Source organism: Lactuca saligna, chromosome 9, assembly GCF_052625555.1.
Source record: "Lactuca saligna cultivar CGN05327 chromosome 9, ASM5262555v1, whole genome shotgun sequence".
Classification (NCBI taxonomy): Eukaryota; Viridiplantae; Streptophyta; class Magnoliopsida; order Asterales; family Asteraceae; genus Lactuca; species Lactuca saligna.
In genome coordinates this window covers 35,765,459-35,837,547 of record NC_136425.1, presented here as the reverse complement: position 1 = coordinate 35,837,547, position 72,089 = coordinate 35,765,459, and the positions used below count along the sequence as shown (strand labels likewise).

At 32.4% G+C, this 72,089-nt stretch overlaps 1 protein-coding gene and 1 long non-coding RNA gene across 4 annotated transcripts; one reads left to right on the top strand and one right to left on the bottom strand.

Moving 5' to 3' along the window:
- Positions 1–35,070: 35,070 nt before the first annotated feature.
- Positions 35,071–43,546, bottom strand: LOC145017482 (uncharacterized). 3 transcript variants are annotated; one of them, XR_013666536.1, is made up of 5 exons: positions 43,285–43,546; positions 43,108–43,193; positions 36,980–37,117; positions 36,089–36,546; positions 35,071–35,259 (listed from the first exon to the last, which is right to left on the bottom strand). It is a non-coding gene; the product is annotated as an uncharacterized LOC145017482 (long non-coding RNA). The 3 variants fall into 3 exon arrangements; XR_013666538.1 differs by having other exon boundaries at positions 36,980–37,087; XR_013666537.1 differs by lacking the exon at positions 36,980–37,117.
- Positions 43,547–43,972: 426 nt separating this feature from the next.
- LOC145016209 (uncharacterized) lies at positions 43,973–49,201 on the top strand. Its single transcript, XM_078974597.1, has 6 exons — positions 43,973–44,108; positions 44,824–45,069; positions 45,169–45,604; positions 45,691–46,631; positions 46,769–47,986; positions 48,117–49,201. The coding sequence occupies exons 1-6, from the start codon at positions 43,973–43,975 to the stop codon at positions 49,199–49,201; spliced, it is 4,062 nt and encodes a 1,353-aa protein (XP_078830723.1).
- Positions 49,202–72,089: the final 22,888 nt, after the last annotated feature.

Genomic DNA, 72,089 nt, shown 5'->3' with positions numbered 1-72,089 from the left:
TTGGGATTTTTTCTTCTAGAAATCACTTGTTAAAATTGGAAAATATAAATATAATTTAAGAGGTCGGAATATTTTTACTATGAGAACAAAAAAATAATAATTAATCACATAAAATAAATATATATATTTTTATTGTATTTGCATTGAACAAGGAGATAGGGAGCAAGGGTTCACCGGAATGGCAGTGAACTGAAACATTCTTTTAGATGGTGATATTCATAAATTATAAACCACATGGTGTAATGAAATCTTATAACAATAAAGAACGTTACTCGTTTAGAGTTTAGGGTATAGTATCTTTTTGTATTTTTACTCAAGTTAATTATTTATTTATAATTATTTTGGTTTTGTATTTACAAACTAGTTTATTAGGATACCTTTCTTTGTTGCTTTTACACCATCCAAGTTGCTAATTTTGCTTTAATCAAAAGTGATTGCTTAGAAAGAAATTGAGCAAGTCATTCAAAGATTATCTACCTCAAATTTATTGATCTCGAAATTAATAACTTGATTGATGATCTACCACTATTAGAAATTTATCTAAATAGTTGACTTTAGATTTTGCATATATATCATATCACAAGGCATAAATCTCGTTTAAGTTGTTGGATTTGAGTTCCAACAATTTGGTGATATACCTATGATGGTGGCGGGTTTCACACTCCTCAAGGCTCATAATCCTTCTTAATCTGTAGAGGTAATGCTTATTTGAACCGTAATTAAGGCGATTTAGGTTACTTGGGTGAATCCAGGGCCGGGCGAGGACAATTGGACGCCTGGGGCAAAATAAAAAATGGTGCCCTTTCGAAAATTTTATGTATTCGTATATTACATTACTTTATACATACATAACAATAGATTTAAATTCGTACGCAATAGAATGGGAAAACTAAAAATACAATGCTATTAGAAGTACAAAAATACTAAAGTCTCATCCCCTTTGTTTCTTCATTAACTTGTTCAGTTTTGTTCCTATACATAAGTTGTTGACCATCAACTGAAGTAGATTTATCATTGACAAAAAGTTGTTAGGTGAATTGCTTAAATCCAGAATACTTGTTGTTGTTAATAACCTGGAAGAAGTCGAAAAAACTATTCAACAATAGAAAATTCTATACATATCAAAAACATAGAAATAAAAATAAAAAAGAGTACCATTCATAAATCAAAAATAAGAATATTAACATTACAAATCGAAATTAAGCAATAAAGTTCAAGAACTGTCTCTAATTCAAAAATATTAACATTTGATTATGTCTCTAACTTGAATAGCCTCATAAAAATCGAATAGAAAAAAATAATAATAAAAAAAAATTTGAAGAGCGATAGAACATACATAGATTCACAGTCATATTATCATAAATCAATTTCACCTCTAACAGTCTATTCTGAAAACCGAACCTTCAAATTTCTAGAAATTGAGAAAGAAATCCAATTTGAGGCAGTGACTGGAAGTCTCGATTAAAACCTCTAAGCAAGATTCCTAAAATAAATCAAATAACCTGATTAACTTCCCATTGGTGCTATATCAGAAAAAGGAAATCGACAACAAGAAGGGAAACAATAGAGTTTTCTGTTATTCTGAAATCGTGAAAAGAATGAGACACAATCAGTCTCTCAATTCTAAAATAACATTCGATTCACTAACGGTTGTTGTGGACGAATTCAGAAAATCAGAAAAGAATGAAAGAAAACAATTAACTTGAAATCTTGAATAAGAAATAGAAGAATGATCATTAACTCTTGCTTTTGGAGAGGACGTCGTTTGGATTTTCCATGACAATGTTTGGATTTTCTATAGAAATCTGACTGTTGAAGAGTTACGATACCTTGGAATTAGGACGCATGTCAGGTAAGTCTCGTTCTTTCCTACGCTCCATCTTTTGGATTAATTCTTGATCAGAGTATTGGGGTTTGAAATAGTCCAATATGCTAAAAAGTAATGGATTGTTAATATATTACCAAAATAACAAATTAAAAATTGGGGCCCTATAGCATTTGGGGGCCCGGGGCGGTCGCCCAGCTTGCCCATGCCCACGGGCCGGCCCTGGGTGAATCATTAGAGAAATGCATATGGAGGTGATTTTAATGGCCTACGGAAAAATCTTAATAATGTTCTACATCTTCTTCACAACTGTCATCATTGTTTTGTTTGAGAATCCTTATTTATTCTTCCCATTGAAAAGGGTGATAGATCGAGGACTTGAAGGAGCGTTGTCATATGTAGAAGCATACAAGGTTTACCCTTATGGTATCCGCTTGTCTTTTGACCACCATTGACTCACTCCTCCCACTATGCTCTAATACCCACATCACCACCATGTTTCGTCCTTACATTGCCAAAGCCTGAATCATCTTCACCTTCATCTTTCTCTATGATAACTAATTTGAGGCCATTATTTATTCCCCATTTATTACTGTTTATGAAGCAAAATAAGATGATTTCAATAGAAGTTACAACAATGATATCGACAGGTAGGGTGTTGGGTATTCGATTGATCATGATACTTATAACAAGTAGCATATATAAAGTCAACACTAACACTATTACACGCCATGTATCAACTATTATACCATAGGGAAATCTGCCAAAAAAAAATCCCTGGAATTTGGCTTTATTAACGCAAAAGCCATCCTTGATTTTTTTTTGTTGATCGGTGAACACTTACAAAAAAAACTATTTCTGGCTAATGCCGGTTTACAGAGCTTTTCTGAAAATTTTAAGGATTTTTATGAAAATAAACAATTAGATATGACTTTTTCATTAATAGGGGTTAAAGTTTAAGGATTTTTCTGAAAATTTTTCTTTTTTATATCTACTAAATTAATAAATAAAACTCATATTTACTTGTTCAAAACTCAAAAATGGGATTTGATTGGATGGAGTCTTGGAGAAGAATATCATTTTTCTAAAGGGGCCTTACAATTAGCATCCACTTTCTTATTAGTAAGATATGTTGTATGAGCCAATCCTTAAATCGTGCCCATCTCAAGCAAATCCAGTTCTCGTTATCTTGTTCCTTGTCAAGCTCCCATACCCGTTCCTAAAGATATCATCTACATCATTTTTACTAAAAAAACTCAATTTTATTTATTAAAAAACACAATAATGATAATTTATATATCACTTTTGCGTGTTTTTATAAGTATTGTAGCACTTATAACATTCTTTGCAACTGTTTAACCATGTTGACATTTAAGTTATGTGTTGTAGAACAAACTGTACTTAATTTGGTCATTTCTAAAAAGTATAAACTCGTTCCATTGTTATTCTTTACACCTAAGTCACTTTTTACACCAAAGACCTGAAAATTCAACAATAAAGGTAACATGTGGCCTAGAAACATTATGCATACGACAAATCAACAAAGTCATCTTAAATTATATATGATAACTACAATCATTAAGATACAATTTATATCCTATATAATTTATCGGTTTTAGTTTCTCTCAAATTGGTTTTTTTTGCAACTGTTTATCGGTTCTTTGGGCTTAATTGCAAATAAATAAAAATAAAAATAAACATGGATGACTTTTGCATTAATAGAGCCAAACTTTAGAGACTTGTTTTTACAGATTTTCCTATACCATATAAGAAATACATGCAAATATTATATGAGTTTAAATGACAACTTAATTGGGGTAACTTCTTATGTTGTAGGTATGAACTACACAGAATAATCGACCAATCAAACTCCAACCGTTGGTTTGTAAAAACCGAAATGATCATAATACAAGAGTAGCCTACTAGGGTATAAAAGCATCCTCATCTTCTTAGAATGTATATAAGACCTCATAAAGATACCTTGAAACCATAAGAACTCTCCAAAATAATCCAAAATAGGCTTAGTTAAAATGGGGGATCATATCCCTTAATTTCGTGCGACCAAGATTCATCGATCTGGTCGGACTAAGGCCTAAATTCAAACCATTATTGGCATGCCTTCATATATGTACATACTATGCTACTAAGTGGTTATCGTTCCCATTCTTTCTGCTTTATTGTTAATGGGTATTGTGTACTTGTAACTCTTATAAGATGTTATATATGAACTAGAGACTATTTATACTATACACTTTACATACTTGTTAAACGAACCTAATAGGATCAAGATGGTGACCGATAATGATGTCATCCTATTATAACTAAGTACATATGTTAACGTTATTATACTTATGCAAGCCATAATAGTTTAGTAACATCAAAAGGGACCAATGTCAATAGGCCCAACCCTGAAGGTGGGCAACTCAGGCTTGCACATGTCCCATGTCTTTAAGGGGACCAAAATTCCTAGAGTATATATTATAGTTATATAGAGAAAAAAACTAACTTATCTAAAAATGTTAGGAGAAATATTTTTCTTTAAATTAGTTGTTTTTGTAAAGTTTTGAACATATTTCTTTTTTAATATTAATAGTGAATTTTATAACGGTTTGCCTATTTCCGATTTAATTTTTATTATATTTATGACATTGGGGCCCATTTTTTATTTTCGCCATGGGCCCACTATATCCTTAGAACGACCCTTAATGTCAACAATGTATTGTGTGTTACCGATAATCAAATGACTATGATATCTTTCATACTTGTTCATCATATAAAACTTTATGGTGAATATCAACTTGGTACATAATGTTTCCTTATGTTTGAATGATGTGTTGTGTTAAGCATCAAACATATACTGCAACACTTGCAAAATTGGGCTCGTCATTTAATATATAATATATGTTTTGTATTAAGAAAAATAAGAAAAATCAACTGGATTATCTGTAAATCGTAAAAACAAGTGCGTCAGAACACACACACACAAACACACACACACACACACACACACACACACACATATATATATATATATATATATATATATATATATATTATACACGTCGTCTTGATCCCGAAAATATAAATTTCGTAGAATTATGACTTCGTATGAAATAGATATGATTTTTATAAAGATATAAAAGTCAGACGCACACAAAGAATGTATGACATCAAAAGGTATAGAGAGAATGGTTGAATTTTGGGTAAAGTCACTAAAATGAAAATCGTAGTACTCTTTAAGATAAGAATTTTGGTAAAAGGAATACCAAAATCCAAGTTCATACGAGAGAGTTATGGTTTTTGCAAAATATTTAATTTGTATATTATAAAAATAGGGACAAAAAAATAAAGTCAAAATCAGTTGATGGAGTCTAAAGGAAAGTTGTAGATCTCGTCGATAGATTTATGAGGATATAAAGAACATCGAAAATGGAGTCCGTATGAAGAATTTATGGAATTTACAAAATACACGTTTTGCGCCCCGCGCAGTACGCGCCAGGTGCATGACGCGCGCTTCTAAAAGATAAAAAAGCGGACCATGGAGAGTCTGACATGTGACAGAAAGTGGCTGGGGAGACGTAACCTTAAAATGCATGACGTACACCCCTTTCGCACACCATGCACCCCACATTTGGCTATAAATACCTCATGTGTGCTCATTTCCTTCCACACACATCTCCACAACTCCGTCTCTCGGTTTCCGTCAATTCTAGTCCATTTTCTCTTAGTTTTGGCACTCGGCGAAGCCCTGCGATCCCTGAAGTAGTAATAGCTAGCAAGTAGAAGCTTTGCTAGTGCAATTTTTGGACTTTTGTCTAAGAAATCTCTGTAAGTTAAACTACACTCTCATTCTTTCAGTGTAACCTATATTTATAGCTATAGTTGTTATTATGAACCTATAAATAAGATTTATCAGTAACTCCATGTTGTTATACTGATTGATCTACTTACATGAGAGGTGTATAGAATGGTTACGTTGGCTAGGTTGTTGGATTTTAGAAGAACTATTAAGTCGAAATAATCATGCTTCCCAATTGTCCTGCCTGGCTGATCCTTACTTAATAGACTTGATGTAGACATTGTGATAGTGAGGAATATAGACTATAATGATTGTAGTTACCAACATTATGAAACTAGACTAAGACTTAGTGTTATACATTTAGGTCATTGAAAGTGCTAAGGCGAGGTTCTACCCAAATTCCGCAGCATCCACTTTTATCAAACGAGTGCATATTCTTTTTCATGAACATGATTTTAATATAAGTATTATTTAATGTATTAAATATATGTTAGGAAGTTTATGTGTGAGCTATATGCTTATTATCTGGTTTATGTGTTAGAAGTGTATTTAAGGACATATGACATGTGAACCAGATATGGTTCTATATATGATAAAAAGGGTATATGTCTATTTTCGCATGATAACAATAATAGAAATATCATTAGGTAAATAGAGAATAGTATATTGATACTTAAAATACTATACACTAAATATATATACACTAAGATAGGATAATGTTATCTAAACAGAGTTAGTATTAGAGGTTTGGTAGCTATGCCCGTTAATAATATAAGATTAATTAATTAAGTTTGATATCGGATAGTCTCATTCCTGATGTGTGTGTAAGTTAGGAAGAAAGAGTAGAATTATGTTCCTTGACACTTTTAGGTGTTGATGTACGCTAGATCCATACGGGAGTACGATATAGTATTCCCCTGGGATGACCATATATGGTCGGTCCCGATCGAACAATTGTAATAGTATGTTTGCATATTATTGGATAACCAGAAATGGTAGCTCCTGATAAGAAAATTGTAATGGTATGTCTTCATATTTCTAAACGGTTCATCATGTAGGATAATCCCTCCTGATATTCGTAGATTAGGATCTGTGAGGATCGATTAGGTACGAGTAGGATTAGGTATCAGAGTATGTAGATATCCAAATCGAATGCACATCTATATTGTTTGGTAATAATTGGTTTAAAATATTATATATATATATATATATATATATATATATTATAACATTGTGGGATTGAAATCCCTATCTACACACCAGGTTTTCCAACCTGACTCACTCAGTTTTTTTGTATCACAGGAAGCAGTACAAAAGTATTGATGTTCGGACTTAATGAGAGATTTGAGGAGATATAGACTATAGAATATAAGATGATGCAAGGCCTATGTTTATGCTTATGTTTCTGTATTAACGATGACATCTAGAGTTTTATATATAAAACACATTTCTTCGAAAATGTTCTAATAATACTATTATCATGTTTTTGGAACAAATTCCGCATAATAAATCTTTTTAAAAGAATACTCTAATTTAATAAGAATAAGGAAATCGAACTTTTTTGGGCATATGTCACATCAACCTTCTCTATATGATGATCTCATTTCTCAATCAAGAATCGATAATTAAGAAAGTGTCATTATACTTGATCATGGATATGTGTGTATTAAAATTAAATCAACATGTAGGCTATAAATATCTCTTTAAAAAGAGTGAAAAAAAATCCATTTTTCTAGTTAAGATTTAAAACATACGCCCATTTGCATTTAAAAATGACGTTAGAATATCAATGTTCATTGCTATCCATTTTGGGATAATAAGCATATCAGGTCTAAATCAGTATAATTTGTTGAAAATCACTATTTAGAAAGGATCTATGAAGTAATTTTAATGATGGATCTTGACCAACATATACTATTAGCAAATTCTAGTGAATCTAGAAAATTAGTTTGCCATATCTATCTCAAGATATCAACCAATGTTTTATAGTAAGTTTGTAATTCTTATGACAAAGAACGTCTATGTATCATAAAAATAAATCATGTTCATTACCATACGCATAAATATATAAAAAAGAATATTAACTTAAACATAATGTGTACCTGCATTTAAGTCCTTAAATAAAAACATATTTTAGGGTGTGCATGATGCAATTTTTGAATATATTAATAAAGTCATACCACTCCTATTTAGACATAAATCTCATTACTATGAAACACATATGTTCATCATGGAGATCCTAATAAAGGTTTTATTAGATGATCAACAACATTCACTTGCATAGAGACTTTACATATATTGACATCTCATATGTCACCGCCAATATCATAAATAAAATGGTATTTCCTAAGAACATGGCTATAATTTAATGTGACCTTGGTTTTTTTCTTCCTCAACAAGTGCACTTACATCATCACAAAATAATTCCAACTGGCTTTGAGACACCATCAACAAGTCTACGAACTACATTGACTTTCCTAATCAAGTCAACTTTTTGTATGCATCAAATGGTGTTGTATTATTGTATACGTAAGTTCCTTAGTATAACTGGAAACCATGTCTGACTTGAAGTTCTTTTAGCTTATAACATCCATATTACTGTAAAATTCAAACTTTGAGTAAGATTTTAAAGTCATCTATGTTGGTATGGAAGCCTATATTCATGTAATCACTTACATATATCTCCTCATCAACACCTTTATATATATAAAAAGAATATATTTAGTTCTTTTCAAGAACATAAATATGTATTTAACATCCTTTTAGTGACTTTCACATGGATTAACTTGGATAATTAAGAAAGCAACATTATACTTTAGCATGACCATGTCTGTTTTTTCAAATTAAATCAATAAGAAGGCAATACAACATCTCTTTAAGAAGAGTGAAAAAATAATAATTTGTGCACTTAAATTTTATCACATGCACCCCTTTGAATTTAAGAATAACTTTAGAATATAAACATTAATTGTTATACATGTTGTGATAAGAATCATGTCATGTATAACACAATATAGATGGCTGAAAATCAATATTTGCATTTAGCAAATTCTAGTGAATTTGGCAAATCAGTTTCTCATATCTATTTCATGATTTCAACCATTATTTTACAGTAACTTTTGCAATTCCTTTGTAATTCCGATGAAAAAGAATGTCTTTGTATTGTATGAAATAAATCATGTTTATCACCATACCATAGACATACATAGAAAAATATTAACTCGAACATAATGTGTACTTGCATTTAACTCCTTAAATCAAAACATATTTTAGGGTATGTATGATGCATCTTTGAAAATATTAATTAATTCACACTATTTCTATTTACAAAGATATCTCATTCCCATTATATACACAAGTTAATCACGAAGATCCTAAGAGAGGGGTTTCATTATAGGATCAACAACATTAACTTTATTTTGGACTTTACATTTTTTCCCATAATTCCAATAATACCATTTTACAATCCAATTGTCATCCATTGTCCTCATTATCTTTCTAAAGTCATATTAAGTATGTATCTAATTTCCATTTCATTTAGTTCCTAACACTCATTATGTTAAATATTTCAGTTTTTAATATTTCAAGATACACACTTCTAAAATATAACATAATTGTATAATTTTAACTTCATAAAATCAACCATAAACGTATTGATAACAATCTATATCATAATCATTTATTCCTTTCAATTTCCATGACAAAAAGTTAACAATTTCGTAATTATCATAGAGATTCTAGTATCAATGCACAAATATATAAGTTATACAAACTCATTTCAAAAAGTTTTAACCTAAACATTATGAATATTTATCATCCAAGCTCGTAATCATGTGAATGTTGTAGGAAATTATGTTACTAAAACATATTGTTTCATAACCCATCCTTACTTTCACGTTGCAACATTTCAAATTTGTGCTACAAACCCTAAACACCCTCAATTTCATTCAAGAGAAAATGGATTTAATGTTATGTTTAATTCAATATTACAGATGATTATCTATGTTATGATGGCTTGATTTCAACTTCCAATATTAATTCACACACATTTTCCATACCAAGAATCCAATTACTCATTTTGGAGACTATTTTGGAGGTTATGGAGCTCAAATGAGGCTTCTACATATATAAAACATGTCAGTCAAATCTTGGTCAACGAAACTGACTTATGTAGAATCATTTTCATGATTTATAGGTCTAACCAATGATTCACCCAGTCCGATTCAATGTGGTCTATGTCCTTTTCATGACTTATGTAGTCTTTGTCAATGGTGTTAGATCTTATTGTTTTCTCTTTTTTTTTTTCCCTTATATGTTGTTTTGAGTAAGAAATGGCAGTCCATATATTAGTGTTAAGAACACCATTTAAGCATTTTTCATACTGAAAAGTCTTATATAACTTATTATATGTCACATATGCTTTTGTAGCATGAAAATACATGTGAGAATACTTATAATATCATCTAATATGCTTTATCTATAACACCCCAAAAATCCGTGGTAAATTTTTTCATTTTTAAAACAATAAATCATACAAAGGAGTTGTTCCAAAACCAATCAAAGTGAAGATATCATTTAAACATCAGAGTTATATCATTAATTGCCAATGTGAAAAACTCTGGGGGATGCTATGCAGTCACACCGAGCCCTTCCTTTTCAAACCAAAAGTACATGAAACCATAAATATGAAACCGTAAGCACAAATCTTAGTGAGTTTCCCAAAATACCACATACCAAAACATAAAAGTGTCAAGGGCTACCCCCATGGTCTTTGCTTGCAATGTCAAGGGCCAAATCCCAGTCTTACATACAAGTGTCAGGGGCCAGATCCTGGTCTTTCATACAACTGCAGGGGCCAGATCCTGGTCTTTTGTACGATTGCCAGGGGCCATATCTTGTCCTTTCATGCAAGAATCACATAGACAACTAGCATTCCACAAAAAAAAGTAATGGGCTGGCATTGGTGCCTTCAACCCATGGATATAGTGAGAAAACTCACCTCACAGTCTGAAAGAATAGATGCACCGATCATTGCTCTAAAAGCTATCTCTACCGGTCCCCTATACAATTAACAAGGACACAAATCTCAAACTATAAATCAAATTACCCAAAATGCCCTTAGGTCAAACTTGGTCAACCCTGGTCAAAGTCAAAGTCAACGGTTAAGGTCCAAAAGTCAATATTTCTTCTCAGTGGGATACGCCCTACGTACCAAGAGAGTACTCCCAACGTTCTCTGATGTTGACCAAAAGTGGGGCATTGACCTCGTACACACAACGTACCACCAAGTACTCCCAATGTATGCAATCCAGTCCCAAAACTCGATTAAGAGTTTATTCTATTAAGCCCTTATGTCTAAAACTCATATCCAAGCCCAAAATGATGTCCTAAGTCATAAAGTTTCTAACTTTATGACTTTGCATGGCTATAAAGTGCTTAATTTCCAAAACCCTAAGTTCTTAACCCATTAAGACATCACAACTCTTGTATAGAGGGGTAGAAGGGCCAAGATCACATTTTTATGGTTCATAATAGCTCCATAATGGATAAAGTTTCCAACTTTATCCATTAGAATGGTCCCAACAAACAATATCTAGTCTTTAAGTCTCAATAAGACCCAAATTGCATCCTTTTCAACTTAATCCATTAAGTACAAGTCTCCAACCTTCAGATCTGAATCAAAATGATGTTTAGATGGATAAAGTTTCCAAGTTCATCCATAACAAGTTCACAAACTTTCAAGATATAAAATTTATGCACTTAAAGTGACCAAAAGCTTATAACACCCAAAACCAGCTAGATCTAACAATTTCATCATGAAGATTCAAACTTTATACCTCTAGAAGAAAGATCAAGGTGAACAAAGTCTAGATCTACAAGCTCCAATGAAACCAACACTTCTTCAATGAGTTCTTTCTTCTCCATGATGCACCAAGAACACTCCAAAGCACTTAAAAACATCTTCTTTTTGCTCACAAGGCTCAATATAGGGTTATGGTTACAAGAGAGGGTGTTGGAGAGGTGGAGGCTGAGAATGGAATGGGTTTGGGGGAGTTAAGGAGCTTAAATAGGACTCAAACCACAAAAATAGGGTTTGGGCACTGATCGCGTACTCCCAACATACTTAATTTACGCCTAGTATACTAGGGATGCCCTAGTACACCCAATGTACATGCTGAGTATGCCCAGCGTACGCAACTTAACCCACAACTGCCCTAACTTCAAATGGTCATAATTTTTTTGTTCCAACTCCGTTTTCGACAATCTTTATATCCACAGAAATGTATTGAAGAGCTCTACAATATTATCTAAATATCCTGGACTAACTTCAAATGGTCATAATTTCTTCGTTCCAACTCCGTTTTCGACGATCTTTATATCCATAGAAATGTATTGAAGAGCTATACAATATTATCTAAATATCCTAGACTAAAAACTTCTCGAACAAAAATCCATATTTCATGCAAGAACCCATCCTATGACTTTTCCCATTGTACCATTTGACCCCAAAACACAATTCAAAGGTTTAGATCTCATAACCATCATTACCTCTTTCCAAAAGGTCTAAACATCACCTCCTTAAGGCCCAAAGCCTTTACAGATTTAAATTCCATCCCACGGCCTTGAATCACTGATTGATCCCGAACAGGGTGTTACATTATCCTCAATACACTTTTTTCCCTACTATTAAGCATAAATAACAATCTACTTTGAGTTTTTATCTAGTACTTATGAAAACCCTTATTTATTTGTCTCATTATCATTCTAGCACATAACATAATACATTTGTTTATAATTCACACCATATATTAACATGCAAGACATGATTTACACAATATACAAGTAATTTTCCAAGTTATCTTATTTTATTAGAAAGTTATTGCATGTACTTACCTTATTCCTATGTTTTTGAAACATTAAATTTATAATGTCCTTACAATGCTTGCATGAAAATTATAAATGACTTACAACACTTGTTTTTTTGGTACCCTCAATGTTTGGGTTTTCCATTTTCGTCCCACTTTAGTACATAATCACAATGTACTTTGCCTTTTAGCAAAATTCTTTTTCTATCCCCTTTTTAGTTATTTGTTGCCTATTATCACACACAATATAATTCGTATACTAATTTTATGGATTTTTCCAACTCATTTAATCATGGTTTATAATCATTTTCACTTCTTTACTATTTTGTCCCCGGTTTAAAAAATAGCAACATATTTTGCATTGATTTCACTTTTCATACTCATAAATTGATTTCTTTATGCCTTTTCCATACCAATTCATATAATAAAAAATAACCTGCTTAAAGAAATTTCAATTTTGTTTTGTATTTAAGACATATTACATAATACCTCATCAATTTGAATGTATTCCATCACTTTTCAGGAACCTTGACCTTCAAAGGTATTCCATAAACTTTAACCATTACTTTTAGTATCTTATACATTTTGAAAATGAAAATTTAGGATGTTACGCCATCAATTTAGTTACTCCATGATGTGTCTTCTAGACACCACCGCTCGTTATATCGACCACAATATGCGGAGGAGCCTTTGGACACGAGTGGGGATGCTAACCTTGGAAAATTGATACTATAACTATCAAAAGGAGACACCTCCACTGATAGCTAGTCCCTTTTGTTCACAGTCTCTTAAATAATATATCAAATCTTAGAAAATAAAAATAAAAAAATATGAGGGTGTACCTTCTAATTTATATGCAATCATATCACATAAGGTTGTTTCCATGCGAGAAAATGTTAATAGTCTTCCATTTTGATCTCTACCGTTTCAAATCTGTCCCAACCATAATTTGAGGTTCTTCTCTATTTTGAAGCCTATCTTGTATCACTTTGTTTTTTTAGAAAAGGTTGGTATTTCCTCCCTCCCTTTCTATCTTTCCCTTGATACTTTCTTGTTTCCTATTTCGTATTTTCTCTTTGTTCAATGCACCACATCCCTGATGGGTTTTGAAACAAAATATAAGTTAGTTTTTATAATAACCGACAATGGAGGCTTAAAAAATAGCAAGTTTATTTTGAGTTTATAACAAAACCAAACCATCTAGGATCTTTTTATAGAGGTTAGAATGATATTAAAACAACCATAGAGTGTTTTAGAATGACAACATTTGGAGCATTTGAACCCACTTGGTTTTGGGGTGTTGATGAAGATAGATTAATCAAAGAGTATGATTTTCTGTACAACTATCCACCATCAAGATTAAGACATTTGGAATGCTATTTCCTTCTTGTATTATTGAGTGTCTTAAACCTTTAAGTGCTTAACTTAAATAAGTACTAAATGAGATAACTCAAGAAAGCTTTAACCACCAAACTAGTGCAGCAAACTTCAAAAGGAGATAGCTCTTATTACTTACAGTTTTATGGTGAAGAAAGGAGGAAGAAGAGAGTAAAACAACTAGCCAAAAACTCATGCAAAAGCCTTCCTTTTATTCTCACATGCAAGACATAACTTTATTATAATAACATAAAGTATTGGTAGCCTTTTAAAAGAATGAGGGGCACAAGAAGGAGGTTGACAGACAACCTCTTCTCTTATAAAAAGATTTCGGGTATGCTTAAGAAGAAGACAAAAAATGTCTAACAAGTTTATTAACCATGATATGTTAACTCACTAACTTAATCATGGTTAACTAAAGTATTCAAAACTTTATACATAACTTATTAAATCATACAATATGATATAATAACTATTTATACTCGCTTTTAATTATTATTTTCACAAAGCAGTAATTATTCCCTAACTAAATACAAAAATTGATATTATTTATTAATAATCATATTAATAACAAATATACAAAATGTGTCAACTTGATAAACGTATGACGCTATATGATCATATATTATTATCAATATCAATCAATAATCATTCTTGAGCATATAGATTTAACAATCCCCACTAATTTAAGGGAACCTCACAGTTTCCTTACAATGAAAATGCACTACTAGAAACCTGTGTTTTAGAGACAGGCGAATCCGTTGCTATTCCGTTGCTAAATGTTATTTGCAATGGATCAGCGAAAATGCTCTCCTGAGCTAACTAAAACATGACTAATGACTTAGCAAGGGTTTTAGCGATGGACCGTTTTTTTTGCCAAAAACTTAGCGACAGAATGTCCATCACTAACTGGTCTCTCAATACAATTATTTAGGACATTGGCGACAAATTTAATAACAACTTTCCATCACTATTCTGTCGCAAATCTGGTATTCCATCGTAGAACCCTTTCAAATTTCTGTCATGATTTTTCATTTTTTGGTCACTAATCCCTCGCAAACTCTAGACATGTATTTTTTTTCGTTGTTGATCCCTCACAAAATTGATATATCATTTTTTCAGATGATTCGTCGAAAACATATCTATTTTGATTATGAATATAAAACAGAAAATATAAAAATCATCAAATTATTATACAAGAAAATCGTAAAATAGTTATACAACCAAAACCAAACATTAACATTACAATACTAAAAACCAATTATCAAACACCAAAAATTAACATTACAATACTAAAAACCAATCATCAAAGTTTGTCGAAACATCCAAAAACAATTTGGATGTTTGACTTCCATTTCTGCAGCTTTGGCGTCCATCCATTTCCACCATAGCACTTTCATAAATCTTATATTATAGCAATATATATATATATATATATATATATATATATATATATATATATATATATATATATATATATATTATTTAATTTACAGTCATACATGGGAATGAATGTAATGGTTTATATATATATATATATATATATATATATATATATATATATATATATATATTTGCAAAGATTAGATATAAAAGTATTCTATTTATGTTAGCTTTTTTTTTTTTTTTGTTTAAAAGTGTATTATATGTAAGAAGACAAATAGGTGCAAATAGATAATCATTTTACATAGTTAATCCAAACACTTTTTAATCAAAACCAAACTTTTAGTGAGCTCTAAACGGAGCTTTTCTTGAGTTCACTAAACTGAATAAGAAGACACATTTGTAATTTACACTCATTTGATAATCCATTAACATAAACACAACCATGGCCTGATTAAAATAGTCATGTCCTCTCAGTCTCTAAATTTCCTAATAATCAATAACAATCTCCTCCTATCATTTCCTAAAATTCTTTTAACTACTATAAATCAGATCTTCATATCATTTATTGTTGTTTCTAGAAAGCAATGTATAAAATATTTTTTTCTGTCAATTTCATTTTAGCTAAGTGATTAACCTAAATTGTAGGATGTTTTGATTCCTTTTTTTTCCACAAAAGAATTGGAAATACCTAGACTTTAACTGCCTTTGGAATTTCAAAATTTTCTTGTGCAAAAGATCTAATAGTGCATATAACTCCAAAAGATTCCTAAAAATTTATAAAAAGAATAAAAATAAAATTGTAATTTTTTTCTTTTTGGGATGTTGTCATAGTCATAGATATTTTGGTTACCAAAGAATCTTGGATGTGATAACAATTGCTTTAGTATTATAATGAATAAGGGTAAATTGGTCAAGACTCACCTCATTAGTTGAGGAAGCAACGACTTTAGCAAATTTAGTTTTGTGGGAAACTTCATGAAGATAACTTCCAACTTGGCGTACAACAATTGAAATTAGAGGAACAACAACCAAAGTCAATACTAATAACAAGAAAAAGATGAATAAGTTTTTATGTTAAAAAAGAATTTAAAGTTACTTTTTTTTTACTGTAATATTGGTCTTACATGTTATCTTCCATGATGTGGTAAACATGTAGGATTTGAAGTTGCAACATTTTTAACGATTTAGGTATCCTTAGAAAGCCTACTAAGAAGTTTCCTTATTTTTGTAACATCAAAGAAAATTATTTCTTACAGAAGGGTGAGTGAATCTTGAGTCTTGACAAAAGGGGCATATAAGACATTTTCTTTTTGAAAATAATGAGTGATTTTTTACTTGATTAACAAGATAGGTGAAAATATTCTTTCTTAAGGCAACAACGATTCTTTCACTTGTAGAAGAAAAAACCATGTTTGACATGTTGTGCATACTGAACTGAAAATAGGAAATGATCAAATTAGTCAAAGTTGAGTTCAGCTAGTTTACAGGGAATAGAGGAATTTAGATTTTGAAATTTGCATACCCAATTATGACAATAAGAAGGACTCCTACTATGGTTCTGTTAATTAAGCCTATTGATTCAATTTTTTGTTTATGTGTTTGGAGATCTCCTAACACAATATCAATTATTGTCCCACTAAATCTTGGCTAAAATGCAATAAAAAAATTATTTTGAGGGACATGAAAAGATGTAGAAATACAATCAGGATACTTGATGTGGATGCAATCAACAAAGCGATAGTACCAATCATCAATCTTACTGCCTCTAGTTTTGCCTCTAGTTTTGCCTATTAAGTGATTAATCAGCAACTTAAAATCTTCACAAATAAAATATAATTCAACATTTGAAAATGGCAAAATGATGAAATAACATATACTCACTAGAGAGAGAACTCTGAAAAAACTCACATCTTTAGCCTGTTTGGATTTTCATAGACGAAGTTAGAAAGACCTTAACATGACTTTCACTTAGGCATTATGTGAAACAGTTGGGGGTGTAAATTACAATTAGAAAGAAACACTAAATTACAGTCACTATATCTCCAAGCTCAAGATCATTCTGGTCACCATTTTCCAATGGATCGTTTGTCATCAACCCTGAAATTAACCACCAAAACAAAAAAAACATAAACCCATGTAAATTCGTAATAAGATACTTCCCTAATACTAAAACATACCCAAAATCATATTCATACAAATCTAGTAATGGACAAACATAAACACACATTATAACTCAAAAATTTAAGATTTCAGCAAAGTAACCATAACAGTACATAACGATTCAGAGGAGTCGTTGAATTTTATTTCAAAACGGTACAAAAATCTAAATTGGACATACTAATTTAGAGCTCATGAAGACTTACATTTCTATTTAGTTTATTACAGAATATGTAACTAAGGAGCATACATCAGATCAATGAAAACATATTAATATTTATAGAGTTGAGTCAATGATTGTATGACAAGAAGGAGCATACCTATTATCATCATTTCTCGAGAGTAGAGACAACGATTTTATAACAAGAAGGAGATGTCATGCCATTTTTTTGGCATTTTAGTAGATTGAAAACCAAATTGGATGAACGAATGAATGATAAGTCTGTGGGAAGAACTTGGAAATTAGAAGAGACACGTGAGAAATATTTTTGGAGATGTATGTATGACAAACAATGAATGTGAGGATTGATTGATTGATCTATATCCTAATGCTTATCATATAAGGTATTATTAAGTGTCTCTGTCTAAGGAAGATGTACCTTTAAAGCTTGATGTCGAGGAGAAAATTAGAAGAGACAATTAAGAAACAAGTGGAGGGAAACTCAGAAACATCGGCCAAAGCTACCTGTTGAATTAGAGACAAACATTCAAGAGATGAAGGAACATGTCAAGTTAGAACATGATTTTCAGGAATCACAAATAGAGTTTATAATTACATGATGCAATCGATTCAAGGTGATTTGTGCATGTAATGTTGAGATATAAGACAGATGATGATTGAAAAAGGAAAAAATGGGAAATTAAACTCTAACGTAATATATTGTGCAACTGAACTAAACGTCTAAACCTAACATAATGTACATCTAAAGCAAAGACAATCAAGAGATTTACTTGAATAAGAAGTTAATAAAAACTACTTTTATATTTCATGGATTTTATGTTAGGTGTGGAGGTTACCTGAATCAGAAGTGGTGAGTGGTGTCGTCATCTGTTTGAATGGAGAGGGTGATATTACGTTAACATGACGGAGGGAACTTACTCTAGAGTGATAAAATAGATTTGGGAAGGAAGTAAACTTAAGCAATTTCGTGAAACTCGAATTGGGTTGCGCCAATTTCAGCGAGAGATTCACAATACTAAAACAAAACGCGCATAGCCCAAATATAATTTCCATCGGAATTCTTTTGCTAAACACATTCCAGTTGGCAAAAATGGACAATTGTTCTATCTATCGCTGAACCCTTGCTAAATGCCTTCAGTTTCGACCGAATGGCGAAGGATAGGGGTGCGTTGATAAACACTTGTGAGATCCGTAGCTGATCCCCCTGTAAATCCTCGCTAATATGAAGTATGTTGAATAAATAAAATGATTGTCTAAAAGATCGTAGTTCTATTGTAAATCCCTTGCCATAAGCCTGAAAATTGCTACAAAATTTATCCATCGTTAAATCCATCGCTAAAACTCAAGTTTCTAGTAGTGATGTCAAAACTTAATACATACAACTATTGTGTCCTTCAAATCAGTGGTTATTCCTCCATAAACAATGTTATTTACAATAATGCCATTATCCTATAATTTTCATTACAACCATAATACCATATTTATTTTTATATAACATGATACCCAAAGCCATCATTTACAAATCGAAATTTTGTTTACATACTAAAAGAAAATGTACTCTTGTACGCTTCTCTTAAAATACAACTCCCACATTTCATGAGCTTGTCAACACTTTTTTGTTTATGTAAATTAAACTATTACTGGATAAAGGCCAACTATAAGAAATGTTGATTAAATAATAGGGATTATGTCATTATTAGTCAATGGACTATTGGTTTTGGTTTTAAACGGCCCTTTAGATAATTTTTTATGCATTCCAAGTGTCTAAACTGTTGAATTATGTGTCAATATATTCATTTTCTCCAAAATGATGGGGTCGTCAAGTCATATTGTTTTGGTGGTAGTCCATATGGATTGAGTCTGATCATAATGCTTAGGTTGCAATACAAATGGCTTAATTGAACATGTCAATTAATTGTCATGTCTATATGGCATGCTACGTGGCAATGACATCAAATTCATATTCATCTTCTTGAAAAACACTTAAACATCACAGTTTACCTACCGTTACCACAACCCTAGCCATCTCTAGAAACCATCGTCCACCTTCATCCACAACAACTAAAATCTAGGGAAAGTAATCTCATTCAAAATTCCCATAACCATCATCAACACAACAAGACAATGAATAAAATACAAAATTCCCCGAACCACCACATATACCAGAGTCAACACCAAATTGCTAGATCTTCCTCTATCTTCCATCGTTTAAGTGCTTTAACTTCTTACCCCATATTTTCACAGTAAGAGATTTCATGGGAGTACGACCACTGGCAAGAACCTTTACAAGTAATATATAAAGTATAAACATCATGTATTCAATCCACCTATCGACCATCAACATTTTGATTACGATTCCAACACGTTCTGATCATATTTTTAATGTTGCCACTTCCGCTCATAAATGGGATGCAAATCTACGATGAAAAATCAATAATCAGTCAATATAATCAAAACTTGTTTTCTAAGGTGTGCGAAGAACTTCACATGAGCATGCATAGTCACACCTTTTGAATTTTCTCCGAGAATTCAATTTTGTAAGAAAAATTAGTCGAACACATTAGTACTAGAATTCCATCAATGTTCGTCTGGGTCTAGGGTTTTATAGTGCTTGATTTTGCATTTTTTTCATAAAAAAATCTACAAAAAAAACTACACCATATGCATATTTTTCATAAAAAAAACTCATTTTTTTGATTTTTTTTCAATGAATCACCTTCTATATTATAATCTTAGACAATTAAGACATTTAAAAAAATATCTAGAAAAAGTGTTAAAAAAATGTGTATATATACACAAACTCAAATGTGAATGATTTTCAATCTTAGTTTTAGAGTTTATCTTATATAGAAAAAATAATTAAAATATATAAATTCATCATTTATTAACCTCTTTCCATATTGATATTTGAACTTTTTTTTTTTACATAAAAGGTGCACCATATGCACATATACACAAAATGAAAATATAAATATAGGCACATCTGCATATATGTACATTAATGTACATATGAAAAGCATCTTAATAAGTTAGGATACTGCTATAAGGGAAAATGTCATATTAGTCCAATGAACTTGTCATGTTTGGTTTAAAAGGTCACTCAATTGCTTTTTTGTTACAAAAGATAATAAAGTTTTGTATGACCGTTTTAAAATCTCATTTAACCCTTTACATTAGGTTTATTTGACACAAATTCAAAAGTATCGGTGATGTGGACTTACACGCAGGATACCACAACCCAATTGGATTATTACGTGGCAGGAGTAGTACAACCCTTATGAGCAAGGGTCCTTACCTGACCTGTAGTTCCTTATATAAACTCATATTCCCCTTTTAGGTTAAACATCCTCAGTTTGTTACCCTTACAGAGCATCAGTTGTCTACCCTTGTCTTCCTTCCCTCTTTATAACTTCCATCCCTACCAATGATCATGACTTCAGCAGGTAGATTTTTGTATGCTGGATTCTACGTGTCAGACTTAGACATCCCTATTGATAACGAGATATTGGCTACAGAGATGCAGGCCGAAATGGAAAGCATGAGAAATGACATCACCTTGAAGCTCATCAAAATCAGGGACTAGATGGAAGTAATGCATAAGAGTTTCAATTTTAGTGTGTGGATTTTGATTTAGGGAGTGGGTGCTACTTTGAGCTGGGTATATCAATTCTCAAAGTAGTGTGGGTTCATTCACCACCAAAATTGTTTTGTTGATGTTGTATTAGGTACTAACGTTAGTTGGGTTTGTCTTGATTTCGGTGGTAATGGTGTTAGTGGGTTTAGTATATGTAATTTTGGTTAAATTATGTGTTTATGATGACTTATTTTGGGGGTTTTGGGGTTTCGTATGATTACAGTCATGTAATGATGTTTTGGGGGTATCGATTAACCGGTTACCCTGATTATTGTTCAAGAATCAATTTAGTGTACCCAAAAAGTGGTTTTATTTTTATTGTTGTTGAATGTTAATGAAATAATATTTCATATTATATTTTGGATGTTTGTCAAAACAATTTTAATGCATTTCAAATCAGATTTTGACTTGTTGCAGCAATAGTGGATGCATCATGTTGAAGGTTTTGTGTTCATGTTAAAAGATAGTACATGTGAAAGTATAATCTTATTTTAGGTGAATTCTTAGGTGCACAGTTGACAACAACATAACAAGTACAAAAGAAACATTTTAAATAACATAAAAACAAAGTACAATCATCATTCAAAGTACAAGGTTATTTTCAGACCTTGTAATTGTCAACATTCAAAGTACATGGTATTATTCTTGAAATTATGCCTGAAGCACACACCGACAAACATACACATATTAACATAAACAACATAAAAACAAACACATGTAATCCAAGTCCATTGGTGTGGTTGATGTATCATCTTATCCATTTTTGACTTACACATTTTTTGCCAACTTTTTCTTTAGTATCCTCTCTGAATTTTTCCTTACTTTGATTGTAAGTTTTTGTTGACCTTCCCCTCTTTATCAACACTTCCACCCTCATCTTGTCCCTTGACCTTGGTAACACCACTTCCACCCTCATCCTTTGCCTTCCCCTTTTTAAGACCATTTCCCCCTCATATTGTATCTTCCTCTTCTTCACACCACTTCCACCTGTATCTTGACCCTTCTTTCTTTTTTACTTTTAATTTTGGGGGTCTTTTAATTGCATCACATGTTGACTTTTTGTGCCCTACCTTCTTACAAACACCAGATGTAATCCTTTTTCCTGCCTTTAACACTCTGTGTGATCCACTAGCCTCTACAATGTCCCTCTTCCTCTTAATATTGGTTCTCCTTGGTATTTTCCTTTTTAGTGGTGGTAGTGGTGCTATATAGTCTGTTGGGGACCACATTGCACTCGCATTCATGCTTCCTATGGAGTACTTATAGGTGTTCATATATATATATATGGCAACACGATACAAAGGATCCATAAAGGCCTTTATATTCATGTTTACATGAGATATGGTTGTTACTAAATGAACACAATCATATCCATTCAGCTGCCATACCCTACATGTATATGCTTTTTTTTTCGAAATCAACACCATATGACTCTCATAAGTTTTTTGTCTCAAAGGTATTCAATCCATTAGGCAGCACTTGCCAATACCTACAACGTAAACACAATTAGTATGGAAAACATCATTGATATATAATAGTGTCAAAAATTAAACATACCTTTAGTGGATCTTCAATTCATTTATGGCAAGCCATATGTTTAGATAGATCAAATCATCCTTATCCAATATCTTTCAATCTCAAACTACACATCCTCTGCATCACATAAAGCCTTATATCCTCCAACGTAATGATAATGGGCTTCTTCTTTGCATGTAAGAGAACATTGTTAAAGCTCTCAGTAAACTGTTCTCAACAGCATAACATCCCTTTCCTATTTGAAAGAATGCTCCATACCATGACTTTGGATTCCTTCCTATAAGATGTACATATGTAGAACGGCTCAACATTTGAACCTCTGTCATTGCAGCATTGAAAAGAGGCTTAGTTGATGCCTTACTTTCCTTCCAAAATAGTTTCCCATATTGAGCACCAAGAAATTTCTTCTTGAAGTTGGATACAATGTGCTTATTACATTGTGTATGCTCTATGCCTAGGAATAAATCCTTCACTACTTCAATTAACCATTATATTAACATCATATGGACAATTAGAACATGACCATAATTAATAATTACACCTAATGCATAATTCACACAACTTTACCTTATGTTGATCTGACATCAATGTCCTACTAAACCCAAATTCAAAATGAAGGTCTTCTTTTCAGATTTTCTAGAAACCATTTCCATTTGTCCTTATTTTCCATAGATACCACAACCCAAGCTATTAGGTATATATGGTTGTTTCTATCCCTCCCAACATCACATAAGAGTCGATCACTACATATTCCTTTTAAAAAACAACCATCCGAGTTTATAATCCCTCTACATCCACTTCTCCAACCTTGCTTTAGTGTATAAAAACATATATATATATATATATATATATATATATATATATATATATATATATATATATATACACTGCTAAAATAGGTTTTCCCATCTAGCATAGAGTTTATAGATAACTTGACTATTGACCCTGGATTGGATCTTCTAATCTCCTCACCATATGACCACAACTTTGCATAATTTTCTACTATGGTACCTTCAACATGAGACATTACATGTTGCTTAGCTCTTCTACACTGTCCCATACTAACCTCAATGCCAAATTTGCTCACATTCAATTTCTCATTTTCAAGAACTTCCCCAGTGAAATGACTACCAAGCCATCTATAATTAACATTTGAACCTAACTTAAGATTCCTGGCACAAGAATGATTGGTAATAAGGGAATTGGTTAGGAATTAATGCTCATCACATATCCATGAAGCCCATACCCTAAATGTGCATTTACCATCATAACACTTAACCAATAATCCTTTACTGTCATTTTTTTTCATAATACAATTGATACCCATTGGTTAGAACATAGTTATAAAGCATGGATTTCAATTGTTTGGGATTGGTAAACCTCATACCTAGAATTGACAAATGCTTCTTCCAAGGTATGTCTTTATTGAACCTTGCTTGACCTTTCACATATGGGATATTGTCATCTTCATCATCTTGTGGGCTTTTAAATTCTATGGCATCCTCATTTTCTTTTTCCTGACTAAGTCCATCATACGTTACTCCTTCCATGTTGCTCCTATGTAGACTCATGAACTCAGTTAGGTCAACACCATTTTCCATTTCCATTGACATGTTTGACATGACAGACTAGTTGTGTTCAATTGCATTTTCCTTACTTACTCCATCACAGAATACTTACTGATTAGTACCAAAATGGTTTATGTACACAGGAAGTTGTACTCCACACCTATATGCAACGTCTATATACTCTTGATATTCAAGATCGTTAGAAATCAATGTTAAACCTAATGGGATTTCTAAATCCGGTTGACAATAGTAAACTTTCTCACACTTTTCTTGTGTGAATAATTCATGAAAACCAACAAACTCCTAGTGAGTCATACCAGCAAAATCGATATTCTCAAACACATGATGAATGCCATCTGAGTAGCAAAAAGGTTGTTAATGAACACACATTGGCAATGAACTTTGATTAGATGAATACAACCATCAACAGGAACTTTGGTAGAAACAAGAGTTTTTTTTGAAAGATGACAACGGGAGTGGAGAAGGAAATACCGAAATCATCTTATTGTAACATCATGTCATTAAGGTACTTTTATTTTTTTTAGTCCTTATGATTTTATTATTTTTTTAAATTGGACCCTAAGGGCATGAATGTGTTCAATAAAGCCATAGTGGCACTTCCGTAATTTTAAGGCTATGGGAGTACGCCATGCATATGTGAGTACGTTGGGCGTACTAAGGCATGCCCTAGTACAATGGGCGTACGCTTGTACGTTGGGCGTACGTAGCCAGATCCCAAACCCTAGTTTTGAGGGTTTTGCTCATATTTAAGCAACATTAAGCCTCATTTCTCTTCTCATTTCCAGCGTTCATCTCATACTCATGTTCTCTTGCAAACCCTAGCCTCATTTGAGAACTTGGAAGATTTAGTGTGTTCTAAAGGAAGAGGAAGGTGGTGGTGAAGCTTGGAAGCTAGAATCAATCTTGGATCTGGGAGTTTTGCATCCTTCTCCATCATTAGAAGGTATAATGTTCAAATGTTGATGGATAGGTCACTAGATCTTTCTTATCTGTTGATTTTATGTCCTTTTTTGGCCCAAATTGTTAAATCTCAAACATGGCATGTTCTTGACTCATTAAGTTGTATTTTAAACTCTAGTAGTGGGGTTAAGTCATAAAAATGGAGCTTTAATGGCTAGTTTTGTCCCATGCATGTTAATGGGAGTCTTAAGGCATTAAGGTGTTGGGTATTTAAGGATTATGCACTTTTTGTGCATGCAATGGCATAAAGTTTGCAATTTTATGACTCTTTATGGCATTTGGACCTTGGATCTGCATTTGGGTGCATTAAGTCGTTATAATAAGCTCTTAATGAAGGAATCATGATTTTTGGGGTTACGCCCTGTGTAGTTGGGGGTACACCCAACGTACAAGGTCAAAGGTCCCAATGTGGTCAAGGAGGAGTACGCCCCACATACTCGCTCTGGGTCGACTCGACTAGGTTGACTCAGTTGACTCAGTGGTTTGACTAGTTTGACTTTGACCTTGACCTAGTTTGACCTTAAGGGTATTTTAGGTATTGGATTATGACTAGGAATCGGTCATTATGATGATTAGGTGTCGGATTGAGCTAAGATTCGGAGTTAGTACCTCAACAACTAGTGTTCAGTCTGAGGTGAGTTTTCCTCACTATATCCATGGGTCGAAGGCACCAATGCCAGCCCATTCTGTTATGTATCCTGATATATAGAGTGTTGGCATGCAGTAGTGATCTGTGGATATGTTATCTGTTTACCGGTATCCTGATTATTTGTTTATCTGTTATGTACATGTCGACATGATATGGTGTATGGTGAGATTGGACTACTCTGTGCGTCAGTCAACAGACCTAGGGTATTCCAGCCCGAGGCTAATTAGATCCGACATGTTGGTATTCCAGGCCGAGGCTGATTGGGTCAACATGCTTATGATACGAGGGTATTCCATCCCGATGTTTTTTGGACCCATCGTGGACATGCTTGGTATTCCAGCCCGAGGCTGATTGGGCTAGGCATGGGTGTTTGTGTATGTGCTTTGTTTTGTGGTCATCCTCTTGTTTATGGGTTTTTAAGATTTTAGGATACTTTGATATTATATAAGCATTTTGAAATAATGGTTTTGTATACATTTTTACAATTGTGGGCTGGTTTGAAAAGTATAAAATTGTTGTGATTTTCGCTAGTGTTACACTTATTTAAAAGATTTCAAATTGAAGGTAATACACGTGGTCATTTAATTTAATGACATAACACCGTCATTTGCGTCGTGGCACCGATTATACCAGTTATCCCGGTAACAAGTAACATAAGGAGATTTTAAATCGGTCATACGAGACTTTATTACCTTTTTGTAAAAAAACAATTAAGTGACCTTTTAAACAAAACATGACAAGTTCATTGGGCTAAGGTTGTGTTTGGCACGCCACAGCTAGCTGATAAGCTAGCTTATTTTTGAGTTTTTTTATGTTGTCATGTTTGGTAAACCAAAAAGTATCTTATAAGCTAGCTTTTTGAAAAGCTACTTAGACTAGCTTTTTAAGAGTTTTTTTTAAAATTTTCAAATACACCCCTTAATTAGTTATAGAAACACATACTCTTACATATCCTTTTATGTAATTTTATATATTTCAGCTAGCTTTACCAAACATTATTTTTTATCAGCTAGCTTTTCAGCTATCAACTAGCTGTTTGTTTAACAGCTAGCTTTTCAACTATCAGCTAGTTTTTCAGCTAACAGCTAGCTTTTCAGTTAGTACGTCAAACATAGCCTAATATGACATTTTCCCTTGCTATAAAAGATGGTTTATTGAAAAAAAATTCAACACAAACGTTTTTCTACCTAAGTGCATATCGTGCACATTTTACGTTATATACATTTTTTTCGAATATAAGTATGGGTAGAGGTTAAAAAATGATGAATTTATATATTTTTAGTTTTTTATATAGACAATAAGATCTAAAACGTTTTTCCAAATAATGTGCATTTGATGCACGTTACATATATTTTTTTTTCCGAATATCAATATGGGATGAGGTTAAAAAAATGATGAATTTACACACACACACACACACACACACACACACACACACATATATATATATATATATATATATATATATATATATATATATATATATATATATATATATATATATATATATATATATGGGTAAATGTCACTCTGACCCAACCATCTTTCTAGTTATGGTTTAAATGGTCCCTATTGTTTTTTTTCGCACTTGAGAGGAACCAAGACTTAGAAAATAGTTTTTAAATCCATTTTGTTCAAAGTGGAAGGGTTGAGTCGGTTAACATTATCCTGGTCATCATATAAGGTACACACGTCATCGAAATCAATCCACCTAAGCTGCCATGTAACCTGCTCGTTTACTGAGCTTGCCCTACAAGACATATTATATAAAAACCCTCACTTTCTTATTCCCCTTTTTGTCGTATTTTTTGTCTGTAAAATCTCATGGTGGTTTATATGAAGATCGATCTTCACTTTGCTGGGTTTTTTACAAGGTACCCCGAAATTAGTTATACGGATGGAGCATAACAAAGGTTCGAAGATGTTGATTTTGCTGGAATGGACAGGAACGAGTTTGTTAACTTCGTAAAAAGATTTGCAAATGAAATGTGTGTAAATGTTTTTTATTGCATGCCTGGAAAAGACTTTCCTGATGGATTGAGGATCTTGGCTGCTGAAACAGACTACCAGGACTTCATCTAAGTTGGGTATGCTGCTGGTTGTGTCGTGGATGTATACATGGATCATCTAGGTGTGAATGTCCAACAGTAGATTATTGATGAGCAAGTTGATGAGAGCGTTGTGGGAGACAATCATTATGATGGATTTGTGCAAAATGGCTCGGATGAACTGCAAGGTAATCTACACGATGACCTTGAACACGTAGATGGCAATCCAATGAATAAGATCATTAACGATGAGTTTTTGAGCAAGCTATGCCCAAAAGTCCAGTCAACTCCAAATAGTCCACCTCATGAGGATCCATATCTTCAAATGGAAGAAAATGAGGTAAATATTGAATAGGTTACTACATACAATGAAAATGTGTATTGGAAAAAACAAAAAACTGTGTTAGGAATGCGATTTCATAGTCCAAAACAGTTAAAGCTTATGTTATGTAATTATGCTGTTGCTAATGGGTATCAGTTGTGCTACAAAAAAATGATAGTAGAAGACTATTAGTTAAATGTTGTTCTGGGCAGTGTAAGTTTAGGCTATGGGCTTCATGGATGAGTGAAGAAAACTCTTTCCAGATTAAGTCCCTTATAGATGAACATAATTGTGCTAGAAATTATAAACTTGGATCAATTGTTAGCTATGCTTAGATTGGTAGCCATTTACAACTGAGTTCTTACAAAAAGAGAAAATGAGTCTTAGGATGCTTAGGGAAGAGGTGAAACATGCTTTTGGTATAGATGTATGTATGGGTCAATGCAGGAGAGCAAAAAGCATGCTATTGAGCTAATTGAAGGCACATTGGTTGAGCACTATTCAAAGCTTTGGTCATATGGTGAGGAGATAAGAAGATCAAACCTAGGATCAACTGTAACAACTGATGTCACTACTATGCCTGATGGGAAAAATGATTTTAGTAAGTTTTATGTATGTTTTGAGGGACTAAAGCAAGGGTGGAGGGGCAGTTGTAGAAGAGTAATTAACCTGAATGGTTGTTTCCTTAAGGGGCTATGTACTGGAGAGTTAATAACTGTTGTTGGAAGGGATGCTAATAATCATATATTTTCGATTGCATGGGCAGTTGTGTGTGTTGAAAACAAAGAGAATTGGAAATGGTTTTTGGAAAATTTAAAAGATGACTTAGGAATGGACAATGGGTTTGGAGTTGCATTGATGTCAGATCAGCATAAGGTACGTTTCTTAGTTGTATTTTATTTATTAATGAAAGTTTCCTATACTATTTTACAATTTAAATTGTTAATGTGAAGGGACTATTGGAAGCTGTGAAGGAGATTTTGCCTACTGTTGAACACAGATAGTGTGCAACGCATGTTGTTGCCAACTTTAGGAAAAGATTCCCCGGAGTAATGTATGATAAGATGTTTTGGAAGGCATGCAAGGCATCTACTGAGCCTTTACACAATGCAGCAATGAAGGAAATACAACTTCTCAATCCTTCAGCCTTTGAGTATCTAATAGAAAAGAACCCACGATCATGGTGTAGAGCTTTTTTTGAGGAGGGAAAGATGTGTGATGCTGTAGAGAATGGGTTGTCGGAGAGCTTTAACAATGTTATAAGAGATGCAAGGAAGAAACCAATCATCACAATGCTTGAAGAGATTAGATTGTATGTTATGGAAAGGCAGTTTCATTTGAGCATGAAAGGCAGTTCATGGCCAGATTTTGAACCTTGTCCATCAATTAGATCCTTGTTGAATCAATTGAAAAAAGCTCAAAGGTAAACTTAGTTTGTGTTTGTTAACATCATAGATAATACTAAACTTACACTAACTTTTAGACAATGTTATTAGATATTGGCAGGTTTTACCAACTGGGTTGAACCAATTTGAGACAAGAAACTTAGCAGAGTCTTATGTCGTTGACTTAGACAAGAAGACATGATCTTGTAGAGTTTGACAACTAAATGGGTATGGGTGTGTGCACTCAGTTGCAAATATTACTTACCTAAATAGAGATGTCGGAAGTTATGTGGATCCCATGTTCTTTGGAGTTTTTTTATAGAAATGCTTACAAGTATTGACGGAGAGGGATGAATGGCAGCAATATGTGGCCAAGTACCAATTTCATACCACCACTGCCACCTTTGAAAAGGAAAATGCCAGGCATGCCTAAAGTCAATAGAAGGAAGGACCCAGGAGAAAAGAGTACTAGACACACCGTGTCAAAGGTTGGGAAGAAAATCCTATGTAGTGTGTGTAAACAAGTTGGTCACAACAAGGCTACATGTCCTAAAGTTGAGAAGCCCAAAAAACTCAAGGTGAAGAGAAAGAGATCAACTACTAAAGGTGGTAATGAAGAGGAAGGAATTGGTTCAAAAACAATTGTTGGATGTAAACAGAAGCAATCTCAAGGTGGTAATGAAGAGGAAGGAAGTGGTTCAAAAACAACAGTTGCATGTAAACGGAAGCAATCAGAGAGGATTATAAAGAAAAAATTGGCAAAAAGGGTTGAAGGAAAAAATGGAGAAGGAAATTCTGGTTATAATCCAATGAATATTGAATAGACATAATTTTTATTTGGTATTGTGTTAAGACTAGGTTGATTGTTTCATGTGTGTTTGTTGTTTGATGTGTTATTTAACTTTGTTTCGTAATAGTATTATTATGGTATGTGTTTGTTGAATGTTTTTTTTATGTACATTAGTAACACAAACAAAACGATGACACATAATAGCAGGGCACTTTCATTTATTTAATAGGAAAGAGATTACAAATCCATTACATAACCATTACAAATACATTGGTAAACATGAAAGGAAACCATATTAGAAATAACCATAACTTCATCTTAATAGGAAATGAAACCATATTTAATACGAAAGCGATTACAAACCCTTTACATACCCATTAAAACTTGTAGACTAATACCACAAAAAAACAGCCCAACTTAGAAATAACCATAACTTCATCTTTCTAACATCAGATTGAAGCTTCTTATTTGCCAGAACCAAATTTGTAACCAAAGTTGTGTCAGCAGTCGTGTTAGTACTCTCCACTTCATCTGCCCAACATATGAAGCCATCACGAGGCCCCTACAATGGAAGTTATTATTTGTTCTAGATTAAGTTACCAAACCCAGAAACAAATTATCAAAATCTAGGTCAACAGTTAACATGCAATTTACATTTGCCTTTTTGGGGGCAAGCATAAAAGAGTTGGTCAGGGTTGTATTTAGTAGTTGGCGTTCGTAATATTGCTTCACATGCACACGAGCATTGAACTGATTTCATCGAATCCTTCATTTCAGTTAGGTCACTTGAACGGTAAGAAGGATATGAGAGAAAAAGAAAGCTTATTAAGCCCACATATGTGTCTGAAACATGAGTATATGTAAGGGTAAATTATAAAAGGACGAAATTAAATAAACCCGGTTACAAAGTTTACTTTATACAAAATTGCCTGTGCTTAGATAGGTCTTCAATGGGTCTTCAATCACCTTCGCCAAAACAAACACATAAACCCTAATACACAACATTATACTACTAAAAGAAGACACATCCATACCTAATCAACACAAACACTACGAACCACCAACATAAATACCAACAAATCAGGGGTTCACGATACGAAGAAACTTCTCCACCATAAAACCAAAAGTCACAATCACAAGTCCAATCTCCAATACAGTCAACGAAGTCACCTTTTTCTCCGTGCGCTCAATCGGACGATGCAATGCGAGTGACTGAACCCTGCTTAACACCAAATCTCGACCCATTTCTTCTTTGAACCGGGCGACTTCCATTTTCTACTCTGCAATATCTACTCCACAATCACAATAAATTGTATGCAAATCGCCGAAGTTGAGACGGTCTCGTGAATTTATAGATATTGACTCCGGCGAATGTGGTGGTGGGGTCGCCATCGTGACTCACGCGAAAGCGAAGTATCGAGGTTATGTCGGATTGTCGGTAACCTTTAGTGGAAAAGGGTACTGAAGATTTAGGGTTTCATTGAATACGCTACTGCTTTTATGGACTGATGGGTCCACAGTAACCCTTAGGCCCCAAGCAAGGAACCGGTCACAACTCAGTGACAAGTACATGAGTTAACTCAGACTCAACTCACTTGCTGACTATGCTTATTACGTGTAACAACCCGTTATTTCAAGTCAGTAAAAATCGAGTCTTGTAACCTCTTTGAGGAAGGGATTAGAATATCATCGAAAAATGAAGTATTCAAAAACTCTTTTGGAGTACACTATGTGGTAGGTATCGTCTTAAGGTTTCCAAACATATAAATAACACAAAAATCCGAGTTATAACGAAGAAATTATGACCATTCTAAGTTATCCGACAAAAACCGGAAATACGAAGTTGCGTAAAAACGCAAAGTTTCAATAAAACACTTTCTGACCTTAGGTGTCTAAATGAAAGTCATGGATATCGTTAAACTACAAACATGCATAAAAAGAACGCTCAAATCGGACATCGTATGAATAAGTTATGAATTTTTAAAGAAATTCCTTAATCACGTCATTTTAATAAATAAATAATAAAAATAATTTCGGAATTTGCCAACGGAATCTAAATGAAAGTTGTAGATCGTAGTCTCACCTTCGCGGGGATATAAAGAACGTCAAAAACAGAGTTCGTATGAAGGAGATATGAATTTTTGAAGTTTGATAAATAATTTATATATAATTTTTATTAAAAATTCGGTATTATCCGAAGGGGAGTCAGCCTAGGGCCGTAGTATGCGCCGCGTACCCTCGTACGCCCCGCGTACTCGAGGCCACGGCCTCGGATCGTCCACGTCGCCCCTATGCGAGCTACCCCCTCCCCCGTCCCGTCCGAAGCGCTGTAGCCGAGGATGCGGTCAGTAGTGACGTCCCGTACGCGCCGCGTACGCATGCTGCTCAGCCCCCTATAAAAGGGATGCGAGGGTTTCCAGGAAAAGGGCTCATTCTCTCTCCTTTTTCTTGCGTTTTACCTCGTTTTCCGTGCTCGCACTACCCCGAAGCCCTGGTCATTTTGTGCAAGTCCCGAAGGTCGATTTTACTCCCGAGGAATCCCGAGATTTCCGAGGAAAATCCATTTCCCGAGACGAAACTCTGCCCGGTTTTCCATCTTGCTATCTTCAAACTTTCAAGTGAGTTCATACCCCTTTCAAACACACTTTAAATACATTTTTAAATGCTTTTATACTCTTTTAGGGGGGGGGGGGGGGAATACAAGTAAACATACGGTTATTATCGTGTATTTTATAAAGTTTCACTTCACCTGTTTTATCGAATAAATCACTTGGAACTCATTACTATTATGGAAAACTCTGGTCATACTTTGTGTGCATTAGACTTATACAAAGTATATAATGATTTCAAAGTACCTTTCATTGTTAAGTCGTTTTATACATTCTAAAAACTTGTGATTTTGCTTTGTCAAACATTGTGAAAAAGGATAAACTTTGCATAGAAAACTATCACTTTAATACGGGCTTAGTTGAAAATCCATGAGACGTGTATATCTTCAAACATTACTTTTCTTTATTAGAAAGTAATGCTGCAAGTCCTGTCTATAACCAGAGTCTCCCGTTCGGAGAACGTGTCAAATGTGTATAGATCTATACGGGAAGTCATGATCCCGCGCCCTGACTGTTAGCTACAGTCTGTCTTTTGGGGTGACAGTTGTCATAACACTGCGATGCCTGAAGAACGTCGTTACAGGCATATTATGTTTAGTATGGTTATAAAACTCATCGGATATACAATTATTATGGTATTATGCTTTTATGAACGAGTAGCTATTAAAACTATTCTTCATCTAACAAATGCGATCTTCGTATAGCTTTATTATATAAAACTATGACACAACTTTTGAACGTCGTTTTCTTGCGATTTTCGGTCTTAGAGACTGTCATTTATGTTAGGAAAATAAGGGTTTTTCCTTCATACAAACCAATCAACTAATAGGAAAATAAGGGATTTTCCTGGTGCAATTATTTACAACTTATAACACGAACATTCATATGCATTTCATACTTTTATAAGAAAATAAGGGTTTTTCTTGGAAAACACAACAACTCGTATCTCAACCATTAGGGAAAATATGGGATTTTCTGGATCTAATACATTCACTTTCAACACAACAAATCACAGCTCCTTACATTTGAAATGCTGCGTTTTCTGGAAAACATACACCCATTTTGGAATGGCATCCAATTTTTCTAAACTACTTATGAACTCACCAACTTAATTGTTGACACTTTTTCTTGAAATAACTTGTATTCTCAGGGAACCGCTAAGCAGGTTTGGGAATCAACTTTTGGGATTAATGCGCTGGCGTTAATTACTTCTTTTGAATGATGTTTATGTATTTTTTTTGAACATGTAATGAATACAATTATGTAAACATCTTGGAAATCTTTATTATATATGGTGGTGTGTACTTTCCTTTCTATGAACTGTTATGATACTGAATATGACGTCCTCCGCCCCCGAACGTTTCCGCCGTTCTGGTTTGGGGGTGTGACATTACGTGTATGGTTTACCTATTAAAACAGGTAACTGGACCAATTTAGCCAGTAAAGTAAAACTTGGTTCCTCTCAAGTGCGAAAAAAAATACAATAGGGACCATTTAAACCAAAACTAGAAAGATAGTTGGGTCAAAGTGACATTTACCTATTATTCAATTTAAAGTAATTATTGTGTTATTGTATGTATAAATATAGGCTAATCAAATTTACTTATTTTAAGAAAGTGGTAAATATATGTTATTGAATTAAATATAATTGAAAAATATCATCTTAATTAATTATAAGTGTAATTTAGTCAATTAATATAGATTTAATAAAAGAAAATTGCATTTTTTTCGGGATCATAAATTCTATTAATTTTAAAAATCAGATTTTACGAATTATAATTCTTTTAATTCAGACATTTTAACAGAATATGTTTATGAGTATATTTAAAAATAAAAATATTCTCGAACCATAAGTAATAAAGATATTCTAGAACCTATTTCTTGATCATGACTTTAAAAACTTCTTCTAGAATAACAAATTCTTGAAGAATCAATTGACGAATAAAAACAAAAAATACAGTATTTCTTATAGAATACAGGTAACAATTGTTAAGAATTACATTTATTGTTAAAAAATAAAACTAAAAACACTTTCAGAACGGGAAAGAAAACATCAAAATCTAACAACGACACTAATACATTCTGAAAGAATAATGTTGCTTAGAATCACTTTCAATTTTGTGGTCCGTTCTTCAAGCATCAACTTCTGTGAAAACAAAACAAAATTGTAGTTTAGATTCCAATAATGCATTAGCAAATGAAAAATAAAAAACTAAATTCCTTTGGAAAAAGATGTGGATTTGTGAATTGCACCAAAACCAATAAACAAGAATCGTAGAGCATGCATAGATCAGTGAGAAAATATCCATACTCCATTCCAACAGAATTGGAATTCGTAATTACATTCCAATAGAATTGGAATCTCACCAATATCATCCGTTGTATCATCTACATAAACAAATTAATTCCAAATGAAAGAAGCATCAATGCATCTATGTATTTTACTAATCGTTCTAGACTTGTAAAATTCTAATTTAAGCATAACTGAAAATGAAATTAGTCAAACAACTCAAAATTAAAAGTCTAAGTCTAATATATTAATTGAAACCCTTTCTTATCGGTTCTAATTGAAAGCCAACTTGCCTACTGCCCACTAAACAAATCTTTCAATCCAATTCGGATTCAAATCAAGTTAAAAAACCCCTAAAATTATTCATGCTTAGGTGGAAGTTTGAAGTCAAGATATGGGAAAATAATTAATACCATCGATGGTATATCATTATCAACCAATCAAACAAACTATCAATTGTATCAATTATCAAACAGAAATTAAGTTACATAGATGAAGGAACTGAGAAGTTGATTTCTTAAATTCTAAAAGATCGTAACTGGATTCAAATAATGAGATAAAGATTTGATGAAAACTTATTCCTTTATATTAGTGAGTATAGGGTTGAGGGGAATTGCAAAAAGTAAAAATTAAAGCATTTAGTTTAAAAAAAACAGAAAATTTGAAACTCTAAAACTAAAATTACCTATGAGATGGAAGCTTGAGGTAGGCGATGAACAGTCGGCCATTTCTCCATCCATCGATTGAAGTAGTTTACAACAGTTTGAACTCTTGTTTGTTGAAGCATGATTTCCGAAACCCACACAACGTATGCTTTTCTATCTTTGTCCTCATCATCGGAATCGTTGATCCTCCTCCATGGAAGGTCTCTCCGGTTAACGTCGTACCATTTCAACAAGGATGGCCTAATTTCTTTAACTTCGTCTTCCTTAAATTGAAAATCTTCTATGTCGTCGATGGTAAACTCTAGTTGCGGTTTCGATTGGGAGACCATTTGTGTTCTCTTTTTGGATTTGGTGATGACATCTTCAACGACGGGAGTGGGGTTCTTCAGTATCTTCTTCATCGTTGCCAGGAAATTAGGTCAGTAGCCGATTGGATGATCGACGTGAAAGAGTCATCAACCGGTGATGAAGATTGATCCTACACCGATGATGAAAATTGATCAGATTAGTCGTGGGTCGTATATAAAAGGGGGGAATTAGGTTGAAATCAACGTAACTATCAAAATTATAGGGAGTATTTGTGGAAGTTATTTCTCAAATTACCTAGTTACCCTTATTGATTTGTTTAATTATTGTTTTTTCTATAAATTTTTTATTGGTCCACAACAATAATACCATACTTAGTTAGAATGCATGAACCTATATTTATTTATTTATTTTGTGCTTGTAAGATTATCTTTGGAACAATCATTTTAATTATTTTAAGAAAATAATTAATGCTTATTAAGTGTTGATGGTTTAACTAATGATCATTATATCTTTAACATCTAATATGTATTAACTAATTTATTAAAATAATATATATATATATATATATATATATATATCTTCTTAATAAAAGAGTCCTTTACACTCCACGTGTCCTTTTTTGCAACAACTTGCCACGTGTCATCCATAGGGAACCCTTCAGATTCATTTTCCCGCCCAATTGTGCACCTCATAAACGAATACAGCAGCTCCTAAAAATCAGGAAACAATTTTTTAAAATCCTGCAAATAAACATTCATATCAATCCTATTTTTATGGCAATCGGTTATTTGTTTTACAATAAATATAGTGAAATTAAAATCTTCAAAATTGAGCATAATCATCTCCTGTAAATCAGGAATTAAATTAACACAAATCGTTGACTTCTACTGCATCATTTGATCATCACTTCCTAAATAAGTTGATTTTAGTTTTGGTTAATTATAGCATTTATCTCATATCCGATATTACCTGCATCAAAACTATGCAATCAAATTAATTTTAAAACTTATCTCTTCAAATATAAAAATTCAAAAATATATAGATTTAATTTGACCGAATCATTTCATATAAAGATTTGGTTTTTTGAATTTTTATTTACTATATCCCTTAAAAGTTGCATTATTTTTATATTTATTAATCTTATACCATATATACCTCATTTTTTGTTAATTTCATCGTGTTATAAAAACAGAACCCCCAAAACAAAATTTCCATCTTCCTTTGACGTTTTATTGTTTTCAGTCTGCACCTGTTTTGTGTTCAATCAATCAATCAGGTATGTTTGAGTGTTACTATGATCTGAATGCTTAATGTCACTTTGTTTTTGTTACTGGTGTTCTGTGTTCAATCCATCAGGTATGTTTCTTTTTATTTGATTAAAATGCAATCAAAAGTTAATTTTATTTCATTTTATATTCGTGTATAATACACACAGTAGCTATGTTTAATTGTTGCTGTGATTTGAATGCTTTATGTTATTATTATTTTTTTTTTTTTCGTATTTTACAGTTTTATAATCATATAAATATAAGACATGTTTACTTTTAATCCATTTATAGCATTTTACTTTCTGCTGCAACAGTTATATAACACAAAAAGGGAATTTAAATTTAATTGTAAATTTTTTTATTCACTTTGTTTTTTCTTTGCAGACCGATGGCACAACCAAATGTTCCTTTATTTTTTCATATTTTACTTTTTTTAATCAAAGGACAAAAAATGCACGCTATACAGCAGCTATGTTTTAGTTATTCTTTGATTTGAATGCATTATGTGATTTATTTTTACATGTATAACATCATACTTTCTGTATTATTTCAATTTAATACTCAAAGCTAAAAAAATATTTTAATTTTATGTTAATACTTTATGTGATTTGAATGCTTTATGTTATTTATTTTTACATTTTATCAATCAAATGTGAAAAATGGCTTTGATTCTTTCTGTTGTTTTATTAACTGTGATATGGTTTCTTTATTTATTAATTTATTTTTTTTTCGTATTTTACAGTTTTATAATCATATGTCTATAAAACCTGTTTAATCCATTTATAGCATCTTACTTTCTGCTGCAACAGTTACATAACACAAAAAGGGAATTTAAATTTAATTGTAAACTTTTTTATTCACTTTGTTTTTTCTTGCAGACCGATGGCACAGCCAAATGTTACTTTGATTGCAGATTTGGATGTACTTAAAGATGATTCGACTATCAAAGTCAAAGTGATAAACCTATGGAACCTTTTTTCATTCTATAACAATGATGAACTTTTCTCCATTGAGTTAATCTTAATAGATGAGCAGGTATCTTACAATTTAACTGGATATATTCATTCCACATGCAAAATTTAATATGATTAAATTATAAATTTATATTTTCTACTTCTTTTAGGGTACTAAGATTCAAGGAAATGTAACAAGAAAAAACATCTATCGTTTCAAAAACATTCTAAAAGATGGATTGACATTTTACATAAAATGTCCAAGCTTTGCATCTCAAAGGATGGGTGGTTTTACTTTAACTCGGCAAGATCATAAGCTTAGTTTTGTCCATGATACTGTTGTTACGGAGTGTCATGATTTTTCTGGACCTACATTTGGTTTTGAGTTTGTTGATTACCAATCTATTATCTCATTAGTCCATCCTGAAAACATCGCTATCGGTTAGTTGCATTTTATTATTTTTTTTATTATGGTCAATTTTATTGTTTGAATATAAATATAATATCATATTTTTATTTTCATAATAATATTTAATTTATCTTTTTTTTGTTGTTGATAGATGTTATTGGATTAGTGGTTGCGTTTGGTGAGATGGTGCGAGACAATGATGATAAGAAAAAACACAGACTAAACATCCAAATCCAAGATGCAAAGTTTGTTATTTTATTTTTTAAATTTTGTATATTTAATATCATTATCGTTTCATCTAATTTTACACTTTTATTTGGCAGCGGTTTGCAATTAAATGTCAATTTGTGGGGTGATTTTGCTTACAAGATGCAACACTTTCTTGATAACAATCCACACAATCTTCGTATCATTGTTATCCTTCAATTTGCAAAACTTAGTATTTGGAGAGGTATATTGTATTATTTTGTTATTAAATATTATTTTTTAATCATTATCCTAACATTTAATAGATACTTTATTTTAGATCGTCCAACAGTTAACACCTACTTTTCCGTGTCAAAGCTGTTCATTAACACAGACATTGATGAAATCAATGTTTTTAACAAAAGGTAATTGATCTTTTATCATTCTAATTTCTACAATTAACTTTTATGTGATTTAATATTAGTTTAATTTTTTTGTTTAAAAACAGTTTGGATGGAGATGATCGCCCTGATTCATCCACAAATACATTGACATGTATAAAGTCTAATAAAGTTTCCGAAAATGATGATTTCATGGTTAACTTTCAGTTGAAGACAATTTCTGAGATTTCTGAACCCTTGGAGGTGTGTTTTTATATAAATTTTATACTAAATATAATCCTTTTTTTTTTTATTTATAGTACATTATCAAAATAATTTTAATGTGCAGAAAAATACATTCATTATCGTGGGTACTATAAAGGGAATTTTACAAAATGAAAATTGGCATTATCTATCATGTACAAGTTGCAACTACAAAGCATTTCGTCCTCCTGGTGCAAACGATCAACCTAATGCTGATGGGTTTTTTATTGGTTATGAATGTCATAATAAGGACTGCACAAAAACTGAAACTTCAGTTATTCCCAGGTTATTAATTTCCTACTTAATCAGTATAAGTTATATTATATTTCATATATATTTCAAATTATTTTATATTATCATTTTTTTTAGATTTATGATCCCGCTACGTGTACAAGATAATACTGGTACCGTTACCTTAACCATGTTTGAAAGGGATGGAAAGTATCTTTTGAAGAAATCAGCCAAGGATCTGTTTAATAAAACATTACAGGTGATGCACCTTAATTAAATTAAAATTAATTAATACACTCACTTAATCTTATTACTTAACCTCGCTTTTATTTTTTTTATCTTTTTTTTTTTCTAGCTTGGTTTTCGTACTAGTTTCTATCTTGGAGAGATAAATGCACTTAAAGGTTTGAAATTGGCGTTTAAAATAACAATCAAACACTTCAACATCTCAAAAAGGAACAACCAATATAGTATATGTAGAGTCAGCGATGATGAAAAGTTGATTGAAGAACTTGAAAATAAGTTTACCGTTTCACAGGTCATTTTATTATTATTATTGTTGTTGTTGTTGTTATTATTATTATTATTATTATTATTATTATTATTATTATTATTATTATTATTACTACTACTATTATTATTATTATTATTATTATTATTATTATTATTATTATTATTGTTATGGTTTATGGTATTAATGTTTACAATTTTACATAATATGCTGATTTATGTTCATATAATATATATTTATTATTCAGATTGGTACTTCACAATCCTTTGATATTGCCGAAGCAGATTTTGAATCACAGGAGAATCGGATTATGAAGGTTATATAGAAATTATATTTGAATCGAATTATGTTATAACTATATTACTTCACTTCGTAATTTTTTTATTGAGTACATCTGTTTTTTTAGGATGCAATTTCTAGGACAGACGACAACATAACACCTGAAACTGTTGATAAAAACTCAGCAACAAGTCCCATGAAGAGTTTGAATACACCAACAATTTTGAAGACAAATTTGGAAGAAGTCTTTGATTTGGAGATGAATGAAAAGTTATCATCAACGAAAACTCCAAAAATTTCATTGGAAGGAGGCAATAATCAGATTGTGAAGGTTAAGTTGGAAAAAAGTGGTTGAGTTTTTATTTTAATGAGAAGTTTCATAAGGTAGTGATGATTTTAAAACAGTGATTTTGCATTTTATTTATCATTCGATACTTTGACATTGTGGTTTTTAAGTTTATTTTTTTGTTGGGGATGATTGTGTTTTTGATGGTATGTTTTTCCGACATTCATAATACATTATGACTATGAATTTATGATTTATAATTTTCCTTTGACATTCTTTTGAATATTTGTCATTAGATTATCTTATCTGAATATGGTATTAATATAAAGTTTCTTTAGTATTTTGCATTCTGTGAGTTTCTCGGTGTGTGTGTGTGTGTCTGTGTGTGTAAAGGTAACAAAACTATTCCCGGTTATAGCAATATACTTTCATACTATCATGTTATAGTTGTAAGATTTTTAATTTAAAAACATCCATTTATTAGCTTTAGCCATTTTGATTTACATATGGACCATTTTTCTGTGTTCATGTAGAGACCATTTGTGTTTTAAAAAAACACAACCAGACTACACTTTAAAAGTGCAATACGTAATTGGTCCGACTTCATCATTATACTTAAAAAGTAAGAAAAGTGTTCATAATTATAACAATGCAATTTCAAAATAGAAAGTTGTAATTAGGAAGTTTCTGTCCTTAATAGCTTTGTAATAATTTAAAAGATTATATGTACATTCTAAGAGTATTATGTTTTTGGTTTTTAGTTTTGCATATATTTGCAATTTCGGTCATAAAATTGTGTATTTTATAATTTTCCTTTGTATTTTCATGCTTTTTAATGGTTTTGGTCCACATATGCTAGATGGTATGGTTGTGGGTGTGTTTAGAAATGATATGTTATATATAAATATATGTTTTACCAACCAAGATAATATGACTTTTTATATAATTTGGACCACTTTATATATAGGATAACTAGGTTATAACCCGTGGAAACCACGGTCAATATGATTAAAAATTTATATAGACAAAAACAATTAATAATTGTAAATAAATCATCAGATTCTCGATTCTAAATAATCATAAGGTAATTTTTCAAAATAACAACATACTTTGATATTGTGTACAAAAGATTATAAAAATGTAATTTTGTATGGAAGTAGGATGCTAAAACCAAACATTTAAAAAAATCGATGAAAGTTTATTTTTCACAATAGCAACAACATAATTAGATATTGTGTAGAAAATATGACACAAATGTAACTGTTCTATAAAAGTGGTATGGTAAAAACCGAACAATTACTTTCATAAAAAAATCTATTAAAATTCATTTTTCAATATATCAATCTCTGTTTAATACTTTGACTTTGATCGTGATATCATAATTGATAGGGTCAATATCTTTTCTGAAAGTAATATTTGAAGCAACCATACTTCTGATCAACAAAATAAAACATATCTCTACTGAGTCAACTAGGATGCATTTCAATAAACTAATAAGACCAAATGCTAAGGTTTCTTTTATTCATTTTGAAACAGAAACAACAACAAATACACTTACTTTTGTTATTATATATTAAAAAGCATCTTTTTCTTTGAAATTCTACCAAAAACAGGAATGACAGACTCATATAATAGATGCACAAATAAAGATATAACAATCGGAACATATCATTATGTACATACTTAGATATTGTGTAGAAAAAATAAAAAAATGTAATTTTGTTTCATTTATAAAGCTGGCATTAGAACAGGTATAAAAAGGGTATAATGGGAAATTTGTGAAAACTGAAAACAACAAAACCATTTCTAAAAATCAGGATTATATGTGATGCAAATTACCCACTAAAATTTTATAATCCCTGAATAATCATTAACGAGATTTTCTCTAAAATTTAGCAATTTCAAAATTCAAATGTTTAAACAAAGACTCAAATTTCAAAAATTGAACCAAAACCGTTTGTACCTTTTTGTGTTACCGCTATTAACGAATGTGAAGGGTATTCTTTTGAACGGCTTGAGTTTTCGCTTACATCTTCGTATTCAACATTTCTGGATCAAAGTGAAACAGGTAAAATTACTTCGACATAATGTATTTTCTGTTAACAAAACTAACATTAATCATCAATTGATCACCTGTTACCTGTTTTCTTGCTTTCTTTAAACCCCAAAGTTGCGTTCAATAAATCTCCAACTTCGACATCAGGTATTACTCCATGTAACCTTTTCTTCACTTCGCATTTCTAATCGGTGTGTATTGGTATCTTCCTTCATCTTTATCGCCATAATAAACATTTACACCCTTTAAGAAATCGAATGGTGGCTGTGGAAATCTGTATGCAATTGAAATTCTAGGTCTAGGTATATAACCCGTTTCATTGTTCGTGTTACAGACAAAAGGGGAAAGGAAAGGTTTTGGGAATAGTGATAACTTTTAGGTGGGTTATAATGTTTTATTATAATTTTAAATTTATGAATAATCATTAAAATGAAATTTATTTAATTTCTCATGTATTTGATTTACTTTATGCACAAAACGTGTTTAAAATGTCAACTATAATATCTTAAACATTTCAAAACATTACTTATAGTGGTATTTCCATTGTATTATCAATAAATAAATTAAAATGATTTTTTAAAAAATGACTTAATTTATAAATAAAACATCTTAAATATATAATATATATTCCACTAACTCATTACACATTCTAATTTATAACTATAATTTATTTGTTATTTTATTATTATTCAATTTCATAATAGTTATTTTTAAATTATTCATTTCCTATTTTAATTTACTATTTTGTTTTTAATATATATCAAATAAGAGCATGGATGCCATATACGCTAGAGAAAGAAGAAAAAAAAGAAAGTTATACTTGGATAGTAAAAAATCCAAGAAAAACTGTACCACGGAATCGTCTCAACGTACACCTTTTACACATGCTATTCATTTTAGCGCATACGGTAATTTTCTTACTTTCTTTTTCATATGTAATATGTTTTGTTTATTTATTTTTAATCTGTTCTTCATAATTATTTTTAAAATAAATAAAATTTTATAAAATTTAATATATTGAACATTATATAACCAAACGTCTTTAAATTATTTTCTATTATTTTACAGGTTCGATTAAAACTCGAGACTCTACTAATGCAAAAGAGAGAAGAAAAATTAGGAAGTTATATTTGGATAATAAAAAATCCAAACAAACTTTTAATACATCTAAGCATCAAAAAACATCTATTTCACATGTTTCTCACATGTCAAATAACGGTATTGTTATTCATTCATTTTACAATTATTTCTTAACTATATATGATATATCAAATTTCAATATTATTAATATTAAATTTATAAAATTTAATATTATATGTTTTATTACTAACTATTTTTATTATAATTATATAACAGATGTCTACAATCGTCGTTGTTATTTACCCTCTATGAGTTGCTATACAAACGTTACATCAAATAAGGAAAATATAAACTCAGTCAAATCATTTGTATATCAACATACAACTATCCGTTCTCCTTCTTCCAATATAAATGTTAGAACTCCATTATCTAACATTTCAAATGGTATGCATTTGTTTATAGACAATTTCTAAAATGTATGTTTCACATTTATATAATTTATAAAAATTCCTAACGTTCTAATTTGTATCTTTATTTTGTCAGATAATTATATTATCAATAATAAAAATCAAACACCGCTATCTATTAACAATGATAATTCAGTGTTTGATATTGGCATGACATCCACCGGTCGTTCAACCATCATTCAAAAATCTTCATCAATCAAGTTACCAAGAGGAAAACATCAATTAAAAAGGAAGGCTACCCATATATCTGGAATACCTATGTTTGAATTAACATTAGATGAAGAAATTAATGATCACCACATTATTGAAGATGTTTTCCGCGGTACTTCGATAGGTGATCATAATTATACAAAATTTTATATTATTTATTTTATATATTTAATTATATTCAGAAATTTTTATTATTTATGATATTCAATAGATTACTTGGATCATGGAGACCAGACTTTTATATGTCATATGTGTCATGCAAAACTATGGAAAGATGAATCGGTTAGAGGGAAACAAAAAAGGAATACATCTTATTCCTTATGTTGTGGTTACGGTAAAATTGAGCTACCACCATTAAAAGAAGCACCTTCATGTTACAAAAATCTTTACCGTTCCATGGATTCTAAAAGCAAATACTTCATGAAGAACATTCGTCGTTTCAATTCAATGTTTTCATTTACATCAATGGGAGGCAAAGTCGATTCATCTATCAACACAGGCAACGCACCATACATATTCAGACTTAGCGGTCAAAATTATCATAGTATGGGAAGTCTTCTACCTACAGGTGGATCAAGACCAAAATTCTGTCAGTTATACATATATGATACGGATAACGAGATTTCAAATAGATCGATAAGTATTGGGTATATTTTTACAATCAACTTTAATAAATCATTTCACATCATTTATATATTTTTACTAACATTAATAATTTTTTTAATAATTTTAGTGGACGAACAACTTCTTCTACATCAAGTTCAAGACCATATGATCTCCAGATTATAGAATTTTTGAAGGCTATGTTAGATTCAAACAATGCGTTGGTCAAGTCTTATAGGATGGTAAGAGACAGTCTTCATGAAAATCCTGGCGCTAATTTGAAATTAAAACTAATTGGAAAAAGAGAACAAGATGGAAGGACGTATAACTTACCAACTTCTTCTGAGGTAGCCGCTTTAATTGTTGGGGACATTCGTGACTCAATTGATAAAAGAGACATCATTGTTGAAACCTCATCAGGATTACTAAAGCGTATCAGTGAATTGCATCCTTCTTATCTTGCTCTTCAGTATCCATTACTATTTCCGTATGGCGATGATGGTTATAGAGTTGACATCCTTCATAGAGGTATTACATCTTCAAGTAACAGCAAGCGCCCAACATGTACGATGAGAGAATTTTTCGCTTACCGAATTCAAGATAGAGATCAATCGTTCTCACTACTTCTTAATGCAAAAAGGTTGCTCCAACAATTTTTAGTTGATGGTTATACCATGATTGAAAGTGAGCGATTATTTTTCATACGTAAGCAACAAAAAATTCTTAGATGTGAGTCTTATGAGAATTTGCGTAATCATCAAGCAAGTGGTAGTAGAGATATTTCGGACATTGGGCAACGTGTGATATTACCTTCTTCATTTACCGGTGGTGCACGTTATATGATGCAAAACTATTTGGATGCCATGTCGCTATGTAAATGGTTTGGATATCCAGATTTTTTCATAACCTTTACGTGCAATCCAAAATGGCCAGAAGTTCAAAGGTTTCTTAAGGATGCTCCACTTCATCCTGAAGATAGACCGGATATATTATGTAGGTTATTTAAGATTAAGTTGGATGCATTTATTAAAGATTTAAGAGAAAATGAAATTTTTGGCAAAGTTCAAGCAGGTATTTAAAATTAAACTTTAATTTTATATATATATATATATATATATATATATATATATATATATATATATATATATATATATATATATCTTCTTTAGTTGCTAACTTGTATCATTTTTGTATATTTTCATATGCAGTGGTTTACACAATTGAATTTCAAAAAAGAGGCCCGCCTCATAGTCATATATGTCTGTTTATGCATTCTGACTGCAAGCTTCCTACAGTTGAATATATTGATCCAATCATTTCTGCTGAGATTCCAAATATTGATGAAGAACCTGAATTGTATTCACTTGTCAAGGAGTTCATGATTCACGGTCCATGTGGGGCTCAAAATTTCAATTGCCCATGCATGGTGGACAGAAAGTGTTCTAAAAACTTCCCAAAACAATTCTGTGATCATACTTCAGTTGATTCAGATGGTTTTCCCTTATATAGGAGAAGAAATGATGGAAATTTTGTTGAAAAATCAGGTGTTCAGTTAGATAATAGAAATGTTGTTCCATACAACAAATATCTATTAAAAAGATATCAGGCACACATTAATGTTGAATGGTGCAATCAGGGATCTTCTATAAAATATTTATTTAAATATATAAACAAGGGTCCTGATAGAGCGACTGTTGCTATGGTGCAAAGCAATAATGATTCTGATAACAACGATGCAGTGGATGAAATCAAAGAATACTATGATTGTAGATATATATCTGCATGTGAAGCATCATGGAGAATTTTTAAATATGATGTTCATTATAGGCATCCTGCGGTGATTAGACTACCTTTTCATTTGCCTGGTCAACAACAAGTTGTATATGAGGCAGACGATGATATTGAAGATGTTCTTGACCAGCCTTCAGTTGCTTCTTCAATGTTCATATCTTGGATGAAGTGTAATGAAATCAATAAAGAAGCACGAAAACTTACATATGTTGAATTTCCTACGAAGTTTGTTTGGAAACCTAAAGATCAAATTTGGAAGCCAAGGGAAGTTGGATTTTCTATTGGTAGAATTCACTCTGTTTCACCTAAGCTTGGTGAAGCATATTTTTTGAGAATTCTTTTAAATAAAGTGAAAGGTCCAAAATCCTTCGAAGAAATTCGCATGGTCAATGGTGAAATTTGTTCTTCTTTTAAAGATGCATGCTATAATTTGGGTCTTTTAGATGATGACAAAGAATATATTGAAGCAATTAAGGAAGCAAGTCTTTCCGGATCTGGTTTTTATCTACGTTTTTTATTTGCTATGATGTTATTGTCCAGCAGTTTGTGTAAACCAGAGTTTGTGTGGGAAAACACATGGGAATACCTATCAGACGGAATTCTTTATTCTCAACAAAAAAGATTAAAGTCTCCAGGTATTATATGTTTATTAAATTATTATTAAAACTTTATCATATGAATTTCCAATATGCAATCAATTACATTTTACCTCCCACTTAATATTTTTTTTAATATGTTGTAAGTAATATAGTATTTATCGTACAGGTTTATCACTAAACGAAGATCAAATTAAAAACTTGACTTTGTTTGAGATAGAACAAATTTTACTTCGAAACAATTCCAGTCTAAAGGACTATAGAAGGATGCCTTACCCAGATGCTGATTTGGTTTCATCTTCAAACAATCGTTTGATAGCCGAGGAGCTAGATTATGACATATCAAATTTGAAGAATGAATTTGATCATCTCTTTGTTTCATTAACCGGCGAGCAACGCAACATTTTTCTAGATATAATGGCTAAGGTTAAAAATAATAAGGGAGGTGTATTTTTCATTTATGGTTATGGTGGAACGGGTAAGACATTTCTTTGGAAGACAATTTCTGCAGCAATTAGATGCCAAGGAGAGATTGTTTTAAACGTTGCTTCAAGTGGGATCGCTTCTTTATTGTTGACTGGAGGCAGGACAGCACACTCTCGGTTTATAATTCCCATAAATCTTACCGAGGATTCTTACTGTAGAATAAATCCAAAGAGTGATCTTGCAAGTTTAGTAAGAAAAGCCTCATTGATCATTTGGGATGAAGCACCGATGGTACACAAGCATGCATTTGAAGCTTTAGATCGAACTTTGAAGGATATATTAAGAGTTGTCGATCCTGCAAACTCAAATATTCCATTCGGGGGAAAAGTGGTTGTTTTTGGAGGTGATTTCAGACAAATTCTACCTGTTGTTCCGGGTGGCAGTAGACAAAACATTGTTAACGCTTCTTTAAGCTCTTTGTATTTATGGCAACAATGCAAAGTCCATAAATTAACAAAAAACATGAGGTTAACTATTGGAAGCGATTCATCTGCTGTTGATCGAATAAAGGGTTTTTCAAACTGGCTTTTGGACATAGGAGAAGGAAATCTTGGTGGTCCAAATGATGGTGAAGCAATTGTTGATATTCCAGAAGATATTCTCATTAATGATCCATGTGATCCTATTGGTTCATTAATCAATTTTGTATATCCTTCCATTCTTGAAAACTTCAACAGCGCGGGTTATTTTCAAGAAAGAGCAATACTTGCTCCCAAAAATGAAGTTGTTCAAGAAATAAATGATCGATTGTTAAAATTGATTCCATGAGAGCAAAAAGAATATTTAAGTTCAGATAGCCTATGCCAATCTGAGTTTGTCCATGATCAGTTTGATGCTAATTTATACTCACCTGATGTTTTAAATGGTCTTAAAATATCAGGTATGCCAAACCATAATCTCATTTTAAAAGTTGGTGTTCCAGTTATGTTATTGAGAAACATTGATCAGAAAAATGGTTTATGCAATGGCACTAGACTACAAGTCAAAACTTTGGGCAAACGTGTTATCGAGGCAGTTATCATATCTGGAAGTAATATTGGAAAGCGGACTTTTATTCCAAGAATGTCTTTAACTCCTACTGAAAACAAGATCCCGTTCAAATTCCAAAGAAGACAATTCCCATTGGCTGTATGTTTTGCAATGACAATTAACAAGAGCCAAGGACAGTCTTTATCGAAGGTTGGATTGTTTCTCAAGGATCCTGTTTTTACACATGGCCAATTATATGTTGCTTTATCTAGGGTTCAAAGTAGAGAAGGATTAAAATTGTTAATTTTAGATAACCATGGTAAACTATCAAATAAAACATCCAATGTCGTGTATAAAGAAGTTTTTAGAAATTTATAAAAACTTTGTACAACTATATTATTTATATCAATTTATGTTTTTTCTTTTATTTAAATTTTTGCATTATACAAAATAATTATTTTCTTACATATCTACAAATACAAATTGCTTATTTGATATCCAAACGATTACCATTTCTTAATTTCAACCATTCATTATATCATTATCCAATTACATACAAAACGTTGCTAAATAATCTCCCTTTTTAATAAATAAATAACTTCAATACCATGCTGCCATCTGTACAATTTGTATACTGCCACATGTAACCCTCTCAATTACTAAATACTAAATACTAAATTAATTAATAATTAATTTCTTCCTACAAATCAGTAAATGCCGTTTAATCAACCCTCTAAATAACCGACATTTGAATTTAAATATAAATTTTAAATATACAGTAAACAAATCAACTAGAGCCGCATATAATATCCCTAATCCCTAATTCACTAATATACAATATATACAATAAAGAAAATCATTAAATCACTTTCCCTCTCTTAAACCTCTTTAATTACGTGATTGACTTTAAAAATCATAGAGATATAAAGATATTATACAGATTATTATAGAGATATAGAGATATCGAGATATCATATCCCTGCAAATCAGCTATTCAAATTACAAATACTTTTATCATTATACCTATAAATACGTATAACGATCGATCCAGAAAAATGTTTTCTTCACTTCTCTCTTCAAAGCTTTCAGAATATTTTTCTTTAGCATCTCTGCATATACGTCCATAACGATCCATCAGGTTAGTATACAAAACTATTCACTTCCATCGTGCTTTTTTTCTTAAACAATAATCATATTGACACTAATTTTTTTTTTTAAAACATTCATCACATATGTAATCTGCATAAATATTTTTTACTATATTGTTGTTTTTTAAAACGCGAAGAACATATGAGTTTTGATTCGCAATTGGATTGATGATTGAGGGATGATTCGTGAAGAAAAACGCGAAGTCAAGGACTGTGAAATTGTTGTTTGCAAGAATTTAAAAACTCGATTGTGGAGTTGTTGATGCTCATTTTGCGAAAGTAAAACAATTGAGTGTTTGCATCTGTGAATCAATTTGAAGTCAATTGGGTTAATATTCGCATATGGGTTCAACATATGAATTTTTGATTTCGCAAGTTTAGAGTTCAAGAACTAAACTGTGTTCGCATCTGGAATGAAAATTTTGTGGTTCACATTTGATTAATTAGGTTAAAATGCGAAGCTTCTTGTAATTTCGTCTGAGCTGCTTCAATAAGATCTGCTACTTCTCGAATGTAAGCAATGAGTGAGAGAAGCACGTGGTGGAATTGTTAGAGAGTTGTTTACGTAGTATCGGATGTAGTTCTTATTTTTATTTTTTTTTAATAGTAAGTTTTTTGGGACCAGTAGTTTCAATCGATTTTGAAATTGAGTATTGTTCGCATTTGTATGAGTGTAGTCGATGAATCGATAAAGCAAGAACATATGAGTTTTGATTCGCAATTGGATTGATGATTGAGGGATGATTCGTGAAGAAAAACGCGAAGTCAAGGACTGTGAAATTGTTGTTTGCAAGAATTTAAAAACTCGATTGTGGAGTTGTTGATGCTCATTTTGCGAAAGTAAAACAATCGAGTGTTTGCATCTGTGAATCAATTTGAAGTCAATTGGGTTAATATTCGCATATGGGTTCAACATATGAATTTTTGATTTCGCAAGTTTAGATTTCAAGAACTAAACTGTGTTCGCATCTGGAATGAAAATTTTGTGGTTCGCATTTGATTAATTAGGTTAAAATGCGAAGCTTGTAATTTCGTCTGAGCTGCTTCAATAAGATCTGCTACTTCTCGAATGTAAGCAATGAGTGAGAGGTGCACGTGGTGGAATTGTTGGTTGTTCATCTTTTAATATGCCTATTGTACGTGTTTCAGTTGTTGGCTTTTTATAGAATTTATGAAAAGAGTGAAGAGGGGGGGGGGGGGGGGGGGATGTTATGGGTGTCGTTAATCAATGACGTGTGTGTATCTAAATTTCTGTGGGTGACATTGCTGTTATCCAAACATCCCGGTCACATACCACTACCGGTTCCTATTTTTAATGATTAGTAATGTCGTTATCTTATTATTGCAAAACATATAAAATCTAATCATTACAGTAATTAATATTAATTTTAAATAAATAGGTACAATTTAATTAAAATTTTTAATTTCTAATCCGTGGTGTCCACAGGTTATAACCTAATATATATATATATATATATATATATATATATATATATATATATATATATATATATATATATATATATATATATATATATATATATATATATATATATATATATATAAAGTCATAAAGACACTCCCGTAAAATATAATTCAAGAGTTCAAAAAAAAAAATACCTAGATTTTTTTGTTCAAATAAATTGTAGTTGCAAAGGAAACATAAATAACCTCAAGAAACTAGACCTGCACAAAAAGACCGGTTTCGGATCGGACCCAAAAAAAAGATTGAGACTAAACCGGTTTAAAACGAGACCGGATCGAAAAAAGACCGCTCCTAAAAAGATCGGACCAAAAAAAGACCGGCTTGAGACCGTCCCAAACCGGTCCAAAAAAGACCGGACCGTTTGAAGACCGGTCCTAAAAAAGACTGGACCGGTTTGAGACCGGTCTGAAAAAATAGACTTGTAACCAAACTTTATAAATATATAATTTTTGTGTTAATTATACAAATTTTAATCACAAACTATATAATTTATTTTATTTTTTTTCTTTTATAAAATTTAAATTATCATTTTTAATAATTCTTAATTTATTAATTTTATGATAATCTCATATTTATTAATGGAAAAAACTCGAAACCAAAATAAAAGAATGGAAAAATGTCGAAACTAAACAAAAAACCTCGTAAATCGAACCGAAAAAGGCGTATGGAAAGACCGAGAGACGAGACAGAAAAAGACCGGTCCAAAAAATACAGGTCCGCAAAAAAACCGGTCCGAAAAAAAAAACCGGATGGGAAAAATACCGAACGAGACCGGTCTGAAAATAGACCGGACCGTTCCGAGACCGACTTAAAAAAACTGGACAGTTTCAAAACCAACCCAAAATCGCTCTGGGACCGCAAATGTGGATGTCTATACAAGAGAGGAGCCAAGGTTTGCTTAGTGGATATAGGAAGGAAGGGTGTTTTACGTGCATATTTTAGAATAAAAAGATTCGAAGCCCATAGCCATTTGGGCCAAAAATTACAATAATAACCAAGAGGTCCATGTCTCTATGAGAAAGGGCCTCCGATTGACATTTACCCAAATGCAAAACATACTTCTAAGGAACACATTAAGTTGGTAGGAAAGATAGTTTGTCTATCGTTATCTATTCTTAATAAAAGATTCTCTACACAGCCACATGGCATCTTATTAAACCCTGTCATTAACACGTGGCACTCTCATATGTAGCCAGAAATATTTTTCCCGCTCCTTTATTTTCAAAATAAATCAATGATATCCCAAACAAGCAGCCAAAATATTTGGTAAATCCCCTTAAATCGGTCACCTAATTAGCGATTATAAAAGGAATCTAATCATCAATTCGATAACCAATACACCTCCATTGTTGTATACGCCTCCTCCCATGAAGATTGTTGCTGCTATTCAAAGGGCTCTAACCCTAAATTATGGTTTTATTGACTATTTCCGTTTGCAAGCCTCTATTTTTTTTAGTCCAATCGACTCACTCCAGTTGCAAAATACAAACTTTCGTGTCCATACAACTTTAATATCTCAGGTAAGTCCATTGATTTGATGCCCCTTGATTTTGAATTGGTTTTTCGAATTTTGTTAATAGTTGTCTTGAATGAATGTAATTCCCAGAAAGTTTTTGTTTTTTTCTTTTTTGTAAATTGGTTTTTTGAAGTGTGTTAGCAATTGTCTTGATAAAGTTAGTACTATTGTTTAATTTTACCCATCTATATATTCTTTTACTGAATTAAATTGTGATTTTCTTCTTTAGGGAACCAACAAGATCTTATTTTTTATGATGCCTACAGAGTGTTTGATGAAATGCCTAAGAAGGATATGAATGTCATGAATATGTGAGATTGTCTTTTTAACAAATAAATGGCTGAAGAAATGGTAAAATTGTAATCCCTTTTGTTAAAATAACAACCATGCCTTCAACCATCTCTTTTTCTTGTGAATGTGATTTTGTCGATTGTTATTTTGTAACTACTCAATGATTAATCCTTACTGTTGTCTCAGTTAATGAACATATCATGTGCAGTTTTCTTAAGAGATTAAAGCTTATGAATTTGCATGTAGTTGGAAGAAATGGTTGAAATAACTAAGGGATGACATATGATTCCTAAGTCTGTATTGAAAAATTAGAAGATAAATAAGGAATGGTCTAATAGCAAAAAAAACCAAGAAGCTAAAGACTTTAAGACAAAGAACACTACAAACAGGTTAATTTCAATAGGGAAAACACCTAATTATTTAGCTAAAATTATTTTATTTTTTTTTAATATATATATATATATATATATATATATATATATATATATATATATATATATATATATATATATATATAATCATGTGGATCTAAAATCAAAGAAGATTTTAGAGCTCTTGCATTTGAGACAAGTGATGTTCCTTCTGCCGTATCTTGATTTCGGCCCGGTTAATTTTATTGTTTCTTCTCTTAATTTTGTAATTTTTTTAATGAGTAGAGTATATGTTTATTATGAACACATTTTCTATAAATGTGATGCATGTATTTAGTCACTCAAGTTATATAACATGATCAAGGTGTTAAGAAGGGGAAAGTTTTATCTTGCATATAAGCTAAAGCTTATCTTAACTGTAAATTTAATAAATATATAAATCATATGTATTTTTTGGAACTTAAGTAATTGAAGTATTTAATTAATAAATGATTATACGAACTTTTCTTCGGATAGTTAAAATGATAAGAAAATCAAAAAGATAACACTCTAGGATCTGTTTTAGGCCTGGTGGATAGTAGTAGCTTTACACAAAAACTTTTCAACTAGAAGGTTTGTCTCACTCATTGGCTTGTAAAGAATCCTGATAAGGTACCTATCCAAAAATGACAATGTACTTCTATTATTTTATATCTAGATGATGTTAACTAAGCTTTAAATGCATAAATAATTTATATTTTTTCACACGCATGAGAACTAGCTACGTACTTCCTATTTTTTCACAAGTTTTTATGTCATGTCATTTTAATTTTGTTCCTAAAATTAAGTTGTCATATAGTCGGTAGTATACTTTTTATTTTTAATCTTTGGATCAAGTTATATATATATATATATATATATATATATATATATATATATATATATATATATATATATATATATATATATATATATATATATATATATATATGGGTTTAGGTTCTACGTTTTGTTCTAACTTTTTGTTATGTTTCGTGCATAAATTTTTTAAATACCGTTGGCTTCAAGCTCTAATAAGATTGGAATGATAGGGATATTTTTGTCAAAAAAGAAAAAAATATTTTTGTCAAAAAAGAAAAAAAAATCTAATATTATACTGTTTTTCCAAGTATAACATAAACTTGCTTTTTTTCATTTTGTGAGAATGTTTCTAATTACATTTATTATATTTTAGTACTCAGGACTTGGTTGTAGCCATGATCGAACTTTGTCTTAGGAGTAGTATTTTACAAATGATTCTTTTATATATATATATATATATATATATATATATATATATATATATATATATATATATATATATATATATATATATATATATATATATATATATATATATATATATATATGAATGGGTTTAGGTTCTACGTTTTGTTCTAACTTTTTGTTATGTTTTGTGCATAAATTTTTTTCAATACCGTTGGCTTCAAGCTCTAATAAGATTGGAATGATAGGGGTATTTTTGTCAAAAAAGAGAAAAAAAAAAAACTAATATTATACTTTTTTCCAAGTATAACTTAAACTTGCTTTTTTTCATTTTGTGAGGATGTTTCTAATTACATTTATTATATTTTAGTACTTAGGACTTGATTGTAACCATGACCGAACTTTATCTTAGGAGTAGTATTTTACAAATGATTTTTTTTTTTTTTTTTTTTTTTTAGGATAGAGTATCAAGTTTCAGCATAATTTTATTTTTCATTTATAAAAGAAGTTTAAAATTCTGATATTATCTAAGTGCTTAGTTAAATAGACATCTTACATATATTTTATATAATATTGTGACACATATTAGTATTGATTCAATATTAATGATTAATCTGACGAACTAGCTACCTTTTAATTAACCTGATAAAATTTCTAATTTTAAATGGAACAATGTTATTTCCATGATTGATTATTTTTATTTTTTTCAATTTGTTTAATTTTCTATTTCTTTATGTAGTATGATTATATTAATTTTAGATAAAACAATGTTATTTTTAAGATTGATTGGCTTTATATTTATCAATATATTTAATTTTATATTTCTTTATACAACATTATAATATTAATTTAAAATAACAGTAATATAGTTACGGTTAACACATCTTTTTTATATATAAATAAATATATGCAAATCTACGATTAATGATTATTATTATTATGCACTATACGCTATTTTAATTTATCAAACCGTGGATTCCACGGGTTATAACCTAGTATATCATATTTGCCACACTGCATAACAAAAAAAAACTTGCCATTTACAAGATATGTGTTGCCACATTTGGCATGCTATTTTTTTTTTAAAAATAATTGATGTAAAAAATAATCAATTTAATCAACTTGATTTAAAACTAAAATTTTATTAAACTTCAACGAAAATTACAAAAAACATACCAAAAAAACTTAGAATTTAAAAATAAAAACATGCAAATCAAAATTATCAAACTTAGATAGACCTAAAAGACATCATCATCAGAAAATTAACCATCAAATCATCGATCGGTTCCACGTTAAGATCGATGTGGTTGACAGTCCAAATATGTTCCGTCAAATCCCTACAAAGAATACGATGCGTCTCAACATCATGAACTATTGCCCTCATCACCAACGCCAAATACTCCGCGCTTCCAACCTCAAAAGCTTGTGCCGGTGGAATGATCTCGTTTCACATATTGCATTTTCTTCGTCTTCGAGAATCATATTATGCAATATGATATAAATATACATCACCTCACTCATTTTATTCTCCTCCAAATAAGGTGCAGGATATTTAAGAATATGCCAACGTTTTTTCAAAGCACCAAAAATCCTTTCTCGCCTTCTCTTAAGCTCTCTTAAACTTTAACCTTTTGCGATCAATTTGTCACACCCCCGAACCAGACGGCGGAAACATCCGGGGGCTATTGTGACTCAATTGAATACCATCACAGTGAATATACATGAAACATAACATCATACATCACCAAGCATTGGAATAATACAATTGGTAGCGTTTACATCTGTTACATTGTTTCAAAATATTACATTCCAAATTACAATGTTCATTGTTACTTAAACAACCGCAAAACAATCATAGAGTATAGTCCTTTCTTCACTTATCTGTTACCTGAGAATACAAGTATTTTGAAAAACGTCAACATATGAAATGTTGGTGAGTTCATAAGTAATGTTTGAAATCCAATGTTTGTAATGTTTTGAAAAACCACCAGAAAATCCGATATTTTCTGAAAATAGAATAGCGTAAAAATATGTGAAGATCCATGAGTATGTTTGTTTGAATTCTATAGATGTAAGCGTAAGAGTTGTGAAATTCGACATGTAGTTCATAAGTGTACTAGTTGAAAACCCTAGGAAAACCCGACGTTTTCCTATCACTTTGCTTTACTTAGTTTGTGTACTGTTATTTCGTTACGTTAGAGGTGTTCGTTGAGCTCCGGAGGCATTGAGTATACAGAGGGTGGTGAATTGTTGTAACGTACGTTAATGAAAACGTCCGGTTGAAAACCGTGCTAGCGATTCCTTAGGCGTCACTCGCAGTTATTCACGCAACTCAATCCTCCCGGACTTGTGTAGTCCCACGACCGAGGAGAAAAAGTGAAGGTGCGAAACCCTCGGTATTTCCCTACGTCGTTCAAGACCATTGCAATTGCGAAGGGCCCGGAGCCCAACCCGCAATCGTGAGTTCCCGACTTTACTAGTAGCACTGAAGGACCCTTGGGGGCCAGCAGCATGTTTGCCATTGAAAGTCCTTTTACACGCGGTCGAGTCGTATTAGACCCAACTACATGTAAGCAAGTGTCCTTTGGGCCTAAAGATCATGTCATCGGGCTAGCTAGGCTCAACAAGCATGATTTGCAACTTTTGGGCCTAAGGAGTGTACGTCGACGTATTGAGTAATTCCACGAGAGTAAAGAGTTCCAAGAGTTCCATATGTGTATTGAGCGTTGTAGTGTTAGTAGTTTTGGATTTGTTATTGATTCGAGACCGAATCAATTCGTTTGGTAACGATTGTTGGTGATATTGTGTATTGTAATCCATCGAGAGTCGTAGTGTCAATCTTTGTTCACAACGAGTGTATTGAATTATCATTGAAAATTTTCTGTTTACAACCCCTCTTTATTTTGTAAATTTAGTTTTTCACCCCTTTAGGTAAAATAATTTCCGGTTTAGTCCTTAAACCATTTTTCTTGACATTTAACACCAAAAAATTATTGAAATTAATATTTTTCAGCATATTTTTCATTGAAAACAGTTTAAGTCCCTGAAATTGCAGCTTTCTCGGTTGTAACCCCTCTTTTTCGCAATCTTAACATTTTTGGCCCAAATTGGAAAATTTTTGCAACTTTGGTCCTTTTTAAATTTGAAAAGCATTTTAAACCTTTGAAAAGTACTTGTGACACTAGTGGTCCATTGTTTTACTGAAAAACACAGTTTTGGCCCTCCAAAACAGAAAATTTCGCATAATGGGCTCTATTGGGCCGAAATTGTCATTTTTAGCCCATTAAGCTTGAAATTTATGCTTTTAATCCTCCAAATAGTATATTTTCAGAAAATACATTATGGAAACTGTTTTGACTCATCTCACCCATCAGATTTCGAAATATTTCATTTTAGGCCCTTCAACTTTGTATTTTTAACATTTTGTGTCAAAAAAATGAGTTTTTAGCCCAACATAAGTGTTGTCAAGCCATTTGGCTATTTTTCTTGGTATACTTTGCATGTGGTAGTATATTTTATGCTAGTATAAAATATATCTCGGTTTTTAGCAATTCATAACTAGATCTAGCATCAAAATCATACAAAACATACATATAAGCATAGAAATCAACCAAAACATACACATAATGATGGATCTACACCTTTGCTTGTATTCTCCCCCACAAAAACTTATAAAAACCGAAAATAAGGGGGTATGAAGCTCACCTTAGGATGTGATTTCGATTTTTGAAGAAAAGATGGGAGAAAACTTGGTGGTTTTTGGCCTTAGCACCCTTTTCTTGAAGATCTCGAGTTTGATGTGCTTCTAGGATGTAAGATCACGTGTTTTGCATGGATTAGGAAAAGATTTTGATAACAAAAAGAATCTAAGTCATAGATCTAAGCATAATCTTACCTTAGATGAAGAATTTGTGGAAATATCCTCTTAAAAGCTTCCTAAATTTCGAGATTTTGGAGTGGAGAGGGAGGAAGTGTTCTTGAGAGAGTTGGAGAGATATTTGTGTATGTGTGTGTGTGTTTCGGCCGAGAGTGAGTGAGAGAAGAGAGAAATAGACCATGAAGTGATGCATGCTTGGAAGTATGGGACATGTTGCATGGAAATCCTTTGGTTAATTGTGAGGTGTCACTCACAAGGTCAACCCTTCCTCTTGGGCTTGTTTTGGGCCGAAAATATGGAAGGAAAAAGAGAAATTTGGGCTTTAATGCCCACAAGCCCATGTGTAAATTAAGTTGGATGAGTTTTAACCTAAAAGGAAATATAATATGATTTTTACACTTTGTTGGGCTAGTTTAGGTTAATCATGGATCAAAGCTTTTAATTCATTTCATTCTAGGCCCAATATGGCCCAAAATGTTGAAATAAATTAATGTGGGTCCAATTAGAGCCCATGATAGTCAAATTGGAAGCTTATTGGTCCATTTGGGTCCAATAAGGAAGTCCTAGTTCAAAATGGACTTAAACGAGGACTTCTAGGGTTTCCAATTGGTTGTTGACTATTTGTAGCACTTGCATGATGTATTTGATTGAAGTTTTTGATGTCATAATAATAGGTATCACACATGCTCTTAAGTTTTTTATTCAACCTTTACTTGAATGTAGTGATTACAAGACACAAAATTTCTAGTTGTGACACAATTGGACAAGACAGTGACTTCACAAAACAAACACGCTTTAGATAGATCCCGTCCACAAGATAATACCCGTTCATATACGATGTTCCAGATACTTGAAAGGAAGAATCTGGTGCTGGCACGTTATACATGTCGCCAAACAACGGAGATATGTTAAGAACATTAATGTCATTGAGGGAACAAGTGGAACCAAGGAATGCATGTCATACCCACAAATCCTGTGAGGCCACCACCGCTTCAAGTATAATGGTTGGATAACCATGATCATCTCGGGTGTATTGGCATTTATGGGTGTTCAGACGACAACCCCATTCCCAATGTAGGCAATCTAGACTTCCCAACATTATAGAGAAGCCATGCACATTTGAATGGTGAGCATACAATTGTTGGATGTCACTACAGATAGGTTTGCGCATATATCGTGGACAATATAATCTCATGAAAAAACTTACTAAATTTGTGAAGGATTTTTCGTGCAGTACGTTTGGACATCCTAAGATTCTCATCTAGTGCATCGGGGTAAGTGACATATGCTAATTGACGAAGTGCAGCGGTGCATTTTTGTATAGGAATAAAATCAACTGTACCTCTAGCATCCCGACGTTGTTGAAAATATGGACATGTTGTCGTGACGTCGTTAACGATACAGAAAACAGAGGTTTGTGCATATCGAACAGCGACGAAAATAATATCCTTGAAACGTGACATTTTTAGCAAAGTAATCATGCATGAGTCGTTCATTAGCCGTCTCACGATGTGTTTGTATATATATTCTATTCCTTCAGTGTGCATTCTCCACATTTTGTTGCCATAGTTCTTCAATCTTCTGTTCCGCCTCCTGAATGACCTCTATATTGGTTTCAAGCAACACATCACACATGCCCGATGAAGATGATGAAGATGCCATTTTGAGAGAGAATATTTGAGATGTAGAAGATGGTTTTGATGTGGTAAATGAATAAGTTAGGATGTATTGATATGAGTTTTTTTTAAAGAAAACATTAAAAGCAAAAAGAGCCATTATCTACCCATTGGTCACCTCCAACCGGACAAACTCGACATTTCTCACCGAATTGTCGAGCCGAGCTCAGCATGCCTCGGTCTCGGCCCGATGTACGCCGAGTTAGCTGAACCATATGTCGAAGCCACTCCGAGTGGCCTTATAGCTAATTACATAGAAAATAAGGGAAATTGAATAAAATGATCATTATAACTATCATTGTAACCGAGTTTTTTTATATATATTTTTTATAGTTTCTGAAAAAAAATGATCATTTACTCTAGAATGTTTTATTATGGATTTGATCTTCAAATTCTAGAGTTAATTTTTGTTTTTTCAAAGAAATATCTCTATTTATGTCCGAAATATTAATTTTGAAGTCTTTAATATCACCGTTTTTCAATTAAATGATTGATTATATGCCCTAATATCGTATATAGTTCACATTATTACGTTTGTGTAACTTTTTTTTAGAATTAAGTAAAAACAAATTTATTTCTCAAAACTTCGGAATTGTTCATCGGATTTCAGATTTGTTCTTGAAATTCTGGATATTTATTTCAAAATTCCAAAAATTTTGGTCCAAAATCCAGAATGTCGGTAAAACATACTTTTTTGTTAGAAAAATATTTTTTTCTCAGTCTGGAATGCCCATTTCGAACTTGGTGATTATTTTTGCAAAAACAATTTTTTTGGTTATTATCTTCAAGCACACTGTAACATCCGGATATCTAGGCTTGGAAATTTAAGTATTTTATTTTGGGATATGAAGAGACTCGGCGAGTTGACGCCTCAACTCGTCGAGTAGGATCGCGACTTGGTGACCTGTTTAATGAAGGAACTCGACGAGTCGGGTATCTGGACTTGCCGAGTCAGCGATGTTAAGGAAAACCCTAAATCCTCGGGCCTGATCCATATTAGAGGACCTTATAGCCCTCTTGTGCGGCTATCAATCCAGAGAGAGATACCTTAGATAGCTTGAGCGAAGAGTGAAAGAGATAAATCCATTTTGAGCATTCTTGGTGTGATTTTTTTTTGCAAGGGAGAAGTCATTTCCAGCAAAGGGAGGTCAAGGGATTTGTTGATTCAGAGTTCCTGAGCTCGTATCTTCACTGTAGAGGTATCAAATCGATTTCCCTTTTCTGTTTTGGTTGAGATTGGTGATTTTAGGGTTTTCTACACCTTTCTATGGCTTGTAGTGATGAGTATAGGGTCCCTTTGTGTGAGAGGTCCCAGATCTGGACCCATAGAGGTCCATAGAGCCTTATTCTGTATGCTTTATGTTGGTTCATTGAGTGAATGTGACTTTGATGACATTTTAGGAGCCATTTCTCCAAGGAAATCCTTGTGAGCTTTGCATGTATTACAAGCCTTGACCTTTACGTGGTTATTGGTCGTAAGGAAGCCAGATCTAAGGATTAGAGGAGCAGATCTGACCTTAGAAGGTCGGATGAGTGTTGTCATGGGAGCAACTCACCGAGTCCATAGGAAGACTTGACGAGTCGAGTCGGGTTGCCTTGCGATTCGAATCCAGAGGAAATCCGTCGAGTGGAAGGTTCACTCGACGAGTCAAGTGAGGCCTTGGAGGAGTCAGAAGACATGTGTGGACACACCGTGTCACCCTTGTGTACTCAACGAGTCTGGTCAGAGTTGACCGTTGACTTCAGTTGACTTTGGGGTTTGGTCAACATAAGTAATAGAGACCTTGGAGGGGTAAAATGGTCTTTTACCCACTACCCGATTAGAGACGGAAAGAGTAATCGCCGGTTTAATTAGAGTTGAGACTTCGAGTGTTAATTAGAGATATTTGCCTTATGTGTTAGGCAGTGGCGAGTCCGAGATTCAAGTGTAAAGATAATCGCTTTCTGCTTGCCAGGTGAGTCTTCTCACTATACTTTACCTTGAGTGGTAATTAGAGTTATGTGACAGATTATCTTGTATGCTATGTATGTGATGTGTTGCACTGCATTATTTCTATGTGAATTAAACTGTGTGTGTGCCAGAGTTTACAGAGTTAGGACCGAAAGGTCCACAGAGTTAGGACCAGAGGGTCCACAGAGTTAGGGCCAGAGGGACCACAGAGTTATAGCCTCGAGTGGCTAGTATGTGTTATATGTGGTATTTTGGGGAACTCACGAAGCCTCTTTCTTATTGTGTTATGTGTTATGTGTTTCAGGTTTTTCTCCGGCTCACGAGATGGCACCGGCTCGATTGTACACACCAAAGGAAGAATTATGTTTTTGAGGATCATGTATTATTATTTAATTACAAAAATAGTCCTTAAACTCTTTTCAACTTTATTTATAATGTGCATTGTACTACTTCTCTTTATGGTTACTACCCCTACATTTTTATGAATTATTCAAAAACCATCCAACTTACAAAAATAGTCCCTAAACTCTTCTCAACTTTTGATAAATCACTCAACGCTCATTTCTTTTAAACATATAGTGTTTTTTGAAGCTCTGATATGCTATACTGATTTAATCAATTCTCATACCAAACACACAAGAAAAACACATGTAAGAACCTATGACAAAGCGCGATCTTGAATACTGGTTGTCATGCATTTATACCAGTTGTCATGCATTTATCAAGATTATGGTATTTTATTTGCTCAATAAATTTACATTTATTGTTTTTTATGAAATACCATTGGTGGTAAGAACATTATATAAAGAATTAGACAAATGAAAAAATAGAGAAAATTATTAATCTAGCCAAAAAAGCTAATGACTTTTCACTTAATAGCAAAAAATTAACAATTAACCAAATACAACCAACCAAACCGCAGGTGAGGCCAACATGTCTGCGGTTTAGGCATTGAGCTATAATTTCGCATGATAGTATCGACTTCTAATGCACATTTTGCGCATCAACAACTTGTACATCATAGGTGGCAGATCACATCTACTATTTCGTCCTGCTAACTATTGTTTCGTTCATGGCATTTAAATGCTATTTCGTTTAAAGTATCGAATCACACCAAATAACATATTACATAATAAAATGGTATAACTAAACAAGATAGAAAAAAAAACTTTGAAAACCATAGATAGGATACCCATCAACGATGTACAAACTACTAATGCACATTTTGTGCATCAACAACTTGTACACCTTAGGTGGCATACAACATCTATAGTTTTTTTTTTTTTTTTTTTTTTTTTTTTTTTTTTTTTTTTGCAAAAAAAATATATATCCAATACTATTAGATTTCAAGGTAAACGATATAAAGCAAATAAAAAATGGGGTTTAAGAGAAAACCTTATTGTTGTTTGGAGCCTCTATCGAAAAGATTTTCGCTAGCTTCTATCATGTTGAAAATGATCTAAATGAATTTTTTTAATTGTTATATATTCTGGGTAATGAGCCCCTAAACTGTGGATGAGCTGCAAAACTCTAGCCTAAATGCTCAAAACCGTAGCCCACTCTCGTCTGATACTCTCCAAACGGTATGTATACGTCCAAACTATATGTAACTAATGTAGCGTACAAAAACAAACAAATATAAACAAGATTGACCCTGTTGATTCTAGCAGAATACCCAGGACAAAGTCCTCAAAACTACGTTGATTTTATGAATACATTGAGATTTGCTTTAAAATATGATTCAACACACAAAAAAATTTGAAGAAAATTGAGAATTCTTAAAATTTATGGATGATAACACTTAAATAACATGCAAAAACTAAAACAGACCCCAAAAGAGTCATGAGCCAAATACAAACTCGAAAACAAAACCTAAAAATTATGGAAAAAAACAAAAAATTGTTCATAACTGTATTTAGAAAATAATTTATGGACTAAAAAATGGATAAGTCCCTGCATAGTCCGGTCGCATGCCCAAAACAAAGTTTCGTAGCCAAAGTTGTAACGCCCGCAGATCCGGGCTAGTCAATTTAGAGGCAATAGGGGTTGAAAATGACTTTTCGACAAAAGATTATTTAGAATAAATAATCTTAACCAAGTTGTAGAATATGTCACAAGGTTTCCGTACATATAAAGAACGCCGAAATCCGAGTTATAACGAAGAAGTTATGGTCCGCCGAAGTTTTACGGCAAAACCGGCACGGCACCGGGAGACGTAAATAGTGAATTTACGATAGAAGACTTTTTAGCCTTAGCAATCTAAACAAAATTTGTAGAATATGTTAAACTAAGAACGTCGATAAAAAGAACGCCCAAATCTGACTTCGTATGAAGAAGTTATGATTTTTCTAAGATTCGGCTTAGTAGTGCACGGCCTGAAACTCGAATTTTAGTTCGAGCGGTTTTTGGCTTACGTGACCTAACTGAGAGTTGAAGATCTCATTAATAGGAACTCAACGGTAAAAAGACAGACGAAAACGGAGTCCGTATGAAGGAGTTATGAACTCTTCGCGGTCATTTAACAGTCTAATCGCCTCCTACTGTTAAATTTGAGATCGGTCGAGAATTAGCCGACGGAGTCTAAACGAAAGTTGTAGATCTTGATTTTACCTACGCGTGGATATAAAGAACGTCGAAAACGGAGCTCGTATGCGAAAGTTATGATTTTTCTAAGTTTGAGGGCTGATACGCGATAGGGGGTGACGTGGCACCACCAGAAGGCCACCACATGGACCAACTCGGCGAGTAGGTCCCCCCTACTCGGCGAGTCCATCAGATTCCACCCCTATAAATAGAGGTGCCGGGTTCCCTCACCCCTCTTCTTTCTCTCTCTAAACTCTCTCTCTAAGCTCCCTTAAGCCTCTAAAAGCCTAGGTAAACCCCCTAGCACCCGAAGGAAGCCCTGAGGCTCCCGGAGTCCCGAGAAAAAGGGTCTTTCGGCTTGGGAACACTGCTCCAGCGAAGCCCGACTTTGCGAAAAACCCGCTGTAAGTAAGCTATGCCTACGCTATCTTTAGTATAGCTTATGTTTTAATATAGTAACATTATTAGGAACTTATAATGAGTATTTGGGCTATTATTATGAGTTATATTGAGTGTTATTTAACGCTTATATAATAATAATAATAGTCGGACTATTAATTAGTCGCGGTTATCGTTAGACTAAACCCTAGTGGTACTGGTACTAGGTTTTATCGAAGGAATATCGTTTTGAGAGTATCGAAGCGCTGTCCGAGTGCTGAGTCACCACCTTTCAGGTGAGTGCATGGTCCCTTTCATCTTACACATAGATATGAAGTATTTTAATATAAATTACGTGCTATGTGTACATATTGTCAGAATACTTGTTGTCTATGCTGGATGAATGATTTATACATGTTTTAAATGATTTAAACTGTATATTTATTTTATAGCTACAAATATGTTGGGATAAAACATGGGTAGATGAAATAGTTGGTGAGTGATGAAATAAAATAATGAGAGATAGGTGATGATAGGAAGGTGATGATAGATAGGTGATTATGAATCGGTGATGTAGGATACTACAACCTTGTCCGACAATTTGGAGATGTAGTCATCTACCAGAGTATAGATGGCGACCGCGGACTATTATAGACAACCCCGTGGAAACACCAGCAGGCTAGTAACCTGTAGGTGATGAATTACGAGTTCAGGCGATGTTGTAACTACGTATTCATGCGATGATAGTCTAACCCTTATTATGAATTATGAGTCCAAGCGATGTTCTGGCTACGTATTCATGTGATGATAGACTAACCCTTATCATGATTTACAAGTCCAGGCGATGTTGTGGCTGCGTAATCATGCGATGATACCCTAACTCTTGCTAGACACATATTGAGGGAGTAATCCTCGGATTAGTATTGTCTATGCAATGTAGGCGATGATCCTTAGGTAAAGTTCGTAGGAACAATCATGTGAGGAAATACGATGTAAGGAGATGAGAAGTAAATATGATATAGGAGATGACCCTTGAGATAATATCTTTAGGGAAGACTAAAAGAAGATAATGGGGATGGGTAATTGGGTTGATTGTTTGATTGTTTAAACATAATAACTATATTATTGTGGGTTGAAAACCCTATGTACTCACCAGGTTTCCCAACCTGACCCACTCAGTTTATTTACATCACAGGTGGCGATATGAAGTGACATTACACTGAGAGATTTAAAGAGATGTAGATCACTAGTGTAAATAATTGTAAGTTCTGTTTATGCTTATGTTTCTGTATTAACGATGACATCCCAAACGTTTTAAGATGAATAAAAATACGTTTCTTCGAAAATGTTTTAATAACGTATTTATCGTGTTTTTCTGGGAACAAATTCCGCAACCTTTTTATAAAATGAAGTACTCTGATTTTTATAAAGCATAAACAAAATCGGTCTTTTCTGGCCGTGATTTTGGGGATGTCACAAAAGTTGTAACCATTTCCGTGAAATCTTTTAACCACTTGATCATGGGCTTTTAGGAACATAAGGGTCCGATCCACTATACTAGGTCTAGACCTGGCAAAACATAACACGACACGAAAACCCGATACGAACCCGACATGAAAATAGCGGGTTATGGTCAGAGATTTCGACACGTTTATGTAAACGAGTTGACACGAAACGACATGATAAACGAGTATGATTAGGGTCAAGACTTTCAACTCGAGGATGACTCGAATATGACCCGTTTAATTATATATTATTTATAATAAATTTCATATTTTTGTAAATATATTATATGTTTTAGATTATTTATAATAAATTTCATATTTTTGTAAATATATTATATGTTTTAAAGTTACTTAATTTTAGTCATCCTCATCATCTATCCCTTTTGCTCCCTAACTTTAACACTTTTCATTTTTCCTTCTAAACTTACTATAAATTTTGTCACTCCATCTCGTAACTCTAGTGTTTCACCTTTTTCCTTTTTGCTTCCACAACATCTACTTTTAAACCTTTAAAATGTTTCAACCCCACATGACACAACATATTTACAAGCTCTAAACCTTAACCCGAAACCCGATACAAAACCGACACGAAAATAAATGAGTTAACACGGCACGACACGATAATTAAATGGATCGGGTTAGGGTCAAACCTTTTCAACCCGTTTAATGTCTTAACACGATATAAATCTGACACGATACGATACGTTTGCCAGGTCTAATTATGTCCCACATTAGTAACTTAACCTCCACTAGTGTTTGGTTGACTATTTTTGGGTATCGGCAAATTTTTGGTAATTAAATGAAAAGTCATTATTAATTTTGGCTAGATTAATAATTTTTTCAAAAAAGATGAATATATGTATATATGTGTCATCCTTGAAAACAGCCTAACTAAAAGACAGATAATCACATCTATGCAAAGACCAAGGACAATAGTGGGTTGCGACAAGTCTCTTCACACAACAAATGTTAGGTGTGCTGAAACTATAGTATCCACTTAATCATGCTTGTTCAGATAAGAACATATGTATTTATATTTATCAGATTAAAGTTATTATAAGATCATACGGAATCAATAGTTGTCTCATACCTAAAACCAATATCTTGGGCTGCCTACATTTTGATTACATGAATGGTCGTTAGATATCATATGCAGCTAAGAGTTATGCCTAACGATACGCCCCATCCAAATCTTTGAAAGAATGACGCCAACTTGTGTGAAGGAGAGCACTTTATAGAAAGCACAACTGAATTTTGCAAGTTGGCTCATGGTCCTGTGCACTAACCACTATTCTCGAATAATCTCATTTCGTTTTTTTTGCGAGCTTTGAAGGAGAGACACATGGTAAAAAACATGAAATAATGTTAGCTTATCTCTGTTATAGTATAAACACATTATGATAAAAATTTAAACATAGATAACACTTCTAGAAAGCATAAATGAATTGTGCAAGTTGGGTTATGGTCCTTTGCACTACTTTTGAATAAATCTTATGTCGTTTTTACAAACTTTGAAGGCATAGTCATAGTAAAGAACGTGGAATACTGTTATAACTTTTAATTTCTCTGTTCTAATAAGAAGACACTCGATAAAAATTTGAAACAAACATAAATTCATGTGCGAGGTGAGGGCGTGTTGATAGAAAAAGAAAGCACTAACTAAAAAGTGAACTCATAGAAACATTCTTGTGGAGCAAATAAAAGAGGCCACAAACTTTGCGATATATCCCATCACATTATCAATTGCCCACAACCCCTCCCTATTATTCATTTGATGCACCTTTATTTGGCGTTGACTTGTAACATTATTGTATTGCACGATGGATGTGGTTGATTTATGTCAAAAATCATTCTCGAACAAATATTTATATATCACTTCTTGAATGATGTATGAACGTTTACGTCGTATGTGTGTTGATATTGAATATTGTTATTTTTCCCAAGAATCGATCGGCTTTCATTAATTACCTTAAATAGAAGATTACGTGGCTAGAATATAAAATACAAAACATGGGCTAGACTTAGGTCGAGATATACAATATATAATACACCTATTAACCGATATAAAATAAAAATAAATAAATAATATTAGTAACATGTCTGGATCGGATCGAGTTCGTAGAAGCCAACAAAAATTTAAAATTTTTACAGTTATACCCGATGAGGAGCGTTGCATATGATGATGATTAGCGATTGTGAAGACCTAAGCAGTTATCATAGACGAAACTTCAATAGCGGTCATATGCCGCTATTTGAAATTATGGTTATCGTGGTGGTATAACGGCGATATAACGGTTTTTTAATATTATGTATAATTTATATATTAGAATACTAATCCTATGTAGAATTAATATCATAAAAAGTCATATAAAAATATAATATAAGCCATATATAATATTCTAATATAGTAATATGAAAACTAAAAAACGTCAAAGTGTCATCGCAACTCAAGTCGTTCGTGGTTTCTAAGTACAGAAAGAGACAAAAAATAGAAGTTGTGATTCGCTGTTTTTGTATCTTGGAATTAATTAGATTTATTATTTGGACTTATTAAAACAAAAAAATATAGTGGGCGAATTAAAAAATATAGATTTAATATTGAAATAGCCCACAATCAGTTTTTTTTTTCTTTGTAAAAATAGCCCAATATGTACGAAATTATAAAAGCGGCTGTAACGTCGCTATAACGTTGATGGGGTTTGCGGTAAATAACGGTCAATAACACTGATAACACTGATAGTGGTAAATGATAGTTCAAAATAACGGTTCAGTATCTCCGCAAAACGCTATAGTGCCGCTATTGATAGCATAGGTGAAGATTGAAGCTGTAATTAAGGAGTGAATAGGAAACATCGTTCCCTAATGCCTAAACCGTTCACAATTTTTTTTTTAAATATTTTTTAATTTAAGTTGTATTGGGTTGTTTATCCAAAAATATTAAGGTAGTCCACTCAAAATATTTAGGGTAGGTCACGAATTTTAATATATACCTTGTTATAAAAAAATAGATGGGTCAAGTGACATACCAAAGATATACTTACCCTCGTCACTGATGATAAGTCCGGACATTTAAACTGGACTAAATTCTTGAAATATATTTGTCGAGAGTTTGTTAGTGAATAAATCGTCATAATAAGATGTAGATGGTACATGTAAAACGTAGACTCGGTCTACCGTCACTTCATCTCAAACAAAGTGGATGTTGATCTCAATGTGAGTGATTTGTTGATATTAAACCGAAATGGTCAAGAGGTAGACAACACTAATCTTATCGTAGGAGACAATCATGGAAGTGATGTAATAGTGTAGGGGTGATATTATTATTTTGTTGTCCACTGTGGAGGAAATCGTATTGGAGAGAGGTGGTTATGGGTTGAGAGCATGTAGCATGATGCGAATATGGATGGCTATTGGGATAATTTTCTAAGATAAAAGGCGGTAGTGGGGATCATTTTCTGAGATAGGAGGCGGTATTGGGGTGTAGGAGGGTGGGTATCACAAGGGAGGGGAGGGGAGGGGAACGGGTGTTCCCACTCACTTTATTATTTATAATAATTGGTCATTGCATTTATAAGAACCAGAAAAAATATCAGAAAAGACCAAAATATGGGTAGAATTAGGGATGAGCATCAAAACCGGGTATCTGATTTTGGAATCGGAACCGCCTCGGAACTGCGGGTTCTGGAACTGGAACTGCCTTAAGCGGTTCCGGTTCCTAAAGTTATGGAATTGCCTTAGGCGGTTTTGGTTCCAATTCTCATTTTTTCAGAACCGCTACCCGCTGGGTACCTGCCGAAACCGGCTTATATATATATATATATATATATATATATATATATATATATATATATATATATATAAGTATTTCATATAAATATGTGTGTTACTTAGACCAGTTTACAATATATTGGTCCGATTTTGTCCCTCTTTGATAAGATTTGGATCGAACTAAGTTGCGGTTTTATCGACAAAAGTTAACGAAATTAATGTAACTGGGTTACCTGCTCCCGGAACCAGAACCGCCGGTTCCGTGACTGGTTCCAAAAATTTAAGAACCGCCTAGAGCGGTTCCGGTTCCGGTTCCAACTTTCTAGGAACCGCCGGTTCCGATTTCGGTTCTCGCTAAATGAGACGGGTACCCGCCTATGCTCATCCCTAGGTATAATAATCTTTTTAAAACATTTAACAAATGAGAATTGATGAAGTTAAACTTAAGTACCATGCCAACAACTTTTAGAAACCACAAAGATGAACCATCCCCAAAAATCAGAAAGTTAAGCTAAATTGTAGATGAATGTGAACCACATAGATCAAAATTGTAGTTTACTGATCTTAAAATAACAAAAAGAATAAAGGATGAGAGATTGGTTCCATAAGGTGTTCTTGAAAAAAAAAAGTATTACAAAATCTTAAAAGGCATGTTATTATGCGCGCCAGTAAACGCATACGAAATTTTTTTTACTATATTGTTTGGGACACTTCCACAAATATCACTAAGTTTACACAAAATTTTGATTTTGACACTGTGTTATTTTTTTCTCAGTTAAGAAACTTAGGTTACCAATTCGTTTTAATGTTAACAATATATCTGGTTACCCGGTTGTCAACTGATGTGACAATCTTTTATAACGTGTCAGCTCACATTGCGTAAAGATGTGTC

What these genes read in the sequence shown, in the direction of transcription:
- LOC145016209 (XM_078974597.1), top strand. Translation starts at nt 43,973, where the DNA reads ATGGATGCCATATACGCTAGAGAAAGAAGAAAAAAAAGAAAGTTATAC. An exon ending in AATAGATCGATAAGTATTGG is followed by an intron (nt 45,605 to 45,690) that starts GTATATTTTTAC and finishes TAATAATTTTAG; the next exon opens with TGGACGAACAACTTCTTCTA. An exon ending in AAAAAGATTAAAGTCTCCAG is followed by an intron (nt 47,987 to 48,116) that starts GTATTATATGTT and finishes TTTATCGTACAG; the next exon opens with GTTTATCACTAAACGAAGAT.